The sequence below is a fragment of the Heptranchias perlo genome, chromosome 19 (genome assembly GCF_035084215.1).
Source record: "Heptranchias perlo isolate sHepPer1 chromosome 19, sHepPer1.hap1, whole genome shotgun sequence".
NCBI classification, from domain to species: Eukaryota; Metazoa; Chordata; class Chondrichthyes; order Hexanchiformes; family Hexanchidae; genus Heptranchias; species Heptranchias perlo.
This window is the reverse complement of record NC_090343.1, coordinates 4264171-4325118: the sequence shown is the minus strand read 5'-3', so window position 1 is coordinate 4325118 and position 60948 is coordinate 4264171. Positions and strand designations below refer to the sequence as shown.

General features: G+C 46.2%; 1 protein-coding gene across 1 annotated transcript; it reads right to left on the bottom strand.

Moving 5' to 3' along the window:
- Positions 1 to 1700: 1700 nt before the first annotated feature.
- LOC137335512 (collagen alpha-3(IX) chain-like) lies at positions 1701 to 33652 on the bottom strand. Its single transcript, XM_068000851.1, has 10 exons — positions 33605 to 33652; positions 31210 to 31281; positions 26236 to 26271; positions 25672 to 25716; positions 24001 to 24033; positions 23095 to 23241; positions 21014 to 21068; positions 17568 to 17750; positions 6048 to 6125; positions 1701 to 1813 (listed from the first exon to the last, which is right to left on the bottom strand). The coding sequence occupies exons 1-10, from the start codon at positions 33650 to 33652 to the stop codon at positions 1701 to 1703; spliced, it is 810 nt and encodes a 269-aa protein (XP_067856952.1).
- Between the last annotated feature and the right edge of the window lie 27296 nt (positions 33653 to 60948).

Sequence of the window (60948 nt, the reverse complement as noted above, 5' to 3'; positions counted from 1 at the left end):
AGGAGCCCGCAACCTCAAAATGATCAATGGGAAAATATTTCTTTCAGACTTGAAATCTGACAACTTGTTGCTGACCTGAGAAATATGCTGTTGTTTTTATTTCGGTGCAAAAATGACACTACAGAAACCAAACAGTTAATATTTTAACGGTAGGTGTTAAAGATTGGCAAAGATTATTGTATAAACTTTTCTTATAGATTCTTTAACTTGGTTGTAATCACGTTGTTAATCCTAGTGGGAATTTAACACTGACCTGAGTATCAAAGTAAACATAAGGAGGTCAATTCAGGTCCTTGTTACATAAATCTGCTCTGATGACCTGGGCTTCTTTGTACTTAACACAAATAAACATACACCACACACACAAAAAACATGTACAAGGACACACACAGGCAGACAACTGTCACTGAGCTCAAGATCCACTCCCTCCACTGTATGTACAATCAAGAAGGAATTCACCAAGCTTACTTCGACAGCACCTCCTAGTCCTGCAACCTCTATTGCCAATAAGGACAAGAGCAACAATGTCATGGGAGCACCATCACCACCAAGTTCTTCACCAAGTCGCACACCATCCTGACTTGGTCATGTATTACCATTCCTTCATCATCGCCGGGCCAAAATGCTGGAGTTCCCTGTCTAACACCACCATGGAAGCACCATCAACACAAGGACTGCAGCGGTTCATGAAGACATCCCACCTCCACCTTCTCAGGGCAACTAGGCATAGGCAATAAATGTGACCTTATCGGCATCGCCCATATCCCAAGAACAAATAAAAAACAAAAATCTGGGGTAGCATGACGTTTGTTGTGTCATGCTATCCTTTGCTAATTATCATCCTCAATGATTTCTGATCTTCATTTATTCCAGTATCTCGTTCATTCCATCCTCAGGTAAGTATTTCAATGTATTGATGGTTTCTATTTCTTTTTCTGTTTCCTAACGTTTACTGATTGACACGATTTCCTCACCGTCAACCATTCTGGTTCTACGAGGTGGATGTGCTCTGCTCAGCATGGCAGCAAAAATCATCTCTTGTAGACATCATTAAATCCGTACTTTTGAAGATGTAACATCGTTCTCTAGAGCCTTTTGGGTGCACTATAATTAGACTCTCCTTCAAAATGGCTTCAAGTGGTTTGTGATCACTTTCTACAGTAAATTTCTTTAGACCAAAAACAATGACTGAGATTTGTTTTCTAATATGAGCAGACTTTGGGGGTGAAATTAATCTCAAGCAGTAGCGCAAAATGGGCGATAGAGAATCGGCAATCTACATTAGAACATAAGAAACAGCTGCAGGAGTAAGCCATTCGGCCCCTTGAGCCTGCTCCGCCATTCAATAAGATCATGGCTCATCTTTGACCTCAACTCCACTTTCCCGCCTGATCCCCATATCCCTTGATTTCCCTAGAGTCCAAAAATCTATCTGTCTCAGCCTGTTCTATGCCCCAAGCAATTTTCTTTTCCATTGACTTCAATTGAAAAGAAAATCTGGCGAAGTGTAAATCGGGCGGCTGATTCCCTATCGGCCATTTAGCACTACCACCCGAGACAAATTTCACCCTCTTTATCTCTGTTTCTATTTGCGATATTGAGGCATTCGCCAAGCTGACCTTCTTGCGTGAGACATTCTCCTAGACCTCCTTCAGATGCAACACAGTGTAGAAGTACATCTTTACGGACGTCAAAGTATTTTAGTACGACTCAGAGACGATTGCCTTGACTTCATCCGGATACTTCTCATGTTGACAGTTCCATGTAAAGTCAACTTCTTTCTTCAGTAGTTCACATAGAGGAGCAGTTACCTCTAATAACATTGGAGCAAACTGGTGCAGATTATCATTCCAAGAATTCTCTGGATGCCTTGTTTGTTGGTTAAAGAAAGCATCTTAAGCACGGCTTTAACTGTATCAGGATCTGGTTTTATTCCACCTTCAGAGTGTCTTTCATGTGTCTTAGGAGGTCCTCTCAAATTACTCAACAGCTGGAGAAATTCGAAAAGACATGTGCAACAATCTGCATGTTCCAAATGATGTTAAAAAGATAGTCCGCAGACTCGATACTCCTCCTGGTATATCTGTACCCATATTTATAAAACCAAGGGCCCTATATGGTATTTTCTTTGATAAACAATCACATTAAATTTCATCTGACATCTATCTGTCCAATCTACTAACCTTCCTAAGACGTCCTAAAGTCACTTAATCATGCGCCTTATTTTCTGGATTGTTTGCAAATTTTGATATTGTGTCCCATACCCAAGTTCAAATCATTTATATAAATATATATATATATACTGAGAAGTCCCAGCATTGACCCCTGGGGGATACCACTGCTTACATTCCTCCAGTGCAAAATACATCCATCAACTACTACTCTCTATTTTCTGCCCTTTAACCAAATTCCTATCCATGCTGCCACATTCCCTTCAATACCATAAGCCTTAATTTTATCAACAAGCCTCCTATGAGGCACCTTATCAAATACCTTTTGAAAATCCATACACACAAAATCCACTGCATTGCCGTTATCAATACACACCATTATTTCCTCAAAAAACTCTATTACATTTATCAAAGATGAGTTGCCTATTACAAATCCATGCTGACTGTCCATAATTTACTCATGTCTTTCCAGGTAGTCATTTTATCCCCTATTATGACCTGTGAAAGCTTGCCCATTGCTCCAATGGCTCTGTTTCTGTTTTGTTGAATATAAACATTAAAGGTTTAGAATCCTAAAGTTCTCTGTCAGTTGGATCAGCAACCAGTCCCACGTGTTCGTTCTCAAGTAGGACATTGACAGTAGCTATACAGTAGACATGAATTAGGAACATAGGAACAGGAGGAGGCCATTCGGCCCCTCAAGCCTGTTCCGCCATTCAGTTAGATCATGGCCGATCTGTATCTTAATTCCATCTACCCGCCATGGTTCCGTAGCCCTCAACACCCTTGGCTAGCAAAAATCAATCAATCTCAGTTTTGACATTTTCAATTGACAGCCTCAACAGCTTTTTGGGGGAGACAGTTCCAGATTTCCACTACCCTCTTTGTGAAGGAGTGCTTCCTGACATCACCCCTGAAAGGTTTAGCTCTAATTTTGAGGTTATGCCTTCTTGTTCTGGACTCTCCCACCAGAGGAAATAGTTTCTCTCTATCTACCCTATCAACTCCTTTAATTATCTTAAACACCTCAATTAGATCACCCCTTAATCTTCTATATTCAAGAGAATACAAGCCTTGTCTACGCCACCTGTCCTCATAATTTAACTCTTTTAGCTCCAGTATCATTCTGGTGAATCTGCGCTGCACCCCCTCCAAGGCCACCATACCCTTCCTAAGGTGCGGTGCCAGAACTGATTGATTTACTTGTTGTTTATGAGCACTTTGACATATAATTTGTTGACATATTGGTCTTATACAGATGCAGCAACTTCAAGCAAGAGAATGTGACTTGTTATCTGAGTCGCAATTAGCTTCGTCTGCCATATGTAGCCATTATTTGCCTATCTTCCGATTTCTGGACTTTGGGCACTTGTCTGTGAAATGCTTCTGTCCTCGACATACATTACACACCAGCCCAAGCAGAACAGTTTATTTTTCTTTCTGACACGATGTTTTCCACAGTATTTACAGTCTCAGGAGCTTTCAAACATCTCTTGGGCTTCACATCTGGAGACGCTGCCTCCTTCTGTCTCACTGAATATTGCACTTCTTTCTGGGTTCTTAGTTCTTTCAGCTCCTTTGTTGCCAGTTCACCAGTTTTATATATGTCAATGAAAGCTTTCAACATCAGTTTTGATTCTGATATAAGTCTCTTAGTACCATTGTTTTCATATGCGAATAACTATTCTGTCTCAGATTACATTTTCTTCTACAGCTCTGTCCTTCACATATTCTCACTAAACCCCATAGACTCGTTATATTTGATTGTATTGTTTCATCAAGATCTTAGTCCTGATTGTTAAAAATATAGCTTTCAAGATTCATGGCTTGTATTCCTTTGAGTTTAGAAGGTTGTGGGGTGATCTAATTGAAGTCTTTAAAATGATAAAAGGATTTGATAGAGTAGCTACAGAGAAGCAATTTCCCCTGGTGGGGTAATTCAGAACAAGGGGGCTGAATGGCCTTCTTCTGCACTGGAAGATTCTATAATCTTAAAATTAGAGCTAGGCCATTCAGGAGTGAAATCAGGAAGCACTTCTTCACACTAGGGGTAGTGGAAATCTGGAATTCTCTCCTCCAAAAGACTGTGGATGTCAGGGGTCAGTTGGAGCTATCAAGACTGAGATCAATAGATTTATGTTGGGTAAGGGTATCAAGGGATATGGAGCAAAGGTGGGAAAATAGAGTTGAGGTACAGATCAGCCAAGATCTAATTCATTGGTGGAACAGGCTCGAGGGCTGAATGGCCTCCTCCTGTTCCCATGTTCCTATTCGACTCTCCAACACAAAATTATTCCATCTTGCTAAGAAGCTCTATATTAGTCTTGCCCTCATACCTCAAACCAAAGACCAACAAGTATTTTCTGAGTTTCTCTGCCTATACTGTTAATTAGTGTAGCACTTGTGACATCTTTTCGCTGCTTAATGAGTCATGATGTAATCTCATACTTGTTCCAAATTCTCTTAAAGCTTTTCAAATAGCCGGGAATGGTACACTTTGAATAATTGGTTTGTACAACTATACAGAGGCTGCAATTCCCAATAATTAACGTTTTAAATTTCTCATTTTAAAATGACTTCTCGACTAATACAGTCCCACTTCTGGTGCCATGTAGGGTTTGTTATTAAGTTCAGCTGGTAACAAACAGGAAAAGATTTCAAGCTTACAAATAAGTGCTCTTTTGCTGTGCAACCATCTAAACTATTGTCAATCAGACAAACACTTCTAGGTCAGATGGGACAGTCAGGAAACTTCCTATACTCAATTATGAATAGAAAATTAAACCAATATTGATACAGAGATGGCCAGTACCTCATTAAAATTTAGCTTAATTAAGTCATCTGACAAGCATTGAATTATCTGAATAAATCAACATGTTTACCATCTGCATTTATTATTTCTTTTGAGTTACCTCACTCTGCTTCTCTCTCACAGCCTTGCAGCAGTTGCCTGAAACTCACAGGCAAAAAGAGCTTTTCAAAAATCGACACTGAGCCATTTTGCGCAAACAGTGCATGCTCCACAGCTATATTCATGAACTTTTTGGCAATGGGTCATTAATGTTTGACAAATGTTAAAGGGTCATTATTGCAGGTGCTCCATCACTTATTCCTACTCACAAAACCCGGAAGCACACATTTCAAGGTAACATGTTTCTGTGATTTTGTTATTAAGTCAAATCTAACAATGAGGAACAAACTATAGTCCATTTCCATAAAACAACAACAGATGATAACTTATCCTTCGGGCCTATCACTCTGTGCATGAGAAAGTAATTCCTTAAGTTCTGTTTTAATTCCTTGCTTTTAAAACAATTCTATCCTCTGGGTTCCCCTGCCCTGGTTTTGCACAATATACTTTTCTACAGCCAATGGGTTAGATTGCCTTCTATTCCTTACTGTCTAGTAAAACTGTTCCCATAAGTTCAAATTAACCTATCGAAAGCAACTGCAATAACTTTAACACTTTGAAACACTGGTCTTTGCATCTTTGAGATATAAAAGCACATGCCTTGAGTGATTCATTAATGATCAAGTTCCAAAGAGTAATTATAATAATACCTTTCATGTTAAAGTGTGTCAAAGCACATCACACAGTGTACCTCTTTCTGGAGTAATGCAAACAGTAACATTTATCCATCCTTCATAAATAATAAATTGCATATTGCACCCACAGTAGGCACTTGATCTTTAAACATTATTCTGGAGCAGAATGATTAATGTATAAGCGTTTTCTTATTGCAAAATTTAATACAGTTATTGAACGAAAAATCACAGAGGCCCCACACATAAACTCCAAGTCTGTGCTCCAGGAAAGCAAAGCTCCTTGCTGGGTGTATAAATTCGTAAAATTATTCCTAGTATTTAGCAGCTTACCTGGAGGTCCTTGAGGTCCTACTAAGCCATCAATTGCTTTGCCAAGAACACCCTTGTCTCCGGCTATACCAGGGTCACCTTGAGTTGAACAAAGAGAAAGATTCAAAGTATGCACCGCACTATTCAACAGAGCTGTCCAGTGTCGAGTACAATTACAGAAGCTTTCAGCAATATGTTCTTTCCTTTAGCACTGATCTAGAGATACATTCCTGATATATTACCTTCAATAAATTGGTCTTCAGTAATTTAAGTTTATTCAATCTCTCCGCCAACTTTCTTTTCAATATACCGTGCTGATAATCTGAACTAAACAATGATTTTCAGCCCTGGGATGTTCAGCAATTTACGACATGGCTGTTTTGTGCCTACCTGATTTTAAAATAATTAGATTTTGCTCATTTCTCACTACAGTACAAGAGGCCAAGGTACTGCAGACTGTGGAGTTCTGTGTCTGCCCTCAATGCTCATCCAAAGTCAACCAGCAAGAAGCAGAATTCCAGCAGGACGTCCTAACCTATATACGTTTTCTACAGGATGAAATTCCGTGTGTTTGGTGCTCAAGCAATTCGTCTAACAGTTGCCAAAATTCACCAAACCAGAATAAGCGCGATTAAATGGGTGACGAGTATGGTAGTGTAGCGGTTATGGTACTGGACTAGCAACCCAAAGGATGAGAGTGTAATTCCCAATATGGCAAGTTGTGAAATTGAATTTACTAAATCAGGTCATTTATGGGCTGGCGCCAGGAAAAATGATGCCGGATTGTTGTAAAAAAAAACAATTGGCTCACTAATGTCTCTGGCACCCCACCCGGTCTGGCCTGATATGCAATTTCAGTCCCACAGTCTGCGGGTGACTCTTTACTGCCCTGTGATGTGCTCAGCAAGAGATTCAGTTCTTAAACGAATAACATGGAATTACAGAGAATTTACAGCACAGAAACGGGCCATTCGGCCCAAATGATCCATGCCTGTGTTTATGCTTCACACAAACCTCCTCCCACCCCTCTTCATCTAACCCTATCAGCAAATCCTTCTATTCCTTTCTCCTTCATAAGAACATAAGAAATAGGAGCAGGAGTAGGCCATACGGCCCCTCGAGCCTGCTTCGCCATTCAGTAAGATCATGGCTGATCTTCGACCTCAACTCCATTTTCCCGCCCAATCCCCATATCCCTTGATTCCCCATGAGCCCAGAAATCTATCTATCTCAGTCTTGAACATATTCAACAAGAGGATAACTAAGGAAAGAGTAGGGCCTAGTAGAGACCAAAAAGGTAACCTATGTGTGGAGGCGGAAGATTGTTGGAAGATGGTTCTTAATGAATACTTTGCGTCTGTCTTCACAAAAAAGAGAGGGACGATGCAGATATTGTAGTTAAGGAGGAGGAGTATAAAATATTGGATGGGATAAATTTAGTGAGAGAGGAAGTATTAAGGGAATTAGCATCTTTGAAAGTAGATAAATCACCAGGGCTGGATGAAATGTATCCCAGGCTGTTAAAAGAAGCAAGGGAGGAAATAGTGGAGACTCTGACCATCATTTTCCAATCCTCACTGGATACAGGCGTGGTGCTGGAGGATTGGAGGACTGCTAACATTGTACCATTGTTTAAAAAGGGAGCGAAGGATGGACCAAGTAATTACAGGCCAGTCAGTCTAACCTCGGTGGTGGGAAAATTATTGGAATAAATTTTGAGGGACAGGATAAAAGCACTTAGAAAGGGACAGAGTAATCAAGGACAGTCAGCAGGAATTTGTTACGGGAAGATTGTGTCTGACTAACTTGATAGAATTTTTTGAGGAGGTAACAAGGAGGGTCGATGAGGGAAGTGCATCTGATGTAGTCTACATGGATTTTAGCAAGGCTTTTGACAAGGTCCCACATGGCAGACTGGTCAAAAAAGTACAAGCCCATGGGATCCAAGGGAGAGTTGGATCCAAAATTGGCTCAGTGGCAGGAAGCAAAGGGTAATGGTCGATGGGTGTTTTTGTGCAGGGCTCCGTACTAGAACCCTTGCTTTTTGTGATATATATCAATGATTTGGACTTGAATTTGGGGGGCATGACAAAGAAGTTTGCAGATGATACAAAAATTGGCCATGTGGTTGATTGTGAGGAACATAAGAACATAAGAAATAGGAGCAGGAGTAGGCCAATCGGCCCCTCGAGCCTGCTCCGCCATTCAATAAGATCATGGCTGATCTGATCCTAACCTCAAATCTAAATTCATGTCCAGTTTCCTGCCCGCTCCCCTTAACCCCTAATTCCCTTTACTTCTAGGAAACTGTCTATTTCTGTTTTAAATTTATTTAATGATGTAGCTTCCACAGCTTCCTGGGGCAGCAAATTCCACAGAGTGAAGAAGTTTCTCCTCATCTCAGTTTTGAAAGAGCAGCCCCTTATTCTAAGATTATGCCCCCTAGTTCTAGTTTCACCCATCCTTGGGAACATCCTTACCGCATCCACCCGATCAAGCCCCTTCACAATCTTATATGTTTCAATAAGATCGCCTCTCATTCTTCTGAACTCCAATGAGTAGAGTCCCAATCTACTCAACCTCTCCTCATATGTCCACCCCCTCATCCCCAGGATTAACCGAGTGAACCTTCTTTGTACTGCCTCGAGAGCACGTATGTCTTTTCTTAAGTATGGACACCAAAACTATATGCAGTATTCCAGGTGCGGTCTCGCCAATACCTTATATAACTGCAGCAATACCTCCCTGTTTTTATATTCTATCCCCCTAGCAATAAAAGCCAACATTCCGTTGGCCTTCTTGATCACCTGCTGCACCTGCATACTAACTTTTTGATTTTCTTGCACTAGGACCCCCAGATCCCTTTGTACTGCAGTACTTTCCAGTTTCTTGCCATTAAGATAATAACTTGCTCTCTGATTTTTCCTGCCAAAGTGCATAACCTCACATTTTCCAATATTGTATTGCATCTGCCAAATCTCCGCCCACTCACCCAGCCTGTCTATATCCCCTTGTAGGTTTTTTATGTCCTCCTCACTCTCGACTTTCCCTCCCATCTTTGTATCATCTGCAAACTTTGATATGTTACACTCGGTCCCCTCCTCCAAATCGTTAATATAGATTGTAAAGAGTTGGGGACCCAGCACCAACCCCTGCGGAACACCACTGGCTACTTTTTTTTTTTTTATTCGTTCACGGGATGTGGGCTTCGCTGGCAAGGCCGGCATTTATTGCCCATCCCTAATTGCCCTTGAGAAGGTGGTGGTGAGCCGCCCTCTTGAACCGCTGCAGTCCGTGTGGTGACGGTTCTCCCACAGTGCTGTTAGGAAGGGAGTTCCAGGATTTTGACCCAGCGACAAGGAATGAACGGCGATATATTTCCAAGTCGGGATGGTGTGTGACTTGGAGGGGAACGTGCAGGTGGTGTTGTTCCCATGCGCCTGCTGCCCTTGTCCTTCTAGGTAGTAGAGGTCGCGGGTTTGGGAGGTGCTGTCGAAGAAGCCTTGGCGAGTTGCTGCAGTGCATCCTGTGGATGGTGCACACTGCAGCCACAGTGCGCCGGTGGTGAAGGGAATGAATGTTTAGGGTGGTGGATGGGGTGCCAATCAAGCAGGCTGCTTTATCTTGGATGGTGTCGAGCTTCTTGAGTGTTGTTGGAGCTGCACTCATCCAGGCAAGTGGAGAGTATTCCATCACACTCCTGACTTGTGCCTTGTAGATGGTGGAAAGGCTTTGGGGAGTCAGGAGGTGAGTCACGCGCCGCAGAATACCCAGCCTCTGACCTGCTCTCGTAGCCACAGTATTTATATGGCTGGTCCAGTTAAGTTTCTGGTCAATGGTGACCCCCAGGATGTTGATGGTGGGGGATTCGGCGATGGTAATGCCGTTGAATGTCAAGGGGAGGTGGTTAGACTCTCTCTTGTTGGAGATGGTCATTGCCTGGCACTTATCTGGCGCGAATGTTACTTGCCACTTATGAGCCCAAGCCTGGATGTTGTCCAGGTCTTGCTGCATGCGGGCTCGGACTGCTTCATTATCTGAGGGGTTGCGAATGGAACTGAACACTGTGCCGTCATCAGCGAACATTCCCATTTCTGACCTTATGATGGAGGGAAGGTCATTGATGAAGCAGCTGAAGATGGTTGGGCCTAGGACACTGCCCTGAGGAACTCCTGCAGCAATGCCCTGGGGCTGAGATGCTTGGCCTCCAACAACCACTACCATCTTCCTTTGTGCTAGGTATGACTCCAGCCACTGGAGAGTTTTCCCCCTGATTCCCATTGACTTCAATTTTACTAGGGCTCCTTGGTGCCACACTCGGTCAAATGCTGCCTTGATGTCAAGGGCAGTCACTCTCACCTCACCTCTGGAATTCAGCTCTTTTGTCCATGTTTGGACCAAGGCTGTAATGAGGTCTGGAGCCGAGTGGTCCTGGCGGAACCCAAACTGAGCATCGGTGAGCAGGTTATTGGTGAGTAAGTGCCGCTTGATAGCACTGTCGACGACACCTTCCATCACTTTGCTGATGATTGAGAGTAGACTGATGGGGCGGTAATTGGCCGGATTGGATTTGTCCTGCTTTTTGTGGACAGGACATACCTGGGCAATTTTCCACATTGTCGGGTGGATGCCAGTGTTGTAGCTGTACTGGAACAGCTTGGCGAGAGGTGCAGCTAGTTCTGGAGCACAAGTCTTCAGCACTACAGCTGGGATGTTGTCGGGGCCCATAGCCTTTGCTGTATCCAGTGCACTCAGCCATTTCTTGATATCACGTGGAGTGAATCGAATTGGCCGAAGACTGGCTTCCGTGATGGTGGGGATATCGGGAGGAGGCTGAGATGGATTATCCACTCGGCACTTCTGGCTGAAGATGGTTGCAAACGCTTCAGTCTTGTCTTTTGCACTCACGTGCTGGACTCCGCCATCATTGAGAATGGGGATGTTTGCAGAGCCTCCTCCTCCCGTTAGTTGTTTAATTGTCCACCACCATTCACGACTGGATGTGGCAGGACTGCAGAGCTTTGATCTGATCCGTTGGTTGTGGAATCGCTTAGCTCTGTCTATAGCATGTTGCTTCCGCTGTTTAGCATGCATGTCGTCCTGAGTTGTAGCTTCACCAGGTTGGCACCTCATTTTTAGGTACGCCTGGTGCTGCTCCTGGCATGCTCTTCTACACTCCTCATTGAACCAGGGTTGATCCCCTGGCTTGTTGGTAATGGTAGAGTGAGGAATATGCCGGGCCATGAGGTTACAGATTGTGCTGGAATACAATTCTGCTGCTGCTGATGGCCCACAGCGCCTCATGTATGCCCAGTTTTGAGCTGCTAGATCTGTTCTGAATCTATCCCATTTAGCACGGTGGTAGTGCCACACAACATGTTGGATGGTGTCCTCAGTGCGAAGACGGGATTTCATCTCCACGAGGACTGTGCGGTGGTCACTCCTACCAATACTGTCATGGACAGATGCATTTGCGACAGGTAGATTGGTGAGGACGAGGTCAAGTAAGTTTTTCCCTCGTGTTGGTTCGCTCACCACCTGCCGCAGGCCCAGTCTAGCAGCTATGTCCTTCAGGACTCGGCCAGCTCGGTCAGTAGTGGTGCTACCGAGCCACTCTTGGTGATGGACATTGAAGTCCCCCACCCAGAGTACATTTTGTGCCCTTGCTACCCTCAGTGCTTCCTCCAAGTGGTGTTCAACATGGAGGAGGACTGATTCATCAGCTGAGGGAGGACGGTAGGTGGTAATCAGCAGGAGGTTTCCTTGCCCATGTTTGACCTGATGCCATGAGATTTCATGGGGTCCAGAGTCAATGTTGAGGACTCCCAGGGCCACTCCCTCCTGACTGTATATCTGGTTGCCAGTCCGAGAATGAACCATTTATCCCAACTCTCTGCTTCCTGTTAGATAACCAATCCTCCACCCATGCCAGAATATTACCCCCAATCCAGTGATTCTTTATCTTGAGCAATAATCTTTTATGTGGCACCTTGTCGAATGCCTTCTGGAAGTCTAAATACACTACGTCCACTGGTTCCCCTTTATTCACCCTGTACGTTATGTCCTCAAAGAACTCAAGCAAATTTGTCAGACATGACTTCCCGTTCATAAAGCCATGCTGACTTTGTCCTATTAAATTATGTTTATCCAAATGTTCCGCTACTGTCTCCTTAATAATAGACTCCAAAATTTTACCCACCACAGATGTTAGGCTAACTGGTCTATAATTTCCAGCCTTCTGCCTACTACCCTTTTTAAATAAGGGTGTTACATTAGCAGTTTTCCAATCTGCTGGGACCTTTGCTGAGTCCAGAGAATTTTGGAAAATTATTACCAAAGCATCCACAATCCCTACTGCCACTTCCCTCAAGACCCTCGGATGTAAGCCATCAGGTCCAGGGGATTTATCCGCCTTGAGTCCCATTAATTTATTGAGTACCAATTCCTTAGTGATTTTAATCGTATTTAGCTCCTTCCCCCCTGGAGCCCCCTGTTTGTCCAGTGTTGGGATATTCTTAGTGTCCTCTACCGTAAAGACTGAAACAAAATATTTGTTCAGCATTTTTGCCATCTCCATGTTTCCCACCATTAATTTCCCGGTCTCATCCTCTAAAGGACCTACCTTGCCTTAGCCACCCTTTTTCTTTTTATATAACTGTAGAAACTCTTGCTATCTGTTTTTATATTTTTTGCTAATTTATTTTCATAATCTATCTTCCCTTTCTTAATCAATTCTTTAGTTACTTTTTGCTGTCTTTTGAAGACTTCCCAATCTTCTATCCTCCCACTAAGTTTGGCTACCTTATATGTCCTTGTTTTTAGTCGAATACTATCCTTAATTTCTTTACTTAGCCATGGATGGCTGTCATTTCTTTTACCCCCTTTTTTCCTCAGTGGAATATATTTTTTTTGAAAGTTGTAAAATAACTCCTTGAATGAACACCACTGCTCATGTACTGTCTTACCCTTTAATCTATTTTCCCAGTCCACTTTAATTAATTCCACTCTCATACCATCATAGTCTCCTTTATTCAAGCTCAGTACGCTTGTTTGAGAACCAACCTTCTCACCCTCTAATTGGATATGGAATGTAACCATGTTATGGTCACTCATTCCAAGTGGATCCTTAACTAGGACATTATTAATTAATCCTGGCTCATTACACAGGACCAGGTCCAAGGTTGCTTGCCCCCTTGTGGGATCAGTTACATACTGCTCAAGAAATCCATCCCTAATACACTCAATAAACTCTTCCTCAAGGCTGCCCTGCCCAATTTGATTTGTCCAGTTAATATGATAGTTAAAATCCCCCATAATTATAGCTGTTCCCTTATTACATGCCCCGACTATTTCCTGATTAATACTTCTTCCAGCAGAGTTGCAACTATTAGGAGGCCTATATACTACGCCCACTCGTGTTTTTTCCCCCTTATTATTCCTTATCTCTACCCAAACTGTTTCATTATCCTGATCCTTTGTCCCAATATCATTTCTCTGTATTACAGTGATTCCTTCCTTTATTAACATAGCCACCCCACCTCCCCTTCCTTCCTGCCTGTCCTTCCTGATTGTTAAATACCCTGGCATATTTAATTCCCAGTCGTTGTCACCCTGCAACCATGTTTCTGTAATGGCCACAAGATTATACCCATACGTAGTTATTTGTGCCGTTAACTAATCCATTTTGTTACAAATGCTACGTGCATTCAGATAAAGAACTTTCAAATATGTTTTGTAACACTTAGTTCCTGCTTTTTCCTTTTTTAACACTTTACCTTTTACTCCATACCTTCTGTCCCTTCCTGACACGCTTTCCTCTGTCTCCCTGCTCAGGTTCCCAACCCCCTGCCACAGCTTTGATGCTGGGTTAATCGCCTTACGCCTTCTAGTTTTTATTTTATCTGTCGTGCCTAAAGTACACTTTCTTTCTGCTGCTCTACGCTTTTCCCTTTCACTTGTTCTTGAACAACTGTTTGTACTATTTGTATTGTAGATTTCCCTTGGGTCTTCCCCTCTCTTGCTGCTCTCAACTTTATTCCCTTCTGACTCCCCGCTCAGGTTCCCATCCCCCTACCACTCTAGTTTACACCTTCCCCAACAGCACTAGCAAACACCCCCGCGAGGACATCGGTCCCGGTCCTACTCAGGTGTAACCCGTCACGCTTGTACAGGTCCCACCTTCCCCAGAACCGGTCCCAATGTCCCAGGAATCTAAATCCCTCCCTCCTACACCATCCCTGCAGCCACGCATTCATCCTGTCTATTCTCCTGTTCCTATACTCACTAGCACGTGGCACCGGTAGTAATCCTGAGATCACTACCTTTGAAGTCCTGCTTTTTAATTTATCTCCTAACTCCTTAAATTCACCTTGCAGGACCTCATCCCTTTTTTTACCTATGTCGTCATTACAGGAAGAAAGCTGTAAACTGGAGGAAGATAGCAATGGAATGGTCAGTTGGGCAGAAAAGTGGCAAATGGAATTCAATCCGGAGAAGTGTGAGGTAATGCATTTGGGGAGGGCAAACATGGCAAGGGAGTACACAATAATTGGGTGGATACTGAAAGGTAGAGGAAGTGAGGGACCTTGGAGTGCAGATCCCTGAAGGTAGCAGGACAGGTAGATAAGGTGGTTAAGAAGGCATATGGAATACTTTCCTTTATTAGCCGAGGCATAGGATATAAGAGCAGGGAGGTTATGCTGGAACTGTATAAAACGCTGGTTAGGCCACAACTTGAGTACTGTGTCCAGTTCTGGTCACCACATTACAGGAAGGATGTAATTACACTAGAGATGGTTTAGAGGAGATTTATGAGGATGTTGCCAGGACTGGAGAATTTTAGCTATGAGGAAAGATTGGATAGGCTGGGGTTGTTCTCTTTGGAACAGAGGAGGCTGAGTGGTGATTTAATTGAAGTGTACAAAATTATGAGGGGCCTAGATAGAGCAGAGAGGTCAACAACTGGGGGGCATAGATTTAAAATGATTGGTAGAAAGATTAGAGGGGAGCTGACGAAAATCTTTTTCATCCAGAGGGTGGTAGGGGTCTGGAACTCATTGCCTGAAAGGGTGGCAGAGGCAGAAACCCTCAACTCATTTAAAAAGTACTTGGATGTGCACCTGAAGTGCCGTCACCTACAGGGCTACAGACCAAGTGCTGGAAAGTGGGATTAGGCTGGATGTCTCATTTTCGGCCGGCGTGGACACGATGGGCCGAATGGCCTCCTTCTGTGCCGTAAATTTTCTATGATTCTATGATTCAATGACTCCGCATTCACAGTCCTCTGGGGTGGAGAATTCCAAAGATTCACGACCCTCTGAGTGAAGAAATTCCACCTCATCTCAATCTTAAATGGCCGACCCCTTATCCTATGCCCCCTAGTTCTAGATTCTCCAGCCAGGGGAAACAAATTCCTAGCATCTACCCTGTCAAGCCCCCCTCAGAATCTTGTATGTTTCAATGAGGTCACCTCTCATTCTTCTAAACTCCAGAGAGTATAGGCCCATTCTACTCAATCTCTCCTCATGTTCTATCTAGCATCCCCTTAAATGCATCTATGCTATTCACCTCAACTACTTGTGATAGCAAGTTCCACATTCTAACCACTCTCTGGGTAAAGAAATTTCTCTTGCATTCCCTATTGGATTTATTAGTGACTATTTCATATTTATGACCTCTAGTTTTGGTCTACCCCACAAGTGGAAACATCTTCTCTATATCAACCCTATCAAACCCTTTTCATAATCCCAAAGACCTTCTCTTTTCTAACAGAATCACAAGCAACAGCGGCATAAGAACTGCAGCAGCTCAAGAAGTCACACCATCGCCTTCTAAGGGCAACTAGGGATGGACAACAAATGCAACTTTTGCCAGCGACACCCACAACCCAAGAACAAATTATAAAAAGGAGCAAGAGGTGGCTGGAGGAGTTTAGGGGTTCCCATTGAGGTTAGCCATAGGGTCATTCAGATCAACCAGTCAGTCCCATTTCTGAGGCTCATATCTTTGTATCTCTGAAGTGGGACTTGAACCCATGACTGTTTGACTCAGGGGTGAGAATACTACCCAATGAACCAAGGCTGCCACCTACTATATTCTGTATAGATTGTATACAGAGCCTCTTTGAGATCGAGGAGGATTCAAGGCGACAGGCCTGATGGTGTAAGCATGAAACCAAGTCAACTCTCTACGGTAGTCTTGGTAGTTGATACCTGAGTGATGGCAGTACTCCAGGACACTGTTGATGATGCATTGGCAGTCGTAGCTATGCACACACTCAAGGGTCTCTCAAAACTTGTTCTTTTTTCTAATCTGCACCTAAGCTCTCTGGACTTAGGTAAATGAAGTGTCTCGCAACAAGGAAAGAGTATGCACTCAATATCGGGCAAACAGTAACTCTACCTAACCTGAACCCGTGTCATCTCTGTATCATGGTTTGGAGACTTTTAAAGATGGCAATAAGCATGTTAGACAGCTTATCTGACCAAAACCAAATAAAAACCCCTATGGAGATGATTTGCTTCTGGTTGTAAACTCCACAGAAGAAGCTGAAAGCAGCAGCCTTCATAGTTCGAACAAAAACACCACAACCACCAGGAAGCACGAAACTCATGGAAATTAAGAGAGAATAAAACCTTCATCAGCATCAGCTCAAACAACCAAACTTAGAGGCAGACTTCACGGGTGCTTAAAGTTGGATCCACCAACAATGTGGCTCTCTTCGAGACACCCAATGTGGTCAACTTTTCCTGATTCTTTTGACTTTTCCTTACCAACTCGTTGGCGTGAAGTGAGGACAGTAAATGCTCCTAGAAATCACCCTATCATCTCCAATCCAATCGACTATCAACAGGATTCAACAGGTCACATGGTAGTTGGGCGTTTCTCAACCCTTTCGAACTCGACAGGGACAGTTAGCCTCAAATCTTCACCTATGAGTTTGAGGGGCAAGCAGCCTTGGAATTCAAATTCTGGGCTTCTGGATGGTGTAAAGCGGTTCACTTGATTGGACTCAATATCCACCCCCTCCATCACTGACACAATGTGGCAGAGGATGCACTGCAGCAACTCACCAGGTTACTTCAACAGCCCTTCTGCCACCAAGAAGGACAAGAGCAGCAATGTCATGAGAACACCATCACCTCCAAGTTCCCCTCCAAGTCACACACCATCCTAAATTGGACAAATATCGCCGTTCCTTCATCATCCCGGGTTAATATCCTGGAATTCCCTGTCCAACACCATTGTGGGAGCACCACCACCACAAGCACTGCAGCGGTTCAAGGAGAAGGCCCACCGCCACCTTCTCAGGGCAACGAGGGATGGGCAATAAACGCCGGCCTTGCTAGTGTCACCCACCTCCCGAAAACAAATTAAAATTAAAACACTGCTGCTACAGCATCGTAGACATTACAACTCTAAAAGAAAGTGTTTAACTTTTACATATTTAAAGTTAAGAGTACTCTCATGAACCCAAGTAGTTAAGTATCAGCTCATGGGTCACATTCTATGTGAATTTAAACCCTTCCAACTTGCTCTTACCTCGAGGGCCTGTGTCACCAAGTTCTCCCGATGGTCCACTCAATCCGGGTAGACCTCGTTTGCCTGGGTGGCCAACTGCGCCCTTAGACCCTGGTTGGCCTGGTGGACCAGGGGGTCCGCGTCGTCCTATCATTCCAGGAGCCAGTGGCCTCCTCAGGTTATTTGCTAACAATGCAATTTGATCTGGAAGAAGAAATTTATAAAAAAGAAAATTCCATTTCGTTATTAAATTTTCATTCTTGGTGGAGTTTTAAACAAAGTTTCTATTGCCATATTGTTGTAGCCATTAGTATACTGCAGGCATCTTTTGCAATTTGGACTCTTCGCCTTTCTTAGAAAGCAAGGAGGAAGCACTTGCATTTATATAGCGCCTTTCACATCCTCAGAATGTCCCGAAGTGCTTCACATCCAATGAATTCCTTTGAAGTGTAGGCGCTGTTGCTTTTTATATATAGGCAAACACAGCAGCCAATTTGCACGTGGCAAGGTCCCACAAAACAGGAATGAGATGAAAGACCAATTAATCTGTTGCTGATTGTATTTGTTGAGGGATCTATGTTGGCCAGGACACCAGGAAAATTCTCCTGCTCTTCTTCAAATAGCGCCATGGGATCTTTTACATCTACCTGGGAGGGCAGAGGGGTTTAACATCTCATCCAAAAGACGGCACTGCTGACAGTGCAGCACTCCGTCAGTACTGCACTGTGATGTGTCAGCCTGCATTATGTGCTCAGGTCTCTGGAGTGGGGCTTGAACCCACGACCTTCTGACTCAGAGGTGAGAGTGCCAAGGCTGACACTCAACTTCATTACATCACTACTCCAATCTAGGACCTGTCCCCCTCAGCAACTCGTATTATTCCAGAGTCCATGCTAATCTGGTGTTTTTTTAAAAATTAGGAATACTATGTGAAAGACCAAGGCAAGACACTACCAAGATTACATAGAATCACATAGAATGTACAGTACAGAAACAGGCCATTCGGCTGAACAGGTCTATTCTAGCGTTTATGCTCAACAGGAGCCTCCTCCCACCCTACTTCATCTCACCCTATCACCATATCCTTCTACTCCTTTCTTCCTCATGTGTTTATTTCGCTTCCCCTTAAATGCATCGATGCTATTCACCTCAACTACTCCTTGTGGTAGCGAGTTCCACATTCTAACCACTCTCTGGGTAAAAAAGTTTCCCCAGAATTCCCTATTGGATTTATTAATGACTATCTTATATTTATGGCCCCCTAGCTCTTGTCTCCCCCGCAAGTGGAAACATCTTCTCCACGTCTACCCTATCAAACTCTTTCATAATGTTAAAGACCTCTATCAGGTCACCCCTCTGTCTTCTCTTTTCTAGAGAAAAGATCCCCAGCCTGTTCAATCTTTCCTGATTGGTGTAACCTCTCAGTTCTGGTATCATCCTAGTAAATCTTTTTTTGCACCTTCTCCAGTGCCTCTATATCCTTTTTATAATACGGTGACCGGGACTGTTCACAATACTCCAAGTGTGGTCTAACCAAGGTTCTATACAAGTTTAACATAACTTCCCTGCTTTTCAATTCTAAGATTGAAAAGTGTAGGAGAGAAGATGAGATCAACCAAGAAGAAGAGGTTAGATTACATTAAGCTTAGGTTTTAAAAACCAAAGACTGAGGGAGGCAGTTGCAAGCGTTGGCCACTAAGCAACTCAGTGGAGTCGGTTTCTGAAGTCTTTATCGTAACTCAGTCACCAAGGAAAGAAAAACATATTCATCAACTGACCATGGACTCTTTACTAGTGTATACAGGAAATATTTTCACTCCAAACCTCATTCCCTTTGCAAAACAGAAGAATCAGCAACATCCAACTCAGTAAACAGGAGGAAATATTTTGGAACGAAAAAGAAAGCTGCATCCCCTTTATAACATGTAACACTATTCTCTATATCAGTCAATAAAATAAATCTCACTACCATTCCTATCCTAATCACAAGGTACACAACCAGGAACTGAATGTCCATCACTGATATCTCACCCACATCTAAAGTGGAGAACACTGAAGAATTTAAAAGCTAAGGAATGGCTATATTTTTGCACAACTGTATCAAAACTCTTACATCTGCATGCATTTCCTGTCAACTTTTACCATTATAAATGCCTATTACAACAGTTAGAATGGCTTGTAAATTTGTCACACTGTAATTACATTATCCTGCCACCACTGGCAGGAAGGCATTATTACAGCATGCCAAGTTAACATAAGCAGTCTCCATTATAAGTGTGTAGATAGGAATTGATGACAGGAATATAAAAATGGGGACAGAATGTATGACTTTAAAATGGGGACTGATTTACATCTACCTGCTCTGGTCCAATTATCCCCACACCCTCTAACCCTGCTTCACCTGAAGACTGCACTATGTCTCGACTCCCCATGTGTAACATCATAGGAAAGTGACTAGTTATAAAGAAAATTGGGGGTGAAATTGATCTTTGCCGGTAGAATAAAACACACTTGCACCAAATCGGCAGCATGGCGCCAGATTTTCTTTTCCATTTGGAAAACTGGGGGTGAAATTGATCTTCGCACTACTGGCGAAAATCAGTTTCATCCCCCATTGTGTTCTACAATGTGTTCCCTGCAGTTACCCACTGAGAAATATCTTACAATGTTAACTCCTTTAGATGTTACGTTACGTATTACATAGAATTATATAGAATATACAGCACAGAAACAGTCCATTCGGCCCAACAGGTCCGTGCCAGTGTTTATGCCGCACAGGAGTCTCCTTCCACCCCTCTTCATCTCACCCTATCAGCATACCCTTCTATTCCTTTCCCCTACTTGTGTTTATCTAGCTTCCCCTTTTGCTATTCACCTCAACCACTAAGGGTACAGTAGCATAGTGGTTATGTTACTGGACTAGTAATCCAGAGGCCTGGACTAAAATCCAGAATTATGAGTTCAAATCCTGCCACAGCAGCTGGTGAATTTAAATTCAATTAATTAAATAGAAAATCTAGAATTAAAATACTAGTATCAGTAATGGTGGCTATGAAACTATTGGATTATCATAAAAACCCATCTGGTTCACTAATGCCCTTTACGGAAGGAAACCTGCTGTCCTTACCTGGTCTGGCCTATATGTGACTCCAGACCCACAGCAATGTGGCTGATTTTTAATGGCCCAGCAAGCCACTCAGTTCAAGAAGGTGGCTCACCACCACCTTCTCAAGGGCAATTAGGGATGGGCAATAAATGCTGGCCTCGCCAGCGATGCCCACATCCCATGAACAAATTTTTTTAAAAGTTCCACATTCTAACCACTCTCTGGGTAAAGAAGTTTCTCAAAGCTCATGTAATGAGTTACCCCACTATGTGTAAATTAATATCCTTTGTGTGAAATATTAATTAATTCATAGTAACTGAATAAAAGATGATTTGTTTGCATTGTGTAAGTTTAAACTCACCATTGATCAGGTTGTGGCAGAGTTCCCGGATTCGCTGTTCACTTGCCAGTTTACCCTGTAGGTTAGTGAGAGAAAAATGTATAAAATAATAGGATGACAGCTTGGTAGAAGTAAATGGTATCATGGGATAGTTATCACAGAGGACTACAGGAAAGGAGGAAGTGCATAAAACGCAGAGGTAGATCGGGCGTGACGCGGTAGAAGGTTTAGAACGTCTGATAAGAAATAATGAAAAATAGCTCAACAATACAGAAGTCACTAATAATATCCTTGTATATGATGAATTTTTTTCTGTGTGATACGGGCTCACCCCATCAGCATATTCTTCTATTCCTTTCTCCCTCGTGTACTTATCGAGCTTCCCCTTAAAGGCATCTATGTAAATACAATTCATGCAATTTAACAAGCATCAAAGGATCTGTGTAAAGAATTATAGCCTCGTTTGGAGATAACGTGGCTGGGTTAGCTTGCTATTATCCTGGAAAGTGTGTGAATGTTGATAACCGTGCAAAATTATCTTAACTTTAAGAGAACCATCCACATTCCCGTTGGAATTAAATGTATGTGGTGCAACATTGGCATATGACACATAAGGATCACGTGACGATAATCTCAGAATTGATAGGTTCATAGCAAGTCATCTGATGTTGCTTAGAAACTGTTCCTCAAGTTGTTCCTCGAAAAGAGTTGGCAAAGAAATCCAGGTGGGAAATGAAGAGAATTTTTTTTTAGGCAGCGAGTTGTTATGATCTGGAATGCACTTCCTGAAAGGACGGTGGAAGCAGATTCAATCATTACTTTCCAAAGGGAATTGGACAGATAGTTGAAAAGGAGAAATTTGCAGGGCTAAGGGGAAAGATCAGGGAGAGTGGGACTAATTGGATAACGTTTCTAAAGAGCCAGCACAGGCACGATGGGCTGAATGGCCTCCTTCTGTGCTGTATCATTCTGTGATTCAATGAAATGAGCAGCATGCGAGCGTATGGGTGCTGTACTAATGAGATCTGCCTTGCATCAGACAGCTTTGGGTGCTGAGATAGGAACACAGGAACATAGGAACAGGAGTAGGCCATTCAGCCCCTCGTGCCTGCTCCGCCATTTGATAAGATCATGGCTGATCTGTGATCTAACTCCGTATACCTGCCTTTGGTCCATATCCCTTAATACCTTTGGTTGCCAAAAAGCTATCTATCTCACATTTAAATTTAACAATTGAGCTAGTATCAATTGCCGTTTGCGGAAGAGAGTTCCAAACTTCTACCACCCTTTGTGTGTAGAAATGTTTTCTAATCTCATTCCTGAAAGGTCTGGCTCTAATTTTTAGACTGTGCCCCCTACTCCTGGAATCCCCAACCAGCAGAAATAGTTTCTCTCTATCCACCCTATCTGTTCCCCTTAATATCTTATCAACTTCGATCAGATCACCCCTTAACCTTCTAAACTCTAGAGAATACAACCCCAATTTGTGTAATCTCTCCTCGTAACTTAACCCTTGAAGTCCGGGTATCATTCTAGTAAACCTACGCTGCACTCCCTCCAAGGCCAATATGTCCTTCCGAAGGTGCGGTGCCCAGAACTGCTCACAGTACTCCAGGTGCGGTCTAACCAGGGTTTTGCATAGCTGCAGCATAACTTCTGCCCCCTTGTACTCTAGTCCTCTAGATATAAAGGCCAGCATTCCATTAGCCTTATTGATTATTTTCTGCACCTGTTCCTGACACTTCAATGATCTATGTACCTGAACCCCTAAGTCCCTTTGGACATCCACTGTTTTTAACTTTTTACCATTTAGAAAGTACCTTGTTTTATCCTTTTTTGATCCAAAGTGGATGACCTCACATTTGTCTACATTGAATTCCATTTGCCACAGTTTTGCCCATTCACCTAATCTATCAATATCCCTTTGTAATTTTATGTTTTCATCTACACTGCTTACAATGCCACCAATCTTTGTGTCAACCAGGATACCTACTGTATGAAATGGCCCCAGTTCATTTCCCGCTACGTAAAGACCTAAATGAAAGGTTCAGATGAAACACGTCCTCCCACTCCCACCAAGTATTTTTGAACAAGTTACTCACGGGAGGACCTGTTTTTCCAGTGATCCCGGGGACTCCGCTCTCTCCGGCCACACCCAACAGCCCGGGAGGACCAGGAACGCCATCTGATCCGGGCACGCCAGCCGGTCCAGGGCCACCTTTGGGGCCCACTTCACCACGAAGTCCCGGCTGTAAGCATCAGAAAGCCAAAAGAGAATTAATCAAAGATCAGTCAGCTCGGCAGCATCTGATGAAAGGACAGAAATCGATGTAGCGTGAAATAGCTTTCAGAAGCAAGCTAAATTATTTTACAGGATATATGATAATAAAGACTTCAACAAATGAAAAGGTAACGGATTTATTCTTTCCTCCTCCCGTCTCTCGCTCCCCCTGAACGGACTGGCTCTTGACAGAGTATGGTATAAGGCTATGCCCCTCCTGATTTCAACTGATAATTCAACTGAAATTCAAGATAGTCATTAGTGTTTAAATAAAGTGCTAATCAACAAAAGTAGTTTGGAAGGAGTACAAAATAAAATAAAACACTGACTTGTGTTTCACTTGTAACAATGATTAAATGTTTACTCAAGTGAATTCTGGAATGCAGCATCTGGCTTCAGGCATTGACACATCTTTACTCTACCTGATTCTCGCCTGAAAAACATGCATATCGGGGGGGGGGGGGGAATTGGGGCAACTTGGCTGTTCCATTGCCACCCAAGGCCTGTCCAATGCAACTTTCAGGCGGTCTGTAAATGGGCAAACCCACCTATCCGATACAGGTGGATTTCTTTCCAAAAATAACATTTTTTGGAATACAGTATCTGAATAATTTGAGACATGACATGTGGTAAGTGTAACATGCTTTGGAGGAAAAAGGTGACTTTGGACCTATGGTTCCCAAAGCTCCCAACACCAAGGTTTTGCCCTTTCTCTGACAACACTTACCTCTCCCTTCTGCCCCTGTGGTCCTGGCTGACCCTAAACGGAAGAAAAGGAAGGTGGTTAAAGATTCATTCAGGGTAATTCTTACATCAATGTACCCTTGCTCTCCTAGTGCCCAACCTTGCAATCTTCTTTGTGTGTTTAGTAACGCAGGCACCTCTGACTGCCTGAGGGTGAAGGTATATTGGCTGCTGTCGGGGTAGCAGACACCAGCGAGCATGATTCCACATCGTGGTCACACGGCAGCTGCATGTTGAGGGAACTGTACCCGTTACGCTTCACGTAGGTATAGGGCAGGTACCCAAAAGGAGCCCGTGTTCCATCCATGAACTTGAGAGATTCCCACCATGCGCTAGAAACTCATAGTGCGTTCGTGCTTCTGCTGATTGCCCCTGGCAGGCGGGGGGAGGAATTGTTAAGCTGGCTTTTTCAGGCAATGCATCAGGCAATGCAAGCTGCATCAGATAGGTTTTGCCCATCTGAAGACCCATCTCAAAGGACGGACACCTAGGTCCCAAGACCAGAGGTGCAGGTAGTGCCCCCCGGAGGTGCCTCGGGGGATCCTGACATGTAGAAATTGAGGTCTGTGCTCACCTCTACTGCCATCGGTCGTCTGTGCTGGGGGCATAACTACAGGTCTGCTTCAAGCACGCAACACAATTCTACCTCTCCCCATCTCCTCAAGCACAGCCTCCCGAGGCACTGTTCTTCAGACACATTGGCCAAGGGGTGATATGGTAAAGGTGCCAGCAGTGCAACCTGACCTCTTGGGCATCCCAACCTACACTCAACCTCCAGGGAACAATGGGATTTCCATGCTGGCACTTTCAGAGTAAGAGCATAGAAATAGGAGTAAAGTAAGAGCACAGAAATAGCGGCAAAGTAAGAGCATAAATAGCGGCAAATCGCACTCTAGTTCTCACTAAAGTCTCTGAAAGGCCAACAAATGAAAAACAATTTGCACAAAAACCCTTCCCAAATTAGGCTGATCTGACCTGATTATTGCAGCTTTAAGGCAAGTCTGCACTTCCTTCATGCTTCCCATTTTGACCAAGGTGCTGTTTGCACTGAGTGCATTTCCAGCTCAGAGGTGTGGACTACTGCCCTCAGCACTTCATTATCATATTCCAACCAGCACCTTATTATCATATTACAACAGCAGCTCATTAACATATTACAATCAGCATCTTAACATCATATTACAACCAGCATCTCATTATCATATTACAACCAGCACCTCATTATCATATTACAACCTGCACCTCATTATCATATTACAACCTGCACCTCATTATCATATTGCAGCCTGTACCTCATTATCATATTACAACCAGCATCTCATTATCATATTACCACGAGCATCTCATTATCATATTACAATCAGCATCTCAGTAATGTATTATAACCAGCACCTCATTATCATATTACAACCAGCATCTCATTATCATATTACAACCAGCATCTCATTATCATATTACAAGCAGAACCTCATTAAGGCTGGACCAGCAGGTGAATATACAAGACTTCTCTATGATTGACATGACTGGCGATTGTTATTGTTGCTTTATTGATGAATGTGTCACATGCATTCCCTTGTGATCACTAGTTGTGAGCAACAGTGATTGTCAGATCAGAGTTTTGGTCATACTGAGCTCTTGGGAGAGTGCAACTCACCATATCTCCTTTGTCCCCTGGGAGCCCATCAGACCCTGCGAGTCCCTATAAAACAGCACATACAATAGGAGTTGACATATATTTAAACAAAGGAAAGGGATTGAGGCCCTGCAGCTAGGGGTTGCCAACCCTCCAGGATTGCCCTGGAGTCTCCAGGAATTGAAGATTAATCTCCAGGACACTGTTGAGAGCATCACCCGGGAGAAAAATCATAGGGGCATTAAAAAAATAATTTACTTTCAACACTTTTGTTTATTAGTTATAAAAATGTTGGAGATGGGAAAGAAATGACTGTTTGACTGACAGTCAAGAATCATCCATTCGGGTAATAAAGAGTCTGTTTGCTTTCCAGGTGGCCATGGGAAGGCGGTACATCATGAGGATGGGTGTGTTGGGCGATCAATGGCGGGAATGTGGGGGTGGGACGGTTGGAGGCAGGAGACCATGTGAAGAAACCTCCAGGAATTCATCCAACGAGTGTTGTCAACCCGACCTGCAACCAGGGGCTCATGGTTGAAAGGACTCTCACAGTAGGAGCTGCAGTTGATGGAATAACTTTCTTACCTGGTCACCTTTGGGACCAGATGCTCCAACAGGACCCTGAGGAAGAAAACAAGATCCCAAAATGATTAGCTGGCTGTGAAGAATAAAAACTTCAACTCTGATCAAAACGCTTAGAAAGCATCACTGCAACCATCAGCATATGATGGAAGGTGACCAACACACTCGTAACACCATCTGCCCAAGTATCCACCCACCCATCTACCCTCCGGCCCAGTGTTCACAGGTAACCTTCCTTCATGATGTCACATTTGCCTTGAATAACATCGCTGTCCCACAAAAATTATTATTATAGACACAGGTGCCCTGGGCCAATATTTATCCCTCAACCAACATCACTAAAAAAAACATGATCTGGTCTTTATCACATTACCTGTTTGTGGGATCTTGCTGTGTGCAAATTGGCTACCGCGTTTCCCTACATTACAACAGTGACTACACTTCAAAAAAGTACTTCATTGGCTGTAAAGCGCTTTGGGACGTCCTGAGGTCGATAAAGGTGCTATATAAATGTAAGTATTTCTTTTCTTTCCCGGAGGTTTGGTTATGTGTTCGGTGCGATCAAACTGTCCAGAGTGATGAGGACAGCAAAGTCTGGCAGGAAGGGTCTACAAGAGGAAAATTAAGTGTTTAATTGAAAATTCAATGCCGGAAAAGACCATAAAGTCCATCTAGCCTGCCTTCTGTTGTCCTAATTGGTGCAACTGATAATGTGTTTCTCTTCAAGTGGATAGAAACATAGAAAACAGGAACAGGAACAGGAGTAGGTCATTGGTCGTTCGAGCCTGCTCTGCCATTCAATATGATCATGGCTGATCCTCTATCTCAATACCATATTCCTGCTCTCTCCCCACACCCCTTGATGCCTTTTGTGTCTAGAAATCTATCCAGCTCCTTCTTAAATATATTCAGTGACTTGGCCTCCACAGCCACCTGTGGTAGAGAATTCCACAGGTTCACCGCCCTCTGAGTGAAGAAATTTCTCCTCATCTCAGTCCTAAATGTCCTACCCCGTATCCTGAGTCTGTGATCCCTTGTTCTGGATGCCCCAGCCAGGGGAAACATCCTCCCTGCATCCAGTCTGTTTAGCCCTGTCAGAATTTTATATGTTTCAATGAGATCCCCTCTCTTTAAATGGTGTACTTTAATCTCTGACCCCCCTGAGGTACTGTGCTAAGTTGAACACAATGCATAAAAATGACAGTGGGATCCACAATTACTGCCGTTCAGTTCCTTCCATTTTCACTGCAACAGAAGCCGAGCACTAGCCTGTTATAAACGAGGTGCAACCAAGAATAAGAATCTCCAAACACAGGAGATAAAATCTGGGAGTCAGAGTCCAACAGCTTCAGCACAGATCTTCCCTTATAACTGGGAACCTTATGAGGGTAACAGTCAAGCAAAGTGTTTGCAAAGTTCAGACACAGAATTTGTAATGTTCCGATAAAGGGCTAGCAACCTTCTGATAGAGGGCTTGTAACCATCAGACAGAGGGTTTGTAATGTTCAAACAGAGGGCTTGTAAAGTTTGAACAGAGTGTTTGTAATGTTCAAAAAGAGGGCTTGTAACCTTCAAGGGTTTGTAATGTTTGAGCAGAGGGTTTGTAATGTTCAAACAGAGGGTTTGTAATGTTCAAACAGAGGGTTTGTAATGTTCTGATGGGGGATTGTAATATTCAAACAGAGGGGTTGTAATATTCAAACATTGCGTTTGTAATGTTCAAACAGTGGGTTTGTAATAATTGAACGGACGGGTTGTAATGTTGAAACAGAAGATTTGCAATGTTCAAACAGAGGGTTTGTAATATTTGAACAGAGGGGTTGTAATATTCAAACAGAGGGTTTGTAATGTTCAAATGGGGGGGCTGTAATGTTCTGACAGAGGGTTTGTAATTTACTGAGAGGGGGTTTGTAATGTTCAAACAGAGGGTTTGTAATGTTCAGGTGGGGTTTGTAATGTTCAAACAGGTTTGTAATATTTGAACAGAGGGGGTTTGTAATATTCAAACAGAGGGGTTATAATGTTCGAACAGAGGTTTTGTAATGTTCAGACAGAGGGTTTGTAATATTCAAACAGAGGGTTTGTAATATTCAAACAGAGGGTTTGTAATGTACTGAGAGGTGGTTTGTAATATTCAAACAGGGGTTGTAATGTTCAAACAGGTTTGTAATATTTGAACAGAGGGGTTATAATGTTCGAACAGAGGTTTTGTAATGTTCAGACAGAGGGTTTGTAATGTTCAAACAGAGGGCTTGTAATTTTTGAACAGTGGGTTTGTAATATTCAAACATAGGTGTTGTAATGTTCAGTGGGTTTGTAATATTCAAACAGAGGGTTTGTAATGTTCAAATGGGGGGGTTGTAATGTTCTGACAGAGGGTTTGTAATGTACTGAGAGGGGGTTTGTGATGTTCAAACAGTGGGTTCGTAATGTTCAGACAGGGGGTTTGTAATGTTCAAACAGGTTTGTAATATTTGAAACAGAGGGGTTATAATGTTCGAACAGAGGTTTTGTAATGTTCAGACAGAGGGTTTGTAATGTTCAAACAGAGGGTTTGTAATTTTTGAACAGTGGGTTTGTAATATTCAAACATAGGTGTTGTAATGTTCAGAGGGTTTGTAATATTCAAACAGAGGGTTTGTAATGTTCAAATGGGGGGGTTGTAATGTTCTGACAGAGGGTTTGTAATGTACTGAGAGGGGGTTTGTGATGTTCAAACAGTGGGTTCGTAATGTTCAGACAGGGGGTTTGTAATGTTCAAACAGGTTTGTAATATTTGAACAGAGGGGGGTTTGTAATATTCAAACAGAGGGGTTATAATGTTCGAACAGAGGTTTTGTAATATTTGAACAGAGGGTTTGTAATGTTCAAAAAGAGGGTTTGTAATATTAAAACAGAGGGGTTGTAATTTTCAAACAGAGGCATTGAAATGTTCAAACAGTGGGTTTGTAATGTTCAGACAGAGGGTTTGTAATGTTCAAACAGGGTTTGTAATGTTCAGTTAGCGTGTAATGTTCATAGGGTTTGTTATGTTTGAACAGAGGGTGTGTAATGTTCAAACAGAGGTTTGTAATGTTTGACAGAGGGTTTGTAATATTCAAACAGAGAGGTTGTAATGTTCGAACAGAGGGTTTGTAATGTTCAGACAGAAGGTTTATAATTTTTGAACAGAGGGTGTGTAATGTTCAAACAGAGGTTTGTAATGTTTGACAGAGGGTTTGTAATATTCAAACAGAGAGGTTGTAATGTTCGAACAGAGGGTTTGTAATGTTCAGACAGAAGTTTTATAATTTTTGAACAGAGGGTTTGTAATGTTCAAACAGAGGGTTTGTAATGTTCAAACAGACAGTTTGTAATGTTCAAACAGACAGTTTGTAATGTTCAAACAGAGGGTTTGTAATATTTGAACAGATGGTTTGTAATGTTCAAACAGAGGGTTTTTAAATGTTCAGACGGTTTGTAATGTTCAAACAGAGGGTTTGTAATATTTGAACAGGGGGGTTGTAATGTTTGAACAGAGGGTTTGTAATGTTCCATCTGGTGGCTTAGGACCTTATGCAGTGAACATAATCAGGGAAGGTGAGGAAACTGGTGAAGGATAGGAAAAACAGTGTAAGAATCTTCGTGAAAGTTTTTTTTTTCAGTTGAAACACTGAGGAAACAATGGTCAGTCTATGCTGAGAGGCTAAGTCCTGTTACACAGGCCCAGCGCAGAACAGGACTTCAAGCCTCCCCTTGAGTGCCAAGTCAGGAAACTGAGAGGCTGTCTGAACACAGAAGGATAGTTGTAGCATTCAGTATCTAGTGCTGTAAACCAAACAAAGTCTGAACAGGAGACAGAGAGCTGTGTAAATACATTTAAGAAACGATTATAATGGTATGGGTGAACCAAGGACAACCAGAAAAGGGCTGGAGAAAGCACAGACAGACGGCTTGAGAGAGATTATCAGAAACTGCTTCTGAACGTAAATATGTGAATACAGAAACCTAGGCAGAGCTGGAAGTGTCAGCTGCGGCTCAGTGGGTAACACTCTCTTCTCTGAGTCAGAATAGTCATGGGTTCGAGTCCCACTCCAGAGACTTGAGCACAAAATCTAGGCTGACACTTACAGTGCAGTACTGAGGGAGTGCTGCATTGTTGGTGGTGCCGACTTTCAAATAAGATGTTAAACTGACCAGCAACTAGGGATGGGCAATAAATGCCATCCTTGCCAATGTTGCCCACATCCTGAGAATGATTAATAAAAAAAATAAGTCTTTTTCTGTATATTTTGAAACTTCTCTGTCCCAGTAGCAAATCATTTATTACTGGAACAAAAAGGTTTAAATTCATTTCCTTTCTGGCAAAAAAAAACCTCCCCCCCCCACCATCAGTTATTGTCAGAACGCTCCTTCCCCTCTCACGCTCTCCCTCCCCCTCCCCCCATGCTACTCCCAGCTTTTCCGCTCTGTTAAGGGGATAAATTGTTTCCACTGGCAGGAGGGTCGGTTACCAGAGGAGACACATTAAAGATAATTGGCAAAAAAAAACAGGGGGGAGATAAGGAGAATTTTTTTAACGCAGCGAATAGTTATGATCTGGAATGCGCTGCCTGAAAGGGCGGTGGAAGCAGATTCAATAGTAACTTTCAAAAGGGAATTGGATAAACACTTAAAAAGGAAAAATGTGCAGGGCTACGGGGAAAGCATAGGGGGAGTGGGACTAATTGGATAGCTCTATTAAAGGGCCGGCAGAGGCACGGTGGGCCGAATGGCCTCCCTCTGTGCTGTAAGATTCTCTGTGATTCTTAAACGTTGTTGAAATGGCCACAGGTGAAGTTGAATAAAATCTAGGACTCTTAGTCTCAACACTCAATCATGGTACAGCAGCAATCAACAGAGCTGATAGAAAGCTGAACCGTTCTGTAATAAGCAGCAATCTAAAGACTGGCATTATTTCTTTACTGTGAATAATGCCACATAAGGACAAACACTTACCCGCTCCCCAAAATCCCCGCGGATTCCCGTAGGTCCCGGTACACCTGGCTCACCGCTCTCACCTTTATGGCCCTATAGGAAAAAAATCACTTCCATTAGCAAGATGAGTTATCTGAGTATAAGGGGGTGGGGGGCAGGAGGGAGAGAAGAGGGGAAGGAGAGGAGGGTGAGAGGAGGTGGGAGGGTGTGAGGAGGTGGGGAGGTGAGAGGAGGTGAGGAGGGTGAAAGGAGGTGGGGAGAGTGAGGAGGGGAAGGGAGAGAAAGTGGGAAAGTGGAAGGTGAATTTGGAGATGAAGAAAGAGAAGGAAGACAAGAACGAGGAAGAGAGGGAGAGAAAGGGGAGGCAAGAGGAGGAATGAGAGAGCAAGCAGGGGTGGAAGAGGAGGAAGGAAGAGAGGTGTGGTGAGAAGTAAAGGAGGACTGAAGGGGAAGGGACGGTGTAAGGGGGACAAGAAAGAAGGGGAGATGGAGAAAGAGGAAGGAGAAGATGAAGAGGATAAAGGAAGACGGCATGAGGAGGAGGATGGGCAAAGAGTGGGGATAAAGGAGGGGAAAGGGAGAGAAAAAGAGGGGAAAGGAGTAGAGGAGGAGAAGAGATGTAAAAGGAAGAGTTGATGGAGGAGAAAGGGTGAAAGAGATGGAGGTGGGGACGGAGTAAAGAGGAAGGGGACGAGAAGGAGGATGGAGAGAAGCTTTGAAAGGAGGAGGAAAGTGCAGTGGAGGGGGAGAGGGAAAGAAGGCAGACAATAGAAGAAGAGGATGGGAAAGAGAAAGGATGAGTGAAGGCGAGAGGGGAGAAGCGACAGAAGGAGAGCGGGAAGGGAGGGGATGGGAAAAGGGAGATAATTAGGAAGTCAGAGTTGGAGATGGAACGATGGAGGGAGAAGAGGAGTAAAGGGAAGTTGGATTTGGGGAAAGGAAGAGGAGATGAGAATGATGACATGGAAAGGTAGAGTAAGAAGTGAAATGGAGGAGTGAGAAAGGTAGGAAAGAGGGAAAAAAGCTGGGGAAAGGATCAGGGTAAAGAGGAAGAGGAGGAGGGGAAGAATGAGGAATGTGTGTGAGATGGGATTATTTTAAGCCACGAGGAAGAACAATTTTCAACAACTGCAAAAATAACTTTACAGAGAATATTTGTGCTTTAATCTCAGTGAATGAAGATTTACACTTCAATAAGGACAGATCACCATCAAGATTCATACATTTTGTCAAAACGTAAATTTCTTAAGGGATAGTAAATGAGGAAACGCCCGTTTAAAAAATAATGGATAATAAACCACTTGGAAAATCCGCTTCACGGGATGAGGTGTGAGCTTTCTGGGGCAGGAGCCTGTAGGAGGGATTCATGGGAAAGAAACTACCGCCACAGAAAGAGGCGCCATTTCCCTGGTGAGGAGCTCCCTTGTCTGTACAGGCCGGCAATGCAGTTCCCTCACCTGATTCCCCCAGACGGTCAAGAAAAAAAATAATAAGACTGCAACTTTCAGACAACCGCATGGAGGGCCCTGATACCCCTAGTGGAAGAACACAGCTGCTGGTGTAGTACCCCTGGGCTGGGCTTGGGCAAAGGGGGAAGACGTTCACCAGGGTTCCCGCTCATAATCAATATCCAGTGATTCTTGCTGGGAGGTGCGTGGACGTGTGTGGGTGTCGGGTGAGGAGAGCGCAAGGCTCCACCTGATGACGCACTGTCCAGGTTCACGTGTAAAGACCGGCCCCTTGGCACTGGAGAGTGTCGGGCACCTGCCAGTGCATTTAGGAAAGGAGGAAACATTGGAACGAGAAGAAAGAAAGAAAGCTTCAGCTGAGCGAGCTTCAGCTGTCAGAGTTTGTGCAGGAAATGCTGCCCGTTTCTGATGGGGGAGCAGATCCCTGCGTCACCAGCGTTACTGTACCATTGTCAGTAACCCTGCTCTCTCACTCACAGCAGTACGTCGTCACAAGAAGTGTCAGCTTCGGCTCAGTAGCTCTCTCGCCTGCGTCAAGCGGTCATGGGATCAAGTCCCATTCCAAAGACTTGAGTGTATAATCTAGGCCGACACTTCAGTGCAGTACTGAGCGAGTGCTGCACTGTCGGAGGTGCCGTCTTTCGGATGAGATGTTAAACCGATGTCTGCCCTCTCAGTGGATGTAAAAGATCCCATGGAATTATTTCGAAGAAGAGCTGAGGAGTTCTCCCCGGTGCCCTCCCTCAACTAACACCACTAAAAACAGAATAACTGGTCATTTATCTCATTGATATTTGTGGGCACAAATTAGCTGACGTGTTTCCTACATTACAACAGTGACTGCACTTCAAAAATATCTCACTGGCTGTGCAGGGTTTTGGTTCGTCCTGAATATAAATGCAAGTTCATCCATTTGAGAAGGGAGCCTCAACAAGGAAGTTCTTTACCTGAAAACCTCTGCGACCCTGAGATCCGCGGCTCCCGACTGGACCCATTTCCCCCTGCACAAATCGGGAAAAAAGAGACACAAATCTGACAGCAGCTCATAGCAACAGTGGTAGCCAATGAACAGGGGATACAGACACACGCAGAAATCCTCACAGGTATACTCACAGGTATATATAAAGGAATGCGTACAGGTATATGGGCAGGTACACGTACAGGTATATGCAATGGAGTATGCGCAGGTATAGGGCAGGTACACATGCAGGTATATGCAATGGTATATGCACAGGTATACGCAAAGGAATATGCGCAGGCATACGCGCAGGTATACACAAAGGAATATGCGCAGGTATATGCAAAAGAATATGTGCAAATATATGCAAAGGAATATGCGCAGGCATACGCGTAGGTATATGCAAAGGAATACATACAGGTATATGCGTAGGTATAAGCACAGGTACACCCGCAGGTATACGCGTAGGGATACACACAGGAATATGCACGTGTATACCCCCAGGTATACACACAGGAATACACATAAGTATACCTGCAGGTATACGCAAAGGAATACGTACAGGTATACGCACAGGTATACATACAAACCCATACAGTAATCCTGTGAGGAAGAGATACAGGCAACAAAGACAGAAATGCACATACAGATGCAGCTAATATACCAACAAACACGCACACAAAAATTGTACATACAAGTACACACAGGTTAAAATCTCCCTCAAAAAAGTAAACAAGGGAACTTCAGGAATGCTTTAAGCAGTCTCATGCAACTATTTGCACAGCATAATTTCAAGGGTATAATGTTTTAATAATGACTATATTGTGTGTCTTCTAAATAAAATGCCTATTCGAGGGATTCTGGTAGAGTTTAATAAATAACAACTTGCGTCTGCCTAGCACGTTTAATGTAATAAAACCATCATAAATCGCTCCACATAGGAGAAAGACAGACCGAGAGGGAGAGAATTTAGGAGAGAGACGGGGTGAGAGGGAAAAGGTTTAGGAGAGAGACGGGGTGAGAAGGAAAAGGTTTAGGAGAGAGACGGGGTGAGAGGGAAAAGATCTAGGAGAGAGACGGGGTGAGAGGGAAAAGATCTAGGAGAGAGACGGGGTGAGAGGGAAAAGATCTAGGAGAGAGACGGGGTGAGGGGGAGAGGATTTAGGAGAGAGGTTGGCCGAGCAAGAGGTGAAATAAATTCCAGCAGATGTTGGGTGCCTGTAGCAGATGGAAGGGGGATTTTATGCCTAAAATGTAACAACTGTGGGTGGAATCAATCCTCATTTGAGATACAATATCCGAATAATTTGAAACATGATATGTGGTGAGTGTAACAGACTTGGGAGGAACAGGTGACTTTGGACTTATGGTTCCCAAAGCTCTCCACCATCTGGGTCTGTTGTAGACTAATTGATAGAGATTGATTGCTATGATTAATCAATATCTCCATTATCGTTGCATCATCCGACTACCAGGATGGTAGAAGGTGAAGTAGATGGACCTTGGCCAAAAGCAAAAAAACTGCGGATGCTGGGAATCAAATAAAATCAGAAAGTGCTGGAGAACTAAGAGGCGGAGGTATTTACCTCGATAACTATGGTGCTTTATCGGTGTTGGATGGACCCTGGTCTTTTCTCGTCTAGCAATTCCTATGTTCCTCCTTGATGGGAAGGATTTAAAATTTAAAGGCACTTGCTGGGCACCAGTCACATGTTGCTGATACCAGTGTCGCTATGGAGGGAATGTTGGGAAATGTGTGACGTCACTCTGTCGTTACCGCCTACTTTGAATATGGCCGCCCATATTTGGTGATCGCAATCAATGTCTGCCATGACTCGCAATGGGAAGTCCCGGATGTGCGGGGAATCAGAGTAGTGGATCCCCAGCCCACTAACACCGATAAAGCACCATAGTTAAAGAGGGAAATACTACCGCTTCTTGGTAACACTGGACACCAGTCACATGTTGTTACCAGTGTCACTATGGAGGGAATGATTGGAATATAATACAATATTTCTTACTTTCTTCTACTGCCTAACAGTATCTCCCACCCCACCTGTCAAAGGGAAGCTGCTTGAGGACCCGATGTAAAGGCACAGAAAGAAAAATATAATTGGGTGGTATTTTCCATTTTAATTAGGTCGATGCCCTTGTTTGGGGAGTGGGGGGGGGGGCACCTGGGAAACTCCCCCCGTCAGGCTTGGACCCAGCGAAACCTAACCTGTGTCGCTTCTGTCCCACTCCAATCAGGGTTATGGCGGGATTGTGCCTGAAAAGCCATGGACTTTCGGCCCCGGTATATGCGCGAGGCCCATTTCCTTCAGTATCAGTAAAGTACACGTTACTTTTACCACGAGTCACTGATGTGATAGATTGCTACCTCACTGCACTGGGCGAACCATCGCAGTAACAACAACAACTTGCATTTATATAGCGCCTTTAATGTAGTAAAACGTCCCAAGGCGCTTCACAGGAGCGTAACCAGACAAAATTTGACACCGGGCCACATAAGGAGATTTTAGGACAGATCACGGAAGTAGGGTTTTAAGGAACATCTTAAAGGAGGAGAGAGAGGTGGAGAGAGAGAGGTGGAGAGGTTTAAGGAGGGAATTCCAGAGCTTAGATCCTAGGCAGCTGAAGGCACGGCCGCCAATGGTGGGGCGAAGGAAATCGGGGATGAGCAAGAGGCCAGAACTGGAGGAGCGCAGAGATCTCGGAGGGCTTTTAGGCTGGAGGAGGTTACAGAGATAGGGAGGGGTGAGGCCATGGAGCCCATGAACAGGGGGACCTTCTTGAACTGTGACTCATGGCTCCACTCCGAAATCCACAAATCGCAGCTGCAAGAAAATATGAGGCCCGCCCCTCCATAAGGATGAAGGTCGAACATACCAGCGGCAAAGATCCCTGTGCTTGGGCAGGTCTGGGGGTGTACTATTGCATGAAAATGGGCGGCTATGTGGTTGGGTGAAGAAGGCTAAATAGTTTCCACGTGATGATCATTAGCCCAAAGTCAAGTTGGCTGAGGCGAGTGTGCACGTTCCAGTCACTCCATGACACCGCACTTCAAGTATCTACATTCAGGGTACATCAACCTTGGAAAACTGCCTCAACGCGGCTAAACTGTCTCCTCATCTGCCCCAATGACGGCCTCAGCTGTAAAGTAATGTTCACATCTTGTCAGGTAGACTTCCTCTCCGAGCCAAAGATGACAACTCTCCTTGGCTACACCTCCCTCAGTGTCACCTCCAGGACTCTCTCTCCAAGGGGAAGGGGGCAGTCCTTTCAATCTCTCTCTCTCTCTCCATGGCTATCTCCAGCCATCAGTTTCAATGAGTCCGCGGAATTTCTCCTGCCGCCAATGTCCTCGTCTGAAATTGCGCCTGCCCCTTTAAGGCAAGGCAGCGGCTCTTTAAAACCTGCTGCTGAGGAGGATATCCCGCATCAGCGGTCTACACGCTCGCAGGAGATGGCCCATTCTGTGATGGATTATTATTCAACTGAGCGGGTCTCACCAATTCTTGTGGGGTTCGTACGCTCCAGATATAAAGTGCGCTCCAGATGTGAAATGCACTCCAGATGTGAAGTGCACTCCTGGCGTGAAGTGCGCTCCTGGCGTGAAGTGCGCTCCAGATGTGAAGGGCGCTCCAGATGTGAAGGGCGCTCCAGATGTGAAGGGCGCTCCAGATGTGAAGGGCGCTCCTGTACTTTTGGCCGAGCCTGTCATGAACATCAGTCCTCTAGTTTCAATGAATTGTGACTGGGTCTCTGACATTCGTTCCAGCACTGCTGATTCCACAAGGAACTTTCATCTGCTCCACCTCTCAAGCTGCTTTTCATTACTTTCCGGCAGGATCCCAGGTACTGAATGGAGTCTGTGTCATTCAGTGCTCACTGGGATCCTTGCATTCTGGCAGCAAACCAACCCCCACACTAGGAACTGTTCAAATATCAAACCCCCCAGCTATTACAGAGCAGCTCTGAGTCTTGTATACACAGGCAAACAATGAGCCTTTGAGAGCATGAGCGAACTGGACAGAAGGGTTAGCCATTCTAACAGCTCAGATTAACTAAAACTCCTCCTTCAAAAAGTAGTGAAATGTCTGCAGTAAAATTTATTTCAGGTGCGAGTGACGGGTCATTGATTACAATGGCGCCAATTTTTTCTGTGGAGTCCATTCACTACAGCAGTGTAGGCTGGGATAGCAGTCCCAGGGTTTATCCCACTAGAGAGAGAGGGGAGGGAGGAAAAAAGAGAGGGAGGGAAAGAAAGGGGAGAGAAGGAGGGAGTGAAAGACAGGATGGAAAGGGGTGAGAGTACAAAGACTGGAGAAACAGAGGGAGAGAGGAGAGAGGAAGGAAAAAGAGGGAGAAAGAAGCAAGGGGAGAGAAAAGAAAGAGAAAGAGAGGAGGGAGGGAATTAGGGATGGAGAGGAAAAAGGATGGGAGAGAGGCAGGAAGAGAGGTGACAGTGCGAGTGAGTTAAGAAGAGAGAGAAGAGAAAGAGAGGAGTGGGAGAGAGGCAACAGCGGTCAGTACGAGGGAGAGATGGTGGGGAGGTTGAGAAAGGGGGAATGGAGGAAAGAGGTGTGGACAAGCAAACAGGAGGAGAAAGCAGGAGAGAGGGACTTAGGGGAAGGGACAGAGAGGGAGAATGAGAGAAGGGGAAATGGAGGGAAGAAAGAGGTGGTGGAAAAGTTAGGGTGGGGGCAAAAGGAAAGAGAAAGGGAGAGCGGAGAAAGAGAGAAGAGAGGGAGAATAGGATGAGAGTGAGCGAGGTGGGGAGGAGAGTGGGACAAAGTTAGGGAGGGGGATAGAGAGAAGGGATGAGGGGAGAAAGAAATGGAGGGAAGTGAGAGATAGAAGGGATAGAGAAAGAAAGAGGGTAAAATTGGCTGCCCCATTTCCTACATTAGTGACTACACTTCAAAAGTACTTCATTGGCTGTGAAGCACTTTGGGACGTCTTGAGGTCTTTCTTTTTTAAATCCTTTCTGATATCACGCTGGATCAAAACATGGACGCAGATCATTTCTGCACTAATACAATCAAAACAGGTAAAATGAGTGTGACATCACACACACACACAAACACTCACATACAGTAACAACACTCAATAGCAAATGCCTCAGAGGCTCGATCACCATTCCTAACCCACACAGTGTTTGTACTCCCGCTGTCTGTCTTATATTTCAGTTCTTCATCTTTTCTCTAATGCTCTTTTAGTTTCAACGACTCCAAGTGGACACCTGACTTTCTGTAGTCGGGAGTTTCCACAGCAGAAAGTAAAATCGGGCGGAGTGTAAAACGGGCACTCGATCCAATCCTGTTAGATTCCCACCGGGCAGGTTAGGTTAAAATTACCCCCAAACTCTAAAGGATTGCAAGGCATCTCTTGCAGGACGTGTGGCATCCAGTCTGTTTTGTAGGATGTTACACATAGCCCAAATGCAACCTAATTGCAGCACTCGTTACAAATCACAGTTCTTGGGGTGCAGTTGGGAGGGGGGTGGTAATTGGTTGTGTTCAGAGCTATAACACCATGTGAGCCTCACCTGCAAGAGATAAACAGGTAGAGAGCAAGAGCGCCTGCAAAACAAGCTCACAGGCTAATTTTGTGCTCAACATTATATTGGATTTTGATAGAGTAAGTAAGGAGAAATTGTTTCCAGTGGCGGGAGGGTCGGTAACCAGAGGACACAGATTTAAGGTAATTGGCAAAAGAACCAGAGGGGAGATGAGGAGAAATTTTTTTACACAGCGAGTTGTTCTGATCTGGAATGCGCTGCCTGAAAGGGCGGTGGAAGCAGATTCAATAATAACTTTCAAAAGGGAATTGGATAAATACTTGAAGGGGAAAAATTTGCAGGGCTATGGGGAAAGAGCAGGGGGAGTGGAACTAATTAGATAGCTCTTGCAAAGAGTCAGCACAGGCAAGATGGGCTGAATGGCCATCCTTCTGTGCTGTATGATTCTCTATGATTCTACAGGCAGGGGAAGCAACCATTGCAGAGTGTGGTCAGAGGCAGGGGGAGGAGCTGGAGCAAACACTTCAACAGAACGGAGCCCAAACAATTCATATCTGTGAACAGGAGCTGGGCAGGTGGCTACAAATCCCCACAGCACCAAAGGTATTTCAGTAGCTCCCGGGGCAGAGGGGTGCTGGAGGAAGAGTAGAACGCTGGTGGCCGCAGGAGTTTGATCCTTGGCTCTGTAGATAGGAAGATGTGGAGATGTGACCATGTGAACCGGTCAGTAAAGTGGCCTCCCAGGTGCGAGGGTGATGAATCTCAGCTCGTGGGCAGGTGCTCGATTAAAGGGGTGGGGAGATAAACCCGTCATGGTCCACATTGGGGAACCAACGACAAAGGGGGGCAGAGTCCGGTGGTCCTTCAAAACAATTTCAGGGTGTTAGGGAGAAGGCTCGAGGGAAAGGCCTGGACTCCGGCCTCAGGGCCTCCCGGCTACTCTTCTCCAAAGATCTGGTGAGTCACTGGAATAAAAAGTTTTGAGCCTGCTGTCGGGGGTCTTTAACTTGCTGCCACACTCTCTCTCTCTCTAACCCTCCGATCTGAGGGGGACCCTGGCACCACACCCATCACCAGCTTCTCGGGCCACCACAGCGTCGAGACGCTATGACAGGAAATTATAGTGGGATGTGAAGAACAGCCCTTGCCACCTCATTATCACTGGTAACTGGGCTTACGTCCTACTGTGGGGACAGGCCCAGCTCTATCCCTTGGGGGCACTCTCAGAAACCCGGGTGCGAAAAAGGGGGCGGAGAGCAAGTGTACCCTGGTGGCAAAGGTTAGGAAAAGAAGCTTCTGGATATCTTCAAGGTCAAATGGACAAGTATCCTGTGAGAAAGACACCATTGGTCACAACTGCGAGGGTAGGGGGCAGAGGGTAGGGGGCAGAGGGCGGGGGCAAGATCAACGGATAGTCTTTTCTAGCCGTGAAATTTTCTACTGTACTGTCACTTACATCAACTCCTCTTGGTCCACGCTCTCCCATCTCTCCAGAGTCTCCCATATCGCCCTGTGAAGGGAATATCATACATTAGAATAGCACCCGAACATTTAACACAGTGACAAAGATTACAGTCATAGCCAGCAGGGACCCAGTATGATCGTACCTAGCAGTGAACCCAGTACAGGTGTACCTGGCAATGAACCCAGTACAGGTGTACCCGACATTGACCTAGTACAGGTATACCCGGCAGTGACCCAGTACAGGTATACTTGGCAGTGTACCCAGTACAGGTATACCTGGCAGTGTACCCAGTACAGGTATACCTGGCAGTGACCCAGTACAGGTCTATCTGGCAGTGTACCCAGTACAGGTATATCCGGCAGTGACCCAGTACAGGTATATCCGGCAGTGTACCCAGTACAGGTATATCCGGCAGTGTACCCAGTACAGGTATACCCAGCAGTGACCCAATACAGGTACACCTGGCAGTGTACCCAGTACAGGTATACCTGGCAGTGACCCAGTACAGGTATATCTGGCAGTGTACCCAGTACAGATATACCCAGTAGTGACCCAGTACAGGTATACCCAGCAGTGTACCCAGTACAGGTATACCTGGCAGTGTACCCAGAACAGGTATACCCGGCAGTGTACCCAGTACAGGTATACCCAGCAGTGTACCCAGTACAGGTATACCCAGTAGTGACCCAGTACAGGTATACCCAGCAGTGTACCCAGTACAGGTAAACCCAGCAGTGTACCCAGTACAGGTAAACCCAGCAGTGTACCCAGTACAGGTATACTCAGTAGTGACCCAGTACAGGTATACCCAGCAGTGTACCCAGTACAGGTATACCCAGCAGTGTACCCAGTACAGGTATACCCAGCAGTGTACCCAGTACAGGTATACCCAGCAGTGTACCCAGTACAGGTATACCCAGCAGTGTACCCAGTACAGGTATACCCAGCAGTGTACCCAGTACAGGTATACCCAGCAGTGTACCCAGTACAGGTATACCCGGCAGTGTACCCAGTACAGGTATACCCGGCAGTGTACCCAGTACAGGTATACCCGGCAGTGTACCCAGAACAGGTATACACAGCAGTGACCCAGTATGGACATACTCCCAGTAGTTGCCCGGTTGTAATCGGTTTAATGAACAAATCCAGATTGTTTTAGTCAGTCTTGCAATAGTGCGATGTTCACTGCCACTGTTGTGTTATGGGGGAATCATTAACAAAATCATCTGCTTCTGAGGTCTGACGGCTGAAGTCTCACAAAAGTTGCAGCAAATGAAGGCAGAGATTGGATGGACGTACCGCACTGCCCGGTGGCCCCCGGGGTCCTGGTCCTCCCATTACTCCTTGGCTTCCCTGCGATGAAAGGAAAATAACAAAACCGGATGAATGCCCAACACAAACCCAGATACACTCAGGATTCCACCCAAAAACATTCAGCCTAGTTTCTCCCTCGGATAGCGAGTCACGTACTGCACACTTCCATAATTTCCCGATTTCATCTTAAGATCCAACTATCAGGGAAGACTGAACAGGCTGGGGCTCCTTTCCCTAAAAAAGAGAAGGCTGAGGGGTGACCTGATAGAGATCTTTAAGATTATGAAGGGGTTTGATAGGGTAGACGTAGAGATTTCACTTGTGGGGGAGACCAAAACCAGGGGTCATAAATATAAGATAGTCACTAATAAATCCAATAAGGAATTCAGAAGAAACTTCTTTACCCAGAGAGTGGTGAGAATGTGGAACTCGCTCCCACAAGGAGTAGTCGAGGCGAATAACATAGCTGTATTTAAGGGGGAAGCTGGATAAACACATGAGGGGGAAAGGAATAGAAGGATGTGCTGATAGGGTGAGATGAAGTAGGGCGGGAGGAGGCTCATGTGGAGCATAAACACCGGCATAGACCAGTTGAGCCGAATGGCCTGTTTCTGTTCTGTAAATTCTATGTAAAATGGCATAACTAATACCATAGGGAGTATGACATACAGTGTAGTGTCCAACAGAATGAGTGACATTCCACCATGTTCAATACATTCGGGTATATGCTATCATATACTGTACAATGTGTAACACATTGCACATCATGCGTTAGATTTTAACTAGCCGCCCTGGTGTAAAACGGCCGAGGCAGAACGGTCGACCGTTCGATGTTTTATTTTCATTTGGAAATGAAAATCGGGGGGTTTCATGCATGTTTCATGACATGCGACTGATCCACAGTCCCAGTTCAATGCCCAAGTCGACAATTTACCCCCACATCTTATCTTGTGCATATTGTTTAGTGACTGGCGCATTATGTAGCGTGAATTACATGGGACTGCTGACTGCTCTACCAGGGACGGGAGACCGCGCTGCGTGGGGCGGGAGACCGCGCTGCGTGGGGCGGGAGACCGCGCTGCGTGGGGCGGGAGACCGCGCTGCGTGGGGCGGGAGACCGCGCTGCGTGGGGCGGGAGACCGCGCTGAGTGGAACGGGAGACTGCGCTGCGTGGGGCGGGAGACCGCTCTGCGTGGGGCGGGAGACCGCGCTGCGTGGGGCGGGAGACCGCGCTGCGTGGGGCGGGAGACCGCGCTGCGTGGGGCGGGAGACCGCGCTGCGTGGGACGGGAGACGATGCTGCGTGGGACGGGAGACGGAGCTGCGTGGGGCGGGAGACGGTGCTGCGTGGGACGGGAGACGGAGCTGCGTGGGGCGGGAGACGATGCTGCGTGGGGCGGGAGACGGTGCTGCGTGGGGCGGGAGACAGCGCTGAATGGAACGGGAGACTGCGCTGCGTGGGGCGGGAGACCGCTCTGCGTGGGGCGGGAGACCGCGCTGCGTGGGACGGGAGACGGTGCTGCGTGGGATGGGAGACGGTGCTGCGTGGGGCGGGAGACGGTGCTGCATGGGGCGGGAGACGATGCTGCATGGGGCGGGAGACCGCGCTGCGTGGGACGGGAGACGATGCTGCGTGGGACGGGAGACTGCGCTGCGTGGGGCGGGAGACGATGCTGCATGGGGCGGGAGACTGCGCTGCATGGGGCGGGAGACGATGCTGCATGGGGCGGGAGACTGCGCTGCATGGGACGGGAGACCGCGCTGCATGGGGCCGGAGACGGTGCTGCATGGGACGGGAGACGGTGCTGCATGGGGCGGGAGACTGCGCTGCATGGGACGGGAGACCGCGCTGCATGGGACGGGAGACCGCGCTGCATGGGACGGGAGACGATGCTGCATGGGGCGGGAGACGATGCTGCATGGGGCGGGAGACTGCGCTGCATGGGGCGGGAGACGATGCTGCATGGGGCGGGAGACTGCGCTGCATGGGACGGGAGACGATGCTGCATGGGGCGGGAGACTGCGCTGCATGGGACGGGAGACGATGCTGCATGGGGCGGGAGACGATGCTGCATGGGGCGGGAGACTGCGCTGCATGGGGCGGGAGACGATGCTGCATGGGGCGGGAGACTGCGCTGCATGGGACGGGAGACGATGCTGCATGGGGCGGGAGACCGCGCTGCATGGGACGGGAGACCGCGCTGCATGGGACGGGAGACGATGCTGCATGGGGCGGGAGACGATGCTGCATGGGGCGGGAGACTGCGCTGCATGGGGCGGGAGACGATGCTGCATGGGGCGGGAGACTGCGCTGCATGGGACGGGAGACGATGCTGCATGGGGCGGGAGACCGCGCTGCATGGGACGGGAGACGATGCTGCATGGGGCGGGAGACCGCGCTGCATGGGGCGGGAGACGATGCTGCATGGGGCGGGAGACCGCGCTGCATGGGGCGGGAGACGGTGCTGCGTGGGGCGGGAGACGGTGCTGCATGGGACGGGAGACTGCGCTGCATGGGGCGGGAGACCGCGCTGCATGGGACGGGAGACCGCGCTGCATGGGACGGGAGACCGCGCTGCATGGGACGGGAGACGGTGCTGCATGGGGCGGGAGACGGTGCTGCATGGGACGGGAGACGATGCTGCATGGGGCGGGAGACCGCGCTGCATGGGACGGGAGACCGCGCTGCATGGGACGGGAGACGGTGCTGCGTGGGACGGGAGACGGTGCTGCATGGGACGGGAGACGGTGCTGCGTGGGGCGGGAGACGATGCTGCATGGGGCGGGAGACGGTGCTGCATGGGGCGGGAGACGGTGCTGCATGGGACGGGAGACGGCGCTGCATGGGACGGGAGACGGTGCTGCGTGGGACGGGAGACGGTGCTGCATGGGGCGGGAGACGGTGCTGCATGGGGCGGGAGACGGTGCTGCATGGGGCGGGAGACGGTGCTGCATGGGACGGGAGACGGTGCTGCATGGGACGGGAGACGGTGCTGCATGGGGCGGGAGACGGCGCTGCGTGGGGCGGGAGACGGTGCTGCATGGGACGGGAGACGGTGCTGCATGGGGCGGGAGACGGTGCTGCATGGGGCGGGAGACGGTGCTGCATGGGGCGGGAGACGGTGCTGCATGGGACTGTTTACCTGTTCACCACCGGCTCCTTTAATTCCCGGCTTTCCAGGTAATCCCTAAAATGGAAATGGGGTGAAAAAAAGCAGTTTATTAAATTGAATATATTCACCAGCAGTCAACTACATTCTGACTACAGTCTGTACCAACGAGTTCAATGTAAAAATGCAGAGACCCTGAACACCAAACAGCCCCGACCTTATGCTCAATGTCGTCAGATAGTTCTTCATTAAAAGTTAAACAATCCAAACATTATTCCGATTTGTATCGCTTGATCACTTTCTACTTAATTCCACAGGTGTTGATGGGCCCCTGGTGGCCTTATTGTTACACACTTTAACCCAAGATTATTGATTCATTTCTCTTGGGACCTGCAGCACCATAAGGTCCGAACTCAACAGTCCCACTCGGGGAAAGGTTTTGGATGGGACTGCCATGTTGTTCCAGGAGGGGATGTTTTTCCGAGTTTGAGGTGACTGCAAAGTCAGACCAGCTCTTTTACGCCTCTATCTCATGTCGTACTAGGACCTGAGAATGTTCGATCGGACTAGTGGATGCAAGTAGACACTGAAAAGTCCTTAAGAAGGTTCCATCGCCCTTAACAAGTTCACTCAATTATCTTTGAGGGTCGAGTTCAAGGTTCTCAGAGCTTTGTCTTGGAGGTTTCTCTGTGGTTGGAGTCCCCTCAGGGGATTTGAGTGAGGTGGAGGGGAACCAGTGGATTGTACATAAGTCTATGGAGGCAACAGTTTCGATGGCACGAATGGCCATTTCTGGTTCCGGACTCTCTCACCCTCTGATGCACCTTCACATTTATGCCGCTCAATATTAAACACAAAGCTAATTTCACTGGTTTATATTATTCTATTAAGGAGGAGCCTGCTTCAGGAGCTGTGGGACTGCTTGTGAATTGTGGACTTCTGCTAGTTTTATTTTGCCGAGCCAGGCCCACTCCACTCAGAGATGCTTTAAGATCACAAACACCCTGTGCTTTGCTATCACAATCAATCACTTTCTCAGTATTGACAAATGATTCACTGTCCTGCACTGAAGCATTGATCCTTGTCTAACCCAGAGTCTAATCGATTCCTGACTCGAGTTAACTGCTGATCAGATATTGATCAATTCTTGACAGTCCTGGAGTTTGATGGCCAATCAGTTTTTGACCCATTCCCGATCAAAACTTGTTGATGACGTGTTCAATCTCAGGTTCTACTCTGTCGATTAATAAGCAAACGATTGATGTTTAAGATCAACATCAAGTAAAAATCTGCAGATAATCAGAAATGTTTTGACCGTGTGATTTCTGACTGAGATCGAGAGGGGGGGTTTCTCCTCTTCAGGGCGGAGTTCTGATGGGGCAGGAACCCCGTCAAATCCGCCCAAACCCCAAAACTGTCACAACACCAGCAGAGGGGGCAAAGGGGACCTTAAAGGGCCCGAGCATGGCAACAAGGCTCCCACGGAGGGACATGGCCATTTTCCAAATGGTGGCCTTGGAAGTGACATTAAGTGGGGGTGAAAGAGAGGGAAATTCACTGGGCACCGCTGCTGCCATTGGCACGAGATGGGCAGAGAAGGAGTGGCCAGTGGGAATCCCGGTGGGGGGAATTACAGGAAAAAAATTTTTTTTATTCGTTCATTGGATGTGGGCGTCGCTGGCGAGGCCGGCATTTATTGCCCATCCCTAATTGCCCTTGAGAAGGTGGTGGTGAGCCGCCTTCTTGAACCGCTGCAGTCCGTGTGGTGACGGTTCTCCCACAGTGCTGTTAGGAAGGGAGTTCCAGGATTTTGACCCAGCGACAATGAAGGAACGGCGATATATTTCCAAGTCGGGATGGTGTGTGACTTGGAGGGGAACGTGCAGGTGGTGTTGTTCCCATGCGCCTGCTGCCCTTGTCCTTCTAGGTGGTAGAGGTCGCGGGTTTGGGAGGTGCTGTCGAAGAAGCCTTGGCGAGTTGCTGCAGTGCATCCTGTGGATGGTGCACACTGCAGCCATAGTGCGCCGGTGGTGAAGGGAGTGAATGTTTAGGGTGGTGGATGGGGTGCCAATCAAGCGGGCTGCTTTATCTTGGATGGTGTCGAGCTTCTTGAGTGTTGTTGGAGCTGCACTCATCCAGGCAAGTGGAGAGTATTCCATCACACTCCTGACTTGTGCCTTGTAGATGGTGGAAAGGCTTTGGGGAGTCAGGAGGTGAGTCACTCGCCGCAGAATACCCAGCCTCTGACCTGCTCTCGTAGCCACGGTATTTATATGGCTGGTCCAGTTAAGTTTCTGGTCAATGGTGACCCCCAGGATGTTGATGGTGGGGGATTCGGCGATGGTAATGCCGTTGAATGTCAAGGGGAGGTGGTTAGACTCTCTCTTGTTGGAGATGGTCATTGCCTGGCACTTATCTGGCGCGAATGTTACTTGCCACTTATGAGCCCAAGCCTGGATGTTGTCCAGGTCTTGCTGCATGCAGGCTCGGACTGCTTCATTATCTGAGGGGTTGCGAATGGAACTGAACACTGTGCAGTCATCAGCGAACATCCCCATTTCTGACCTTATGATGGAGGGAAGGTCATTGATGAAGCAGCTGAAGATGGTTGGGCCAAGGACACTGCCCTGAGGAACTCCTGCAGCAATGCCCTGGGGCTGAGATGATTGGCCTCCAACAACCACTACCATCTTCCTTTGTGCTAGGTATGACTCCAGCCACTGGAGAGTTTTCTTCCTGATTCCCATTGACTTCAATTTTACTAGGGCTCCTTGGTGCCGCACTCGGTCAAATGCTGCCTTGATGTCAAGGGCAGTCACTCTCACCTCACCTCTGGAATTCAGCTCTTTTGTCCATGTTTGGACCAAGGCTGTAATGAGGTCTGGAGCCGAGTGGTCCTGGCGGAACCCAAACTGAGCATCGGTGAGCAGGTTATTGGTGAGTAAGTGCCGCTTGATAGCACTGTCGACGACACCTTCCATCACTTTGCTGATGATTGAGAGTAGACTGATGGGGCGGTAATTGGCCGGATTGGATTTGTCCTGCTTTTTGTGGACAGGACATACCTGGGCAATTTTCCACATTGTCGGGTGGATGCCAGTGTTGTAGCTGTACTGGAACAGCTTGGCGAGAGGCGCAGCTAGTTCTGGAGCACAAGGCTTCAGCACCAAAGCTGGGATGTTGTCGGGGCCCATAGCCTTTGCTGTATCCAGTGCACTCAGCCGTTTCTTGATATCACGTGGAGTGAATCGAATTGGCCGAAGACTGGCTTCCGTGATGGTGGGGATATCGGGAGGAGGCTGAGATGGATTATCCACTCGGCACTTCTGGCTGAAGATGGTTGCAAACGCTTCAGCCTTGTCTTTTGCACTCACGTGCTGGACTCTGCCATCATTGAGGATAGGGATGTTTGCAGAGCCTCCTCCTCCCGTTAGTTGTTCAATTGTCCACCACCATTCACGACTGGATGTGGCAGGACTGCAGAGCTTTGATCTGATCCGTTGGTTGTGGAATCGCTTAGCTCTGTCTATAGCATGTTGCTTCCGCTGTTTAGCATGCATGTAGTCCTGAGTTGTAGCTTCACCAGGTTGGCACCTTATTTTTAGGTATGCCTGGTGCTGCTCCTGGCATGCTCTTCTACACTCCTCATTGAACCAGGGTTGATCCCCTGGCTTGTTGGTAATGGTAGAGTGAGGAATATGCCGGGCCATGAGGTTACAGATTGTGCTGGAATACAATTCTGCTGCTGCTGATGGCCCACAGCGCCTCATGGATGCCCAGTTTTGAGCTGCTCGATCTGTTCTGAATCTATCCCATATTAGCACAGTGGTAGTGCCACACAACACGTTGGATGGTGTCCTCAGTGCGAAGACGGGATTTCATCTCCACGAGGACTGTGCGGTGGTCACTCCTACCAATACTGTCATGGACAGATGCATTTGCGACAGGTAGATTGGTGAGGATGAGGTCAAGTAAGTTTTTCCCTCGTGTTGGTTCGCTCACCACCTGCCGCAGGCCCAGTCTAGCAGCTATGTCCTTCAGGACTCGGCCAGCTCGGTCAGTAGTGGTGCTACCGAGCCACTCTTGGTGATGGACATTGAAGTCCCCCACCCAGAGTACATTTTGTGCCCTTGCTACCCTCAGTGCTTCCTCCAAGTGGTGTTCAACATGGAGGAGGACTGATTCATCAGCTGAGGGAGGACGGTAGGTGGTAATCAGCAGGAGGTTTCCTTGCCCATGCCATGAGATTTCATGGGGTCCAGAGTCAATGTTGAGGACTCCCAGGGCCACTCCCTCCTGACTGTATATCACTGTACCACCACCTCTGGTTGGTCTGTCCTGCCGGTGGGACAGGACATAACCAGGGATGGTGATGGAAGAGTCTGGGACGTTGGCTGAGAGATATGATTCTGTGAGTATGGCTATGTCAGGCTGTTGCTTGACTAGTCTGTGGGACAGCTCTCCCAATTTTGGCACAAGTCCCCAGATGTTAGTAAGGAGGACCTTGCAGGGTCGACTGGGCTTGGTGTTTTGCCGTTGTCGTGTCCGGTGCCTAGTGGTCCGTCCGGTTTTATTCTTATTATGACTTTTCGTAGCGAGATTTTGCAACTGAGTGGCTTGCTAGGCCATTTCAGAGGGCAATTAAGAATCAACCACATTGCTGTGGGTCTGGAGTCACATATAGCCAGACCGGGTAAGGACGGCAGGGCATTAGTGAACCAGATGGTTTTTTACGACAATCCGGTAGTTTCATGGCCATCATTACTGATACTAGTATTTTAATTCCAGATTTTTATTTAATTAATTGAATTTAATTAATTGAATTTAATTAATTAATTGAATTTAAATTCGCCAGCTGCCGTGGCAGGATTTGAACTCATGACTCTGGATTTTAGTCCAGGCCTCTGGATTACTAGCCCAGTAACATAACCACTATGCTACCGTACCCTCTTGCCACTTATGAGCCCAAGCCTGGATGTTGTCCAGGTCTTGCTGCATGCGGGCACAGACTGCTTCATTATTTGAGGGGTTGCGAATGGAACTGAACACTGTGCAATCATCAGCGAACATCCCCATTTCTGACCTTATGATCGAGGGAAGGTCATTGATGAAGCAGCTGAAGATGGTTGGGCCTAGGACACTGCCCTGAAGAACTCCTGCAGCAATGTCTTGGGGCTGAGATGATTGGCCTCCAACAACCACTACCATCTTCCTTTGTGCTAGGTATGACTCCAGCCACTGGAGAGTTTTCCCCCTCATTCCCATTGACTTCAATTTTACTGGGGCTCCTTGGTGCCGCACTCGGTCAAATGCTGCCTTGATGTCAAGGGCAGTCACTCTCACCTCACCTCTGGAATTCAGCTCTTTTGTCCATGTTTGGACCAAGGCTGTAATGAGGTCTGGAGCCGAGTGGTCCTGGCGGAACCCAAACTGAGCATCGGTGAGCAGGTTATTGGTAAGTGCTGCTTGATAGCACTGTCGACGACACCTTCCATCACTTTGCTGATGATTGAGAGTAGACTGATGGGGCGGTAATTGGCCGGATTGGATTTGTCCCGCTTTTTGTGGACAGGACATACCTGGGCAATTTTCCACATTGTCGGGTAGATGCCAGTGTTGTAGCTGTACTGGAACAGCTTGGCTAGAGGCCAACTTGGGCATATTTTACTGAGTTGCCTTGTTTTAAGCTTCTGTTAATGGTGTGCTCTGACTGCTCTCTCCTCCTTGCGTCTATTAACCGTGTGCTCTGACTGCTCTTTCAGCTTTGCAGCCCATCGTTTAACGCTGTCTTTGTTTTGAGGAACAGAATATTGCCCTGGGAATACTCACAGGCTGCCCAACTGGACCCTTCTCTCCGGGGACCCCATGTTGTCCAGGATCTCCCTGTAATATAAATAACACATTTCATCATCAGATCGAGAGAAAAAAAATCAACTCACAAAACAACAAAATATCTCCAACTTTCTTGTTGTATTTTGAATTTCATTGTTGCGTCTAATTTGCATTTAACAGTGGAGATTTCAATTTATGAACACTGAAAATTGTCTAATTACCTTTTCACCGTTGATTCCTTGATTTCCATCCCGCCCATCACGGCCTGGAATGCCCTGAAATATTTCAGAAAATTTTAAACCTTTCAGCATCAACTTAATTCAAGAAGATTCCATCTGATTTTAAATAAATGAGCCCTTAAAGACCCTAAAATCAAGGAACACAAAGAATAAAGGCCTAAGCAATTGAATAGCCTTGGGGTAATGTTACATGTACCACCATATGCCCTTTAGTTCTGAGACTGAAAGGGCACATGGTGGTACATGTAACATTGCCACTAGACTGTTGTCATTAATGGAGGGGGCAATATTATCTCATGAGTACACTTGTAATCAGAGGCTAATTAAAATGGACAGCAGTGAGTATATTTAATCGAGTATATTTATTACAGTAAATTCAATCCCTGTGAACATTCTGAAAAAAATTTGCAGTGTGAAATACTCACTGGCTCGCCCTTGTGGCCTGCAACTCCAGGAAGGCCTCTGGGACCGATCTTCCCCTGTAACAAGAGCACGAGTCGATATCAAACCAGGCGCAGGCTCAGGTTTAGAATCAGAAGTGATTAAAATCACAATTAGAAACCAAACAGAAGTATCGTAGTCCTCAGAAAACTCACCTTCGCTGAAACAAATCTTTGCTGAATTCTCAGGATATTCCAACAACTTCAAACCAGGGCTAACTAGCTAAATTAACTAACTAGGTAACATCCCTATTGTCAGCTACTAAACTAAGTAGCTGGCAAGACTCCTTAGCTAAGAACTCTTTCAGAGAACTGATTGGTGAGGAATCTAATGCTGTATTTATATTGGAGAATTATGTCAGAATCCTTCATTTAGGCTACTCTTGTGTGCAACAATGTGGACCTCCTCACCTCCCTCAGTCTCCCCGTCTTCCGACAATCTACAGGTTCTTAAAACCCAAGATTGGTGTCATCTCCCGACAGCTTCCTGAATGACCTTATCTTCTCTCTGACTCTTTTCTTTGAATGCTGTTCTGCATTTTGTGCCTTGGCCTTTCACCTAGGTTTCTCAATATATATTTTAAAAATTACTTCATAGAATCACAGAACCTCACATACAGCACAGGAGGCAGCCATTCGGCCCATCGAGCCTGTGCCGGCTCTTTGAAAGAGGTATCCAATTATCCCATAACCCTGCAAACTTTTCCTTAGTTATTCTGCTTGCAACTTTTGAGAAAGATCGTGTTCAGGCAGCTGTTTGATCTGCTATGGCTTAAAAAAAACACCTCTCTCTCCAACAATAAGCATCTATGTGACTGTCACAGGCTAATGTCATTTGATGGTGAGTATGACTCCCAATGGCAGAACTGTAGCCTTGATTACTTGGCCACAAGCCCACTCCAGGGCACGAAGTCTCGACTCTCCAGCCCACTCACAACCCAGAAATGACACCCCTCAACCAGGGTAAAGGTTAGGAACGTAGGAACAGGAGTAGGCCATTCGGCCCCTCGAGCCTGTTATGCCATTCAACCAGATCATGGCTGATCTGGTCTTATCTCCATCCACCCGCCTTGGTTCCGTAACCCTTAATACCCCTCGCCTAACAAAAATCTTTTAATCTCAGTTTTGAAATTTTCAATTGACCCCCAGCCTCCGCAGCTTTTTTTGGGGGAGAGAGTTCCAGATTTCCACTCCCCTTTGTGTGAAGAAGTGCTTCCTGACATCACCGTCAAGATTTATCTTCACATCCACCCTTCTATAAATCTGTAGATACGGAGCCATGAATTTGTATTTTCCTGTAGCACCTTGTTCTGCATACACGTCCTCTCTCCCTCCCCATTCACTGCCTATAACAAGACACCGGTCTCTGGTATTATTTATTCCCTTTTATTTTACTAATAAACACAACCGCTATACATGGAGTTCAAGCAATTGTGACAAAATGAAGAAGAATCACAACAGAAATCATCTTTAAAAATATCTGACGGTCACTTACTGGGTCTCCCTTTGGTCCTTGGAATCCAAAATGTCCCTTTGGACCTTTATCTCCCTGTAATCGATAGCAAACAGTTCAATAAACAACAAAAAAAACCTTTCCCAGGATTGTCACTGCAAACATCTCACCCCATTGTACAGTTTGGTTTGACACACTAAACAATGGCTCCAACTTTAAAAAGCCAACAACTCCTCTTTGAGTATTTATGACTGTGATTTTAATTTGAAGCATTTAAAGGAAGCACTCAGCAGATCTAAAGGCTCGCTGTTTGAAGCACATCCACCTGTACTCGGCTTATTGGAGAGCAACGTTCTGTTGCATAAAGAGATTATCGTGACAAATAAAACGGCGGTAAGTCCGAAATAAAAACTGGAAATGCTGTGATTACACGGCAGGTGCATTGAAAAAGAAAGGACAAGTTACCATTGGGGATTTATCGTTCATCAGAACTGTAAACCAAAAAGATGAGCAAGCATTGAAGTAAGGTCGGAGAAACAAAAAAAGGGAGGAGAATGAACAGATGACTCCAGATGAGTTAACGGTCCTCAGTGGGTACTGGGTCAGGCCTCTGGGAGGTAAGGGGATCAAACTGAGGTCTAGCTGTGGTAATCAGTCCATTTAGTAGACAGTCTAAGGATGCCACTGGCTGTCAGTGGCAGTACTTTGAGGTCAATGTTGGATGAGGCAGTTGAGGCCCACAGACCTTCTGCCTTTAGCAGTACGTACATGTCAATGAGATCAAATATCAGGTAGACTGGACTGTCCGTGCTCAGCAAGTTCCTCGCTGTGAATAGCTCACCGCGTGTAGAGCTGATCCTGTGTGAGTTTAGGAATGCGTTATCAACACTGCGCTTAGACCCAGGGTGCAGCTGGAATGAAACTCATCCAATGGAGTGCCTGGGGCTTCAGCAGGGAAACCAGGAGAGTCACTCAAAGCTGTCACACACTTGGCAGTTTCATTCCTAAACATCAGCACAAATTGTTGGATCTGAACGCAGGTCCAGAGGATTGGGAACAGCTGTGTGGGTCCCTTATCTGAAACATGTTTCTATTCAGATGGATCAGACACCAGGAAATTTTGATCAATCCCCCCCCGCAAAATGTCACTCACTTCATTCTTTGAATCAGAGATCTGGCCAACATCTAATCCACTGACCCCGTGTTTAATCCCATTGTGTATCACTAAGCGTAGCAAAGACCAGCCTTAGAAGACCATGGAAAACACCGACAGAGATCCTACAACGACAACACCATAGAGACGTCCACCACTCTGCTGCACTCCAATCTGTCAAAATTCCTTAACTATATAATTCTTAAGCTGGACGGAAGTTACAGAATTCAGTCCATCGTTTGTTTAGGATCGTATTTTTAACCAGTGATTTAATACTTACAACTTTCCCCGGGGGCCCCGGAGGACCAACTGGTCCACGGAATCCTGTGGGACCCTGCAAAAGAACAGGACAGTTAGCACAAATAAAGGGGAAAGACCATCCTTCAACAGGCCAGCAACGAGAGAGCCCCAGTGTCGGCATTGGCCTTTTATATTCGCTCGTGATGCATGAACGTCAAATCAGGCAACACTCAGCGGCCTTGGAGCTTTCGCCCCGGCTCGTTTGTACCACGACGTCCTTCCGATCACATCCGCTTCGTATTTGTCGCCCCAGGCCCCGCCTTCAGCCGCCTGGGCCCCCAAACTCTGGAATTCCCTTCCCTAAGCCTCTCCGCCTCGCTCTCCTCCTTTAAGACGCTGCTTGAAACCTGCCTCTTTGACCAAGCCTTTGGTCACCTGTCCTAATGTCTCCTTCTTTGGCTCTTTGTCAATTTTTGTCTGATTTACGCTCCTGTGAAGCGCCTTGAGACGTTTTACTACGCTAGAGGCTCTCTATAAATGCAAGTTGTTGTTGTATGAACGGCGCAGTGCTGGTGAAGTTAGCAGCTTTCCTAAAGAGAGGCGCCAGTATGGAGATAAACAAGAGTCCAGGCGTTCACTTACTCTGTCACCAGAAAGACCGGCCTTGCCAGGGAGGCCCCTCAAACCTCGAGGACCCTGCGGAGCAGATAGAACAGTCAGATATAAAACTCACTCAGCAGAATCCGACCAGAAATATTCCAGCATTTTAGCAACATCACCGAGATGTGTCCCAGACTGAGAGTTTTTAACAGAATAAAAATGTGAACCATTTTCAGGATTATATATTTTCATTCTTTAAAACTCTTATTTTCTCCCGGTTTGCCCCATTTTAGCCCGCACCATACTGGTGGCAGTACCACTGTCTCAGGGGCAGTTTTCCTGCCTCTGAGTCAATAGGGGTGGGTTTGGGCCCCACTCCAGACTGCTCTGGAGAGCAAATACCAGGACATTCCAAATGCCGAGGGCCAGCACCGCAGGCGATGCTGCTGGGACAGCGACTTACTTTGTCAGGTGTGAGCCATGGCTCATTGGGCAGCTCTCTCGTCTCTGAGTCAGAAGGTTGTGGCTTCAAGGCCCACTCCAGAGACTTGAGCACAAAATCTAGGCTGACACTCCCAGTGCAGTACTGAGGGAGTGCTGCACTGTCAGATTCTTTCGGATGAGGCATTAAACCAAAGCCCTGTCTGCCCTCTCAGGTGGATGTTAAAAGATCCATGGTGCTATTTTGAAGAAGAGCAGGAGAGTTCTCCCTGGTGACCTGGCCAATATTTATCCCACAACCAACATCACTAAGACAGATTATCTGGTCATTATCACATTGCTGTTTGTGGGATCTTGCTGTGCGCAAATTGGCTGCTGCATTTCCTACATTACAACAGCGACTACACTTCAAAAGTACTTCATTGGCTGTAAAGCGCGTTGGGATGTCCTGAGGGCTTGAAAGGCGCTATATAAATGCAAGTCTTTCTTTCCTTTTGGGGAAGAGGAGCTGAACGTCCCCAGAGCAATATCTTGGGGACAGGTCTCTGTCCCCAAGATATTGCTCTGGGCTTTCCCAATATGGGCATTACTGGGCATATGCCTGCAGCTCGCTGACCTACATTGGCTCCTGGTCCAGCAACGCCTCAATTTTAAAATTCTCATCCTTGTTTTCAAATCCCTCCATGGCCTCGCCCCTCCCTAACCCTGTAACCTCCTCCAGCCCTACAATCCTCCAAGATTTCTGCACTCTTCCATTTCTGGCCTCTTGCTCAGCCTCAATTTTCTTCGTTCCACCCATGGTGGCCGTGCCTAGGCCCTAAGCTCTGGAATACCCTCCCTAAACCTCTCCGCCTCTCCACCTCTCTCTCCTCCTTTAAGATGCCCCTTAAAACCCACCTCTTTGACCAAGTTTTTGGTCACCACATATATCTCTTTATGTGGCTCGGTGTCAAATTTTGTCTGATAATGCTCCTGTGAAGCGCCTTGGGGACATTTTACTATGTTTAAGGCGCTATATAAATGCAAGTTGTTTTTGTTGTAGGCACCGACCCAGCATTAGGATACAGGTGAGGCTGGAGGAAGAATCCCTGGCTCTCCTGCCTCATTTTCCTCCATGTATGTCCGTGGGGCAATGGTGCTTGTTCCAGCTCCCTCTGCAGACCAGAGGGTCTCCGGGGAGTTCCAAGGAGCAACACTCCCAAATATCAAAAGGAGGCAGCGGACAGGTAAATAATTTTCTCCCCAGCACAATCATCAGGCCTGCATCTTCTGACCCAAAACCAGGAACTCTCAAGCCTGCAGCTGTGCTCCTGTTTCTATCCTCTGCACCCTCAATCACAGCGTAAGGTCCTATCAGTGGACGGGCCTGTGCCAGGAGGATACCTGGGGCCTTGCAAATGGCCTGGGCCAGGAAAATCAAGCAGACCGACACCCAGAGGGGGCCGGAGAGAAAAATCAGTTCCTTATTTCCGGTATCTCTGCAGCATCTCCGCGCAGATTCATAGGAACATTGGAACAGGAAGAGGCCATTCAGCCCCTTGAGCCTGTTCCGCCATTCAATGAGATCATGGCTGATCTGTATCCTAACTCCATCCACCCGCTTTGGCTCCACATCCTTTAATACCCTTGGCTAGCAAAAATCTATTGATCTCAGATTTAAAATTATTAATTGAGCTCGCACCTACTGCTTTTTGTGGGAGAGAGTTCCACATTTCTATCACCCTTTGCATGCAAAAATGTTTCTTAACTTCTCCCCTGAATGGCCTGGCTCTGATTTTAAGGTTATGTCCCCTTGTCCTAGGCTCCCCCCACCAGCGGAGAAAGTTTCTCTCTATCTAACCTTTCAATTCCTTTCAAAATCCTAAAAAGATCAATGAAATCACCCCTTGATCCCCTATATTCCAGTGAATACAAGTCTAGTTTATGGAATCTCGCCTCATAATCTAATCCTTGGAGCCCTGGTGACATTCTGGTGAATCTGCGCTGCTGAGGCCAACATATCCTTTCTAAGATACGGTGGCCAGAACTGTATTCCAGATGTGGTCTAACCAGGGCTTTGCATCGCTGTAGCAAAGCTTCCTCCCCTTTATATTCTAGCCCTCTAGTTATAAAGGCTAACATTCTATTAGCCTTTCTGATTATTTTTTGTACCTGACCACTGGCGATTTTATTGATCTGTGCACGTGGACCCCTAAATCTCTTTGGACCTTCGCTGTTCCTATCTTTTCACCATTTCGAGTTTGGTTGGGTTGTAAACGATATAATAAATGCTCCCCCCTCCATCCTGAGCTGCTCCTACCTGTAATCCGACAGCCCCGGGGATGCCTGACACACCCGGATGTCCAGGATCGCCCTGAAATTCCAAACAATTACTCGTTAGGACATGTGAAAATCACAAGGAACAAACACTCCGCGCTAAAAGTAAAAAAAACACGGTAAACATCCAGCGTGACAATCGTCTTCCGATTCCTCATCCCCCACCCCCACGAGATCGTAGCTCTCTCCGATTTAAACAGCCGGTGATTTACCTTAGCGCCGAGTTTTCCGGGTTCTCCACTATCTCCCTTGTGGCCGGTGTGACCCTGGAAGTAAAAAGAGAAACGATAAACAGTGGTGGAACATCACCAACGCTGGAGAGAGACCCAACCGCTTCTTGCGGCCATTTTCCTCCACCCATCCCGTCCAAAGTTGCCGATTGTCAGCGGTGTAACCGTCCCACGGATATTGACCATCCGCCGGTACCTCACCGACTCACCGGGCAGAAGATGCAATCATAGGGGTTCATCGCAACCGAGCCCTGTCCAGTCCTCACCCAATGTGCCCACGTCCAGCAGGACCGAGATCAGAGACCGAACCCTGGCTGATTTCTCCTCTCCCCAGCCCAGGAGCCACGATGTTAACTGTGGCACCTCTATTAGCCGAGACCAGCTCAGTACAGATCGGGGGTTGAAACCTGTGACAGTCCTTATTGTTAATTGTACCCACGTGATTTATAGCAATTAGTGTTAATTGTATTCAGGTGGTGAGTATCAATTGGGGACTCTCTTGTATCCATATTTAGGAGGGAGTTTATCTAGTGGGTGCACAATGTGTAAGGTTGATCTCTGTGAATAAAGGCTTGGAAGCAACTGAAGACCAGGCTCTGGTATTGTCTCCTTCGCCACGTGGCTATCCAATTTATTACACTTATTCTGCATGACTGTTCTGCAATGAACATGTTTCAAGATTCAGTTATTTTGTTCCGGTGATATTCCAGAACCGTGCTGCTGATGATTAAGATACACGTCGTCACTCCCTCAGATGCATTTAAGGGGAAGCTACATAAACACATGAGGGAGAAAGGAATAGAAGGATATGCTGATAGGGTGAGATGAAGTAGGGTGAGAGGAGGCTCGTGTGGAACAATAGCACCGGCATAGACCTGTTGGGCCGAATGGCCTGTTTCTGTGCCGTAAATTCTATGTAATTCTATAACTCAGTGCCACACTGTCGTACTAGGGATGCTACAAGTCAAAGGTTAACAAGTTAAATTACCAAATTGCCAAGCCTTGCATCGCATATCAATAAGCAGTAATATAAGGGTTTATACAGTAATCCCGTGCTCCCAACACAAATCTTTGTTCCACATGAGTGGAGGTTAGTAGATCGATGCTACAGTGTTGCTACAACCCTCCGAGATCTCTGCGCTCCTCCAATTCTGGCCTCTTGCGCATCCCCGATTTTAATCGCTCCGCCATTGGAGGCCGTGCCTCCAGCCACCTGGGCCCTAAGGTCTGGAAATCCGTTCCTAAACCTCTCTCCCTCTCTCTCTCCTCCTTTAAGTCAATCCTTAAAACCTACCTCTTCGATCAAGCTTTCGGTCACCTGTCCTAATATCTCCTTATGTGGCGCGGTGTCAAATTTTGTTTGATAATCGCTCCTGTGAAGCACCTTGGGACGTTTTACTGCGTTGAAAGCACTATATAAATGCAAGTTGTTGTTGTAGTCTTACCTCAATGCAGTGAGGCACTGAGCTGGGAGTGCAAGATTGCTGGTTCCCCATAAAGCTCTCTAACAGAGAGAAGATCAAACAGCGCTCAAGGAGCCCCGGTCAAAGTTCCTTGACTTCAAAGACCCTGTGGCCCCCTCCAGCCCCCCGCCCAGTACACACACAGAACCCAACCCCCCCCACCCACCCCCTAACAGAATAAAGCTTCTGTGACCAAGGTTCGATTATGAAATGAATCAATTGTGATTGAACCCATAGGGGGGTTTCGCTCAGGAGATGGGATCAATCAGGTAGAAAGCAGGACAAGGAGATTGCACATGGCCTGTGAAGGAGTGAGCAGGAGACTTCATCTTCTTGTCAGCTGGTGGACACCTATTCCTCACTTCTAGTCTCCAACCTTTCTTCCTATCGCGATCTTTCAGGTCTCTCTTGAGGCTATTAGTGTTCCTTTGAACTTCCCTCCTCACTTCCTGCTAAGCTCCAAATAGAACTACTTTCAATTTTGGCCAGGACACCGGGGAGAACTCCCTCCTGCTCTTCTTCGAAATAGTGCCATGGGATCTTTTACGTCCACCTGAGAGGGCAGACAGGGCTTCGGTTTAACATCTCATCCGAAAGACGGCGCCTCTGGCAATGCAGCACTCCCTCAGTACTGCACTGAAAGAGGCCATTCGGCCCAACTGGTCAATGCCGGTGTTTGTGCTCCACACGAGCCTCCTCCCTCCCTACTTCATCTCACCCTATCAGTATATCCTTCTATTCCTTTCTCCCTCATGTGTTTATTTTGCTTCCCCTTAAATGCATCTACACTATTCACCTCAACTACTCCTTGTGGTAGTGAGTTCCACATTATAACCACTCTCTGGGTAAAGAAGTTTCTCCTGAATTCCCTCTTGGATTTATTAGTGACTATTTTATATTTATGGCCCCTAGTTTTGGACTCCCTACACCATCTCTTTGCTCTTCTTCCCTGGATCCTCACTTTGTTGAAATGAGAACTTATCTCATCACTTCCCACCGGAACTCATTCTTTGACAGGAGTTCAAAGTATCAGCTGTCTCTCAGTGGGTAGCCTCTGAGTCAGAAGGTTGTGGGTTCCAGTCCCACTCCAGGGACCTGAGCTCAAAACCTAGGCAGACACTCCCAGTGCAGTACTGAGGGAGTGCTGCATTGTCAGAGGTGCCGCCTTTCGGACGAGATGTTAAACTGAAGCCCTGTCTGCCCTCTCAGGTGTTCGTAAAAAAATCCCACGGCATTATTTCGAAGAAGAGCAGGAGAGTTCTCCCCGGTGTCTTGGCCAATATTTATCCCTCAACCAACACCTCAAAATAGATTTTCGGGCCATTATTACATCGCTGTTTGTGCGACCATGCTGTGTGCAAATTGGCTGCTGCATTTCTTACATTACCACAGTGACTACATTTCAAAAGTACTTCAGTGGCTGTGAAGCACTTTGGGATATCCTGAGGACGTGAAAGGCGCTATAGAAATGCAAGTCTTTCTTTCTTTCAAACTTGGAATTCCTTAACTCCCTC

What these genes read in the sequence shown, in the direction of transcription:
- LOC137335512 (XM_068000851.1), bottom strand. Translation starts at nt 33,652, where the DNA reads ATGGGTCCAGTCGGGAGCCGCGGATCTCAGGGTCGCAGAGGTTTTCAG. An exon ending in GCGGGGATTTTGGGGAGCGG is followed by an intron (nt 26,272 to 31,209) that starts GTAAGTGTTTGT and finishes TTTCTTCCTCAG; the next exon opens with GGTCCTGTTGGAGCATCTGG. An exon ending in CACAGGGGCAGAAGGGAGAG is followed by an intron (nt 23,242 to 24,000) that starts GTAAGTGTTGTC and finishes TGATGCTTACAG; the next exon opens with CCGGGACTTCGTGGTGAAGT.